The sequence below is a fragment of the Oncorhynchus nerka genome, linkage group LG13 (assembly GCF_034236695.1).
Source record: "Oncorhynchus nerka isolate Pitt River linkage group LG13, Oner_Uvic_2.0, whole genome shotgun sequence".
NCBI lineage: Eukaryota > Metazoa > Chordata > Actinopteri > Salmoniformes > Salmonidae > Oncorhynchus > Oncorhynchus nerka.
In genome coordinates, this window is record NC_088408.1 from 49,569,518 (window position 1) to 49,641,606 (window position 72,089).

A 72,089-nucleotide genomic window follows, 5' to 3' on the forward strand; every position below is an offset into this window, starting at 1 on the left:
GATGGGTCTCTACAGCACTTTTGTAATTCTTTTGGTTCCGAATATCTCTCTGTTGTATCACAACCATTGTGGCAAAAGTGTACAACTTAATGTGTACGGGCCTAGGTGTTTTTGAAACAAGTAGCATGGGACAGCCTGACTGCATGATGTTCAGGATAGGACTAAAAGAGCTGTGAGAAAGATGGTTCTCAGACTATATTATTTTTCTAACTCAATTTAAAGGGCAATAAAACACACTTTCCTATTGTGGTTCTATTTATATGAAACTCAACTTGCATCCCAAATGGTACCATATTCCCAATATAGTGCACTACTTTTGACCAGAGCCTAATCACCAAATCTGCACACATCTCTGCTTCATGCCTCGTTGATGCAGTTGAGTTAAGTTCCCTCACAAAAACACAATGTGCAAAGAAATACTTAGTCTGAAGAACGACTTTAACAAATTTAATAACCACTGTAGGTAAGCATCTGCTAACAGGACTGATTTCAAACCAGTTCTCGCATGACAGACAAGGTTTTGAAACACTAACGCACACTTCCTGACCCCCACCCCCATTTCCTGTTGCCAAGAAATATTCACATTGTGTCATCACATATGGAGCTGACACCTATATATCTAGATTCAGATACACACACCACACTTGGCACAAAATGTAAATATAAATACATATATTATTGAATTCATATATTACTTTTTCATGATGTAAACATACAAATAAAAAATATAAAGTATATAGTCAGACAGAAATAGCCCTAACCGGTCACCACATCATCTTTTACAAGTCCATTTCTTAAAACTGACCACTGCATATCTTTGAAAATAATACATAATATGAACTTATATGAACACTGACATTCTAAACAACACTCTGCCATCTCGTCTGGAAAATAATTCATTCACAGCGACATATACTGTAAAGTAGTAGTACAAAATGTCTAAATTTAAGCAAGGAAAATATAATTGGCTGTTACACAATATTGTTTCCAAATGTTCCTCAAAAATAATTTCAACTTTTAACATGGAGACAGTGAATCAATCAGTCATATTTTAAGTGAAAATGCAACAAGAATCTTGCCAGCGAACGAGGTAGCAATGTTGCGCAACCAGAAAATGGCCTTGTAGTCACTGGTGCAGCAGAAAGGCAGAAGTCATGAAAGATCTAGTTTTACTTGTAGAAGTATGTTATAGTTGTGTAAACAGGTGACTAATCTTACTGTTCTGGGTCCCTACTCACGCCCTTGGAGCTCAACATGTGTCCCTCCTCCAAGGACCTGACCTTGGAGGCACCAAACAGAAGAAACATTTATAAAACAGGGAGGTCCAATAACCTGTACTGGTCCAATAAGAAATTGTTATTTTCGTTTTCCATTGTGAAACATTTTGAAACGTTGCTGGCCCTAATGTATACCCCCCTGTCCATGCTCAGAGCTCAGATCTCGGTCAGTGTCAGCAGGACCTTTCCCCCCACCTCCTCCATGCGGATATGGAAAGCATCCTCGTTGGAGTAATGCTTGATGATGTTGTCGTCCATATGAACTAGGATCCTACAGACAAGAGAGTAGAAGTGATTTACTTATTTTCAAAGTGGAGTTTACTCTATTAACATGTTCTAGATTATTTACTTTCCACCTGTCCCAAATGGCACCCTATTCCCTATGTAGTGCACTACTTCTAACCAGAGCCTTATGGTCCTGGTCAAAAGTAGTGCACTATATAGGGAATAGGGTGCCATTTGGGACACACATTATTCCCTGTGACCTAGATCATGAGCGGTGACACCGGTCTTACCCTTTTTTGCACCTCTTGTAGACTTTCCCCATTTTTCCAAGCGGCAGCTCATATTTATCAGATACCTACAGATGTGATGAAAAACATGGGAAACCCCCTATGAGAACTGGGCGTGAACAGTCAGACAATACAATACATTCCACTGTCTGTGTGCCTTCTCTGACGAGTGACTGCTTCCTGACAGACACAAACAGGAAACAAACCTATCTGACTGTGACACTGTGGTTTGCATCCCAAATAGCACCGTATATACTATACAGTGCACTACTTTTGACCAGAACCCTTTGGACCCTGGTCAAAAGTAGTTCACTATAAAGGGAATAGCGTGTCATTTAGGACGCATCCAGGGTGGCACACTTCACACAAATAGCTATGTCTGCTTACTATGTATTTAAACCCACGGGGGAAAAAAAATCAAGGTCACTTATATGGCACACACTCAAAACATACAACACTTATCAGACAAAGTCAGACTCCAGCTATTTTTGAACCTTGCCGGTTGAGAAATGATATCCCTGGGATAAATACAGTCATGTCAAAGAAGATGTTCTGAGCTAAATAGATTCCTTTTAGACTCATCTACGAAAACCGAGGAGTTCTGAAAATACTTCTGCAAAAACAAAGGTTCTATGGAACCCAACAACATCTGCTCACAGCCTCCAGTAGTCCTGCCAGAGTGGGCGTCCTCAGCATTAGAGCATCAAACACCTCCTCTGTCTCCTTACGGACGTAGAGCAGCACTAGAGGAACACAGAGAGAGACGAAACCAAAAGTCAGATACCACACTAAAAGACTGCCTACCACACCAACCCCCTCAGTGTGAGGGAGAGGTACATTCAAATTCCATACCAACCCAGTCAGATACTACCACACCAACCCCCAGTGTGAGGGAGAGTTGCCATAAGCAAATGGAGGTAGGAATACACACAAAGTATGTTTTTCGACATGGGTGTGAGACAGTTTCAAACATTAAAATACTGTGTGGGTTTCTCTCCCAGTCAAGTCACTGAGGTAAGATCTTAGCAACTACTACAGCATTGCCCTAATATCCTGTTGGGTGATATTTCCATGGTTGTGGTGTGTATTCTGAAAAAACTTCCACTCTCACCCCCCATAAAGATAGTGAATTGGCACCCTATTCCCTATATAGTGCACTACTTTTGACCATAGCCCAGGATAGGGGGCCATTTTGGACACCCCTTTGTTACACTGAGAGCAGGCTGGACCATAATTGCACTTTGCTCCTTTCTTGCTGGTGTCTTGGGAATTGGCTATGAGCCTGGTCAGCAATAGACTAGTCTGACAGAGACCACACCAAACAGTAAACAGCCCTAATCATTCTCAGAACCTTTCCCCCGCCACACACGTGAGTGGGAAAAAACAGCAATCCCCTTTGGACTGACTACATGTCAGGAAAATGATCACGTTCCACTTGGAAAACCAGTTGAGTGTGTTTGTGTGTGTTGTGTTTTGTGCATTCAGAGGGGGGGGGGGGGCTTTGGAAGCCACGTGGCCTGTGTTTACATGAATTCAGTAAGCTGAACTAGGTGGGAGCAGCCTGAACAACAGCAGCCAGAGCAACAAACACAACTACAGTGGGCTGCACAGAAAGCATTTCTCCCTCTCTCTCACGCTATTTTTTAATTCTCTTTCCCTCACTCATTCTCTCTATTTGCTCCCGCGTTCTATAATTCTCTCTCTCTCTCCGGTTTATGCCTTCTCTTTACTGTCTCTAAACGGTCTCCTTTTCTGTCTGTATATGTCTCTACTGTTTGATGTACCCTTTTCTGGCACCTCCCTCCTGGCTCTCTTGTGAGTGGCAGAGTCAAATTCCTCATCATAGTGGAGCAGTCTCTTCTGCCCCAAGCTGCAGAAAAACAAACAATACATGTATGACTCGTGAGTATGGATGAGTACGGAAAATGCAGTTAATCACTTATTATGGGTATGCAGCAATTATATGCAGCAATTCCAATTATTATTATTATTAAAAAACAAACATTTATAGCATCTATACATGTTACCTGATATTACAAGTCTTGTCTAAAAGAAGAACTGTACTCACCCATCCTCACCGTCATCTGATATGCATGTCTGATAAAGAATAAAGAGCAAGATTAGATACCCGATATCCGTATCTATACTGAGAAAAAGCACCCAACTGTCATACTTGAATAAAAGTAAAAATACCTTTAATAGAAAATGACTCAAGTAAAAGTGAGTCACCCAGTAAAATACTACTTGAGTAAGTCTAGAAGTATTTGGTTTTAAATGTACTCAAATATCAAAAGTAAATGTAATTGCTAAAATGTACTTAAGTATGAAAAGTAAAAATATAAATAATTTACAATTCTTTATATTAAGCAAACCAAACAGCACCATTTTCTTGTTTTTCTTATTTCTGGATAGCCAATGGCACACTCCAACACTTAGACATACTTTACTAACAACTTTACTAACGTATTGCCTCCCAGCGTATTAACTCCCTGCGTATTGCCTCCCTGCGTATTGCCTCCCAAGCGTATTGCCTCCCAAGCGTATTGCCTCCCTGCGTATTGCCTCCCTGCGTATTGCCTCCCTGCGTATTGCCTCCCAGCGTATTGCCTCCCAGCGTATTGCCTCCCAGCGTATTGCCTCCCAGCGTATTGCCTCCCAGCGTATTGCCTCCCAAGCGTATTGCCTCCCAAGCGTATTGCCTCCCAGCGTATTGCCTCCCAGCGTATTGCCTCCCAGCGTATTGCCTCCCAGCGTATTGCCTCCCTGCGTATTGCCTCCCTGCGTATTGCCTCCCTGCGTATTGCCTCCCAGCGTATTGCCTCCCAGCGTATTGCCTCCCAGCGTATTGCCTCCCAGCGTATTGCCTCCCTGCGTATTGCCTCCCAGCGTATTCCCTCCCTGCGTATTGCCTCGATTCCAGGAATCCTCCAACTGGTATTTCTAAAAAGTCCAGGAACTTTGGGAAAGTTACTTGAATTTTGAAACCCTAAACATGGGTAATGTAAGATTATCAGCTTTAATACTTCAGATAGATTGTAGGTTCTAGTAATTTGGGGCGGCAGGGTAGCCTAGTGGTTACAGCGTTGGACCAGTAACCGGAAGGTTGCAAGTTCAAACCCCTGAGCTGACGAGGTACAAATCTGTCGTTCTGCCCCTGAACAGGCAGTTAACCCACTGTTCCCAGGCTGTCATTGAAAATAAGAATTTGTTCGTAACTGACTTGCCTGGTTAAATAAAGGTTAATAAAATAAAATAATAATTGTTTGCATGATTTTCCCTTTACTTATCCCCCCACCCTTGGAGTAAACTAACGGACGACCATACTTCTACTGCTACTTACAGTTATTTCGCTCACATCTAACGGTATCTGTAGTTAAATAATTATAAATATCTCCTCTTTCTTCAATTGCTGGATTTTTCACCCACACTGATCCTCCGATGTCCACAGATCAATCAATCTTTCCTAGTATAATGCCATTTAGCTATTTCCTTTAGCAATACATCCCTCCATTTTACTATGATGTCTAACGAGGATCCTGAACCTCCCTATTTATAACATTTCTACTTAGTATATTGCCCTAAAAATAAATGCTTTGATATTTCCCGTTGACTGATTCTGGTTTTCAGGTCCCCTAACGTTACAGTTTGCAGGTCCACCTGAACCCTGATATTATTACATAACAACCATTCCTGGACCTGACTCCAAAAGCGAGCCACCAATGGACAGTACAAGAACATATGTTTCCTTGTGGTAGAGTCTGTACAAGGCTGACTGTTCAATGCCCCATATATTGAGCATTCTTTTTGTAGCAAGTATTTTATATAATAGTTGAAACAAGCGGTTTTATATGTCATACCCTATGCCAAGGTATTGGGACATCAAAGACCTGTTCCCAACGGACATGAAATGTATACAGTATCGCTGTCAAACCTTTTGATTCTAAGCGGAACTGATACATTTTTTGATTTATACTAATCATTTTAAGCCATTTATGATTTTTAATGGGAGGCAGACAGACTAATTATTTACTTTCTTGTTTAAGTAATTGTCTCTTCCAATTTTGTGATAGAGTCGTGATGAGTTGGTTATAATTTGGTATTGAGCACAATCCTCGGTACACTGTTATTAGTTGCTTGTGTGACATCATTTTACCATTTTTGTTTACAATGTCCTTCATAAATATGATATCCTTTTAGTAAATCCCCTCCCCGCCCAAATGTGTTTTTCTTCTCTATCAGTATATTGGAGTTTAGCCATATTATTTGCTGTAATATCAGATTTGCCTTTTCTGGAGGATGAAATTGAAATTGTAGCCAACTCTGTATGACTTCATTTAAAAAGAGGATACTTTAAACAGGGATCCACTGTAAGGTTTTAAGATGCATAAAAGCCCACTCTTAAACACAGGATGGGCCTCTCTAAGTACCTTTCTAGAAAACCAATTTGGATTTAGATACAATTTCTGGACAATGGATACTTTAAGCGAGCGGTTTAATGCTTTAATATTTTAACTATACATGTAATGTAGGACTTACATGGTGGCGCTGGGTGCTGGGGAAGTAAACCTCAGGGATGAAGAGGACCGGCTGGGAGTTCATATCACTCATGGCTTTGAACGATGTTATGTCCACATGCTTCAGCTTCAGAGGGTCTTCCACACCTGCGATAGGACAGCAGGGGGAGGTAGAGAGGTTAACATGGGAGCAGGATGGGACGGTAGTCTCGCTCACCAAAATAAGGGGCCCTCCACCATCGGTTGTGAGAAGAGACCAATGGGACTGTTGCAAAGAACATGTGCGTTTCCTTTTCTTCCAGGTGTTTTTTATTTCGTTGAGGCAGGTCTACTATTGTATGTCAACTCTAGAAACTGAGTTTCTTTACCCTTGACATGCTGTTTCCCTGGCTTGCTTTTTAGGGGTTAGTTGAGGACAGGATTTTGTGAATCACACAAAGAAAAATGTATTCATTGTATAAGCACTATATATTAATCTCGGTTAACCCAGAACTAAAGTCTTGCGTAATTGGTCAGATGTTCGATTACGTTCTGGGTTCATGTTTTGAGAAGAGATAGAATGAGGATCGGAAACGGACTGAAGAGCTCCACCCTCTCTCTTTGCATTTTGCGGGCAAGTCTATGGGCCAAATGTCCCCAACCCATCCAAAGCACACCTGCGAAATTGTGATTTGTCCAAAGCACCGGAACTAAGAGCAGGGACACACAGCCGAGAGTAATTACACCTCTGAACAGTGTAGGCAGTCAATCTCTTTTGTGTTCACACAGAAAATACGTTTAAGTCATCAGCCACAAAGCCTTGTTAAAATAATCCAAACCAAAAGGTGGCAGTAGCCTTGTTTGGCAATGCATGTCCGCGTGTGTTGCTTAGTTTATGGTGTAGATGCCAATGCTAGCTAGCTGAGCTAATGTTGCTATTTTGTAGAAAGCCCTTGATGATACTAGCCAGATGGCCACAGCTAGATAACTATCTAGAAAGATGACAAAGAAACAATTTAATCCACTTTCCATAATCCCATACTGCCAGCTCATAGCTAGCTGGCTAAACATTTCGGCAGTGAGATTGTCGATGTGGTTCATTCTTAATGCTGCTCGTTATCTCACATGTATCGTGACAGATCTACGGTACCATTGATGTTTACGGTGTCTGTAATCGAGAGATTAAATTATATATATATACACACACTACATGACCAAAAGTATGTGGAAACCTGCTCGTCGAACATCTCATTCCAAAATCATGGGCATTAATATGGATTTGGTCCTATAACAGCCTCTACTCTTCTAGGAAGACATTCCACTAGATGTTGGAACATTGCTGCAGGGACTTGCTTCCATTCAGCAACAAGAGCATTAGTGAGGTTGGGCACTGATGTTGGGCGATTACACCTAACTCGCTGTCGGCATTCCAATTCATCCCAAAGGTGCTCGATGGGGTTGAGGTCAGGGCGCTGTGCGGGCCAGTCAAGTTCTTCCACACTGATCTTGACAAACCATTTCTGTATGGAACTTGCTTTGTACACTGGGCATTGTCATGCTGAAACAGGAAAGGGCTTTCCCCAAACAAAGTTGGAAGCTCAGAATCGTCTAGAATGTCCTTATATGCTGTAGCGTTAAGATTCCCTTCACTGGAACTAAGGGGTCTAGCCCGAACCATGAAAAACAGCCCCAGACCATTATTCCTCCTCCACCAAACTTTACATTTGGCACTATGCATCCGAGCAGGTAGAGCTGGGTGGTATACCGTATTTTACGATATACCGGTATTGATGCATGGACCGGTTTGGTTTTTACTTTACCTTCTATAACGGCATTTGAATGTTTGTTAAATGTGATATGCTGTCTGTAATGTCCATATATATAGTTTATTTGCTACTTGAGTCATCCATCTCCACTCTCTATGTCCATGCCACTTTCCACACAGACCTAGCCCCGCCCCCTGTCACTCAAGAGACATATATGATCAATGCAGCACATGAAACAATATGAGGGGTTGGCCGGTAGGGATATCCTTGTCTCATCGCGCACCAGCGACTCCTGTGGCGGGCCGGGCGCAGTGCGCGCTTACCAAGGTTGCCAGGTGCACGGTGTTTCCTCCGACACACTGGTGCGGCTGGCTTCCGGGTTGGATGCGCGCTGTGTTAAGAAGCCGTGCGGCTTGGTTGGGCTGTGTATCGGAGGACGCATGACTTTCAACCTTCGTCTCTCCCGAGCCCGTACGAGAGTTGTAGCGTTGAGACAAGATAGTAGCTACTAAAAACAATTGGATACCATGAAATTGGGGAGAAAACGCGGTAAAATTTAAAAAAATATATATATATATAAATCCACTAGCTTGTTAGCCGCTAATGCTAATCGCAAGCTAGCTGATAAATGTACTGCGTCCGAGCAGTGATGGTACATCTGCATATTTTTTGTGCAACATTAAATGAAGCCAAAGATTATAGGGTCCCCTAGGAAACACTGGTCAACACTTTGGTTCCTACCCTGTCACAATAACTCCTCCCTGGCATTTTCATTTGTCGTCATGTAAAACTGTAAAGTCCTTACTAAAATATTCCAACTTTAGAATTTGAATAATAATTACATTTCCATGAATCCAACAGCTCACCCAAGTGTTTTGCTCTAAATCACAAGTCAAATCGCAATTGCAACATTTGGTTAAAAATAAGGCCTAGATTGTTTGCCCATATTGTGCAACCCTACGTGGCAGTGTGGAAATGATCTCAAATGAGTACAGGAAATGCAGAAATATATGGAAATGCAGAAAATTTGTTTGAGTGTAAGTTGAATTGAACAGATTCATCCATCGAACTGCCAAATGGTGAAGTGTGATTCATCACTCCAGAGAACGTGTTTCCACTGCTCCAGAGTCCAAATGCGGCGAGCTTTACACCACTCCAGCCGACGCTTGGCATTGCGCATGGTGATCTTAGGCTTGTGTGTGGCTGCTTGGTCATGGAAACTACTCCCTTCACAGAACAAGTCCTCAACGGGCAGCTTCATTAAATAGTACCCGCAAAACACCAGCCTCAACGTCAACAGTAAAGAGGCGACTCGGGGATGCTGGCCTTCTAGGCATTCCTCTGTCCAGTGTCCTTTTGCCCATCTTAATCTTTTATTTTTATTGGCCAGTCTGAGATATGGCTTTTTCTTTGTAACTCTGCATAGAAGGCCAGCATCCCGGAGTCGCCTCTTCACTGTTGATGTTGAGACTGGTGTTTTGCGGTACAATTTCATGAAGCTGCCAGTTGAGGACTTGTAAGGTGTCTGTTTCTCAAACTAGACACTCTAATGTACTTGTCTTCTTGCTCAGTTGTGCACCGGGGCCTTCCACTCCTCTTTCTATTCTGGTTAGAGCCAGTTTGCGCTGTTCTGTGAAGGGAGTAGTACACAGCGTTGTACGAAATCTTCAGTTTCTTGGCAATTTCTCGCACTGAATAGACTGACGAGTTTCAGAAGAATGTTCTTTGTTTCTGGCCATTTTGAGCCTGTAATCGAACCACCAAATGCTGACGCTCCAGATACTCAACTAGTCTAAAGAAGGGCAGTTTTATTGCTTCTTTAATCAGAACAACAGTTTTCAGCTGTGGTAACATAATTGCGAAAGGGTTTTCTAATGATCAATTAGCCCTTTAAAATGATAAACTTGGATTAGCTAACACCAAATGTGCTTTTCTTTCAAAAACAAGAACATTTCTAAGTGGCCCCAAACCTTTGAACGGTAGTATATATGTATGGGTGTGTGTGTGACTTAAAGACTGACTGGTTGATTGTATCAGGTGTACTGTACTCACAGGCTGCAGTTGTCTCCTGTCCCCTTCCCTTCCTTTGAGTCTGCTTCCTCTCCTCGTCTCGGATCTTCCTCTCGGCACCTTTGTCACAGAACACCTTGATCTGGCAGTAGGCTCTGTGCACTAGCTTGTCACCATGGCCACCACAGCTGTAGGTGTCAATCTGGAGGTTGAGAGGAAGGCCCCGCACTCCCTTTTGAGGGGAGAAGTCTGTACTCAGACAGTTCACTGACACAAACACCTGATGGGGCAAAGATCAAGGTACATAAGGATTCAAATTCTTAAACACTTTATTGTTCATCCAATTTACATTGGACAGAAAAGTCTATGGCATGAGGCTCACATACAACATTAAATAAACACACCAATAATGACATGACATACACTGTTAGAGTAGGAGTAGACAGAATGTTTTACATGTAAATGAACAGTTCTGATGCACATGTATGGGTTTATTTCCATTGAGTATGACATTTCTTTCATGCTGGTAGAAAACCAAGGTAGAAAATTGTAGTCTCTAGAAACTGTAGTCCTGGGTTGTTTCAAAGTGTTGTGTATGATTGATTTACTTGTGTATGTCTCCCTCAGCTGGAGATTGTTTGTAACTACTTTATTTTTCTGACAAAGACATACATTTTGCTTCAAATTCTGGTGTAGAGTGAAGTTGCCTCTAGACTAGAGTCTCTAGAGTCTAGACGCTGATCTTGCATTTTTTACACTATTGGTTCAGGTTAAGATTGGGGGAGGGCAAGTTGATCCTGGATCTGTACCCAGGGGAAACTTCACCCCGGAGCCCAAAATATTGGCCTCTTTTACCCGTGGCTCGTCCTTAGTGTCCCATGTGAAAGAGATGGCATTGTAGGCAATCTCCTCAATACTGGCAATCGTATTGAAGCTCTCTTTGTAGTCAGCTGGGATGAACAAACAGGGAAGAGATACAACAAGATGGTTTACACACAAACAATAATGTTTAGTGACTGTTTCGGTTGTGTGTGTGTGTAAAGCAGCATCGATCTTGTTTGGAACAATCGATTGACTGCATTTGACCTAACACAACAGCATGCAGACGTATAATGAATTTAACAGCGAGGAAGAGGGACTGCGCTGCTTGAGTGACAGAGGGTGTGGCTTGATGTGTGCAGAAAGCGGCCACAAGAGCAGAAAAAATACTGCGATTTTGATGTGAATTCAATTAATTGTGCAGCCCTAGTGTGAGTGAGAGTGTGTGCGTGCATGCGGTTGTGTGTGCGTATGATTGCAGTGTGTGTATGAATGCGTGTGTGTAACCCCTTACCAATATCAATGCAGCGCTGCTTGGCTGTGTGCTGTCTGCTGTGCCAGTATCTCCAGTGTTTGAGCTGGTCATCTGTGAACTTTTCCTCTCCAAACACCAGCATCACCACACTCTGAAATATTCCATCAGTAAGTCATTCCCAAAACATTGCCCAAACCTAGAGACACACTAGATACTTGTAGAATAGAAATAGATGAGAGATTAAAGAGAAGGGAGAGAAAGACACAGAGAGGGAGGGAGGAGAGACAGAAAGAGCAATAAGAATAGAAACAGAAGAGATACAATAGAGAAGCTCATACTCGGAATGCTCCATTGAGGTGGGGTAGGACCGTGGGGCCCCCTAGCTCTCTTAGGGTGATGGGGTAGAACTGGCCCTTGTTCAGGTAACTCATCTGGCCACTGCCGCTCTTGGGCCGGATAGACTGGGGAGCCTCCAGCATGTACTCAAAGTGTTGACTGAGAGAGAGAATATTCTTTGTCATCATACATCCTTGATGTATGATGTTCAGTTAATTTATTCTGCCTTTAACATGAATGTGTAAAAGGAATGTGTCTCTCAGTCTCTATCCCATGTTTGACTGAGTATGTTACCTTGCTGTCAAGCTGTAGTAAGGGTATCCACCGGGAGGGATGGAGGTCATACGTTGCTGGAGCTCCTCCGAGAGAGGGAAGACCTGTGGGTCACAACAAAACATTCCAGGGGAACATTAGCACCATAGACATAGGATATGACTCAAATGGTATCCTATTCACTTGGCTTTATAGTGCACTATAGGGAATATGGTGCCATTTGGGTGGCACCCATAATAATCTGTATAGGTGACCATTACATATTATACTACAAGTGAATAGGCTGTTTCTCACAAGCATGCTACTTTTACAGAGCGTGAGACACTCTCATTCATTTCAATGGGGTGGCAGGTAGCCGGGTGGTTAGAGCGTTGGGCCAGTAACCGAAAGATTGGTGGATCGAATCCCCGAGCTGATAAGGTAAAAATCTGTCATTCTGCCCCTGAACAAGGCAGTTAACCCACTGTTCCTAGGCCGTCATTGTAAATAAGAATGTGTTCTTAACTGACTTGCCTAGCTAAATAAAGGTTCAATTAAAAATGTTTTTTTTTTTAAAGAAACCTGGGTGTAAGCAGTACAGCTCCACAAGAGGATTGTGCTGCTCAGTGTAAAATGATGCCCTGGTTCAATCTGGTTCTAGAGTAACAGTTAGAGGACCTACCTCATTGGAGCTGTCCTTGTAGGGCTCTGTGTAGGTGGAATCGGGGGTGAGGCTCTTGGCTCTGGGGCTGTACTGGCTGTGGTTGAGCTGGTGACTGAAGGCCATTCCGTCGGACTGAGAACTGTGGGGACCAGGGGGGAGGCCCACTGGGAAGGAGTGCAGGGCCAGGGTCCGCCCTGTGCTGATGGAGTAGGAGGGAGGGGTGGAGAGGCAGACTATGGGTTCTTTGGCTGGGTAGAGAGCCCGGATCTTGTCCCCCCGGCTGGGTTGGCTGCTGCCCTTGGCCGCAGTGTTGCGAGGGACGGCCCTCAGGGGAGAGTCTTGGAGTGGCATCATGACATTTCTGAGGAAATGATCAGAGTAAATGTCATCTCAGAGCGCAACTTTCTTTACTTCAACACACTTTGTCTCGATTTACAGTAAATGTAAGTATTCCAAGTCATAACTGGATAACAACATCATAACTAAGGATATTCATTACATTTTGTTTGGATCAGTATCGCCCAGGAGCACTTCTGTTTTGGGCTGTCCAGCCGTTCTCCTATCTCGTGGCACCTAGAAAAGTAATACAATACATATTATACATTTATGGTGGTGGAGGTACTTATAGAATCGTTATGGTATAGTAGGTATATAGTAGTAGTAATATAAACTCAGCAAAAAAAGATGCATCCTCGAACTGTAATTTGCATTTATTTTCAGCAAACTTAACATGCGTAAATATTTGTATGAACATAAGATTCAACAACTGAGACATAAACTGAACAAGTTCCACAGACATGTGACTAACAGAAATTGAATAATGTGTCCCTGAACAAAAGGTGGGTCAGGATGAGTGTGCAGGAAGGGTACCACATGAGGGAGTCTTCCCTGTAACGCACAGCGTTGAGATTGCCTGCAATAACAACAAGCTCAGTCCGATGATGCTGTGCCACACCGCCCCAGACCATGACAGACCCTCCACCTCCAAATCGATCCCGCTCCAGAGTACAGGCCTCGGCGTAACGCTAATTTCAATTGGAGATGGGTTCATAAATTGGATCTAGCTTTTATAGAGGAACCCCTGTGAGAGAATACTCACTAACCAATCATTGTTGCCCTGATTGAACCTTTACAGAGGGACAAGGCAGGGTTGTGCGCTGTCGCCTATGCTCTTCGCCCTAATTATTGAACCTCTCGCTCAGGCGATCAGATCTCATGCAGCAATACACGACTATAATACTAAAGATACTCTAAATAAGATTTCCCTATACGCAGATGACATTCTCCTCTATGTAACAGCACCCCAAGCTAGTATTCCAGCTATTCTTGATGTGATTCATTTGTTTGGTACCTTCTCGGGATACAGAATAAATTGGAACAAGAGCAAACTAATGCCCATACGGTTGCAAAACACCTCTTGGCTAGAACATCTTCCAGTTAAGTTATCTTCAGAAACATTGACCTACCTAAGAATTGTAGTTACCAAACAATACTCCTCACTATTTAAAGAGAATTTCCCCTCTCTGATGCAAAAACTCAAGGCAAACATACAATTTTGGAGAACTCTCCCAATTTCTCTGCTCGGAAGAATTAATGCCATTAAAATGGTCTTCCTCCCACAACTGCTCTACCTATACCAGAACATCCCAGTTCTCAATCCCATACCTAAATCCTTTCATAAACAACTGGACTCAATAATCAATCCTTTCATCTGGGATTATAAAACACACAGGATAGGTTAAAAACAAAACTCTGCAAATCCAAGATGGAAGGAGGATTGTCTCTCCCAAATTTTATATTTGACTATTGGGCCGCTAACCTCCGCACTGTTACATTTTTGCTGGCTTAGTATGGAGCGTGAGGAGTGTCATCCCTTCTCTATTGGCGCTGTGATTTTGTCGCCTGTCAATCTGGAGATGTCACTTTATTGTAAACAATCCTATTATACATAGCACAGTCCGAATCTGGAAGCAAATTAAAGTCCACTTTGAGCTTAGACCAATATCATTCATGCTCCCTGTCGCCAGGAATCCCTCCTTTGCCCCTTCTAACCTTGATAACACCTTTGAGCGATGGGGAGAGTTGGGGATAAGTACCATAGGGGATTTATATATAGAAGGGACCTTTGCTTCCTTTGAGTTGCTGAGGGAAATTTATAATCTTCCCAGAAGTAACTTTTTCAGATACCCACAAATTAGAGACTATGTTAGAAAACACCTCCCAACATTTGGGAATGCTAAACCTTCCATGTTTGACGGATGCATAAAAATATGCCCCCACCTCAGACAAACTGATATCTTGTCTATATGACCCTTTTCAATCTGTTAGCACAACTTCTACAGATGCCATTAAGGCAAAATGGGAGGAAGAACTAGGGACTGACATTTCGGTGGCAGACTGGAAAGAGACCTTGGAGAATATCCACACATGCTCCATTCACTCCATACATCGTCTCATACAGTTCAAGGTATTACACAGATTACACTATTCCAAACTAAACTGCATAGGATATTTCCTGATTCATCCCCTATGTGTGATAAATGTCAGGCTGCGCAGGGTACACTACTCCACTGCTTTGCCCTATGCTCTAGCTTTTATGGTTATTGGGGTGGAATTTTTAGGATCCTCTCTGAAGTTCTGGAGACTTCAATAGACCGAGACCCGCTTCTGATAATCCTGGGAGTGTCTGATTCCCTAAACGGATTAACCAACCCCCCCCAAAACAACTAATCTCTTACAGTCTCACTTCGGCAAAAAAAAAAAATATTGTTGTTTTGGAAAAGGAGGGAAGCGCCCTCTACCAAATTATGCCTCAGTGAATTGGCAAACACTGTACACTTAGAAAGAATTAGATATATTCTGAACAATAAATGTTCAACATTTGATCAAATCTGGCAGCCTTTCCTCTCTTACTTGGACCAGTCAGCGCAGTGAATTTGTACACTTTAACGCAATCTCAATTGTACTATTTTAATCTACCTTTGGGCAGCATGTGCTGTCGTGTTTTGTATTATTTGTTTTGTACCCAGAACTCTTGTTGTTCCTGTCTGCTCTTTTATGTTTAGATAAGAATTGTATACTTGTCTTTTATACCTATACACCATTCTTGTGTGAGTTAAAAAAAAAATATATATATTTCAACAAGTAACGCTCATTTATTTGACGATAAATGTGAATCCGACCATCACCCCTGGTGAGACAAAACCATGACTTGTCAGTGAAGAGCACTTTTTGCCAGTTCTGTCTGGTCCAGCGACGGTGGGTTTGTGCCCATAGGCGACGTTGTTGCCGGTGATGTCTGGTGAAGACCTGCCTTACATCAGAGCTACATGCCCTCAGTCCAGCCTCTCTCAGCCTATGGGCAGTCTGAGCACTGATGGAGGGATTGTGCGTTCCTGGTGTAACTCGGGCAGTTGTTGCCATTCTGTACCTGTCCCGCAGGCGTGATGTTCGGATGTACCGATCCTGTGCAGGTGTTGTTACACATGGTCTGCCACTGCGAGGATGATCAGCTGTCCGTCCTGTCTCCCTGTAGCTCTGTCTTAGGCGTCTCACAGTATGGACATTGCAATTTATTGCCCTGACCACATCTACAGTCCTCATGCCTCCTTGCAGCATGCTTAAAGCACATTCACGCAGATGAGCAGGGAGCCTGGGCATCTTTCTTTTGATGTTTTTCAGAGTCAGCAGAAAGACCTCTTTTAGTGTCCTAAGTTTTCATAACTGTGACCTTAATTGCCTACCGACCGTAAGCTGTTAGTGTCTTAACAACCGTTCCACGGGTGCATGTTCATTAATTGTTTATTGAACAAGCATGGGAAAGTGTTTAAACACTTTACAATGAAGATCTGTGAAGTTATTTGGAATTTGACAAATTATCTTTAAAAGACAGGGTCCTGAAAAAGGGACGTTTCTTTTTTTGCTGAGTTTAGTAGGTACCTTGTAGTAGTCGTAGAGGAGGCCCAGAGCGTTGGCACTGTCCTCATCTCCATTGATGCTCATCATGGCCTTGGAGGCGGCTGTCAGGGGGTTCTCCAGGAAGGCTCTCCATGCCTCGTCATCCTCCGTGAATGCTTGCCGCTGACCACCGCTGTACGATGGCTCATTCTGGAGCACCAGAACACCCCTCTTTCTGCACAGTGAGTGGGACAGTCCAACATTTAGTTCAGAATCCCCCTTTCTACAGTGGGACAGTCCCAACTTTTAGTTTCGAACCCCCATTTTTCTGCAGTGGGACAGGTCAACATTTAGTTCAGAATCTCCCTAATTATGCCCAATAATAGCCACAACTTCTTCAATGTTACATATTACACGGACAGAAGCAGTCCCATAGAGTGAGCAGCAGGTTTGTAAGTGCTACCTTCAAGCAGTAGCACTCTTGACAGATCTATTATCCTGCTCTACCAGCAAGACAGGTATTCAATTCGTTGTCTGTGTCATGGCAATCAGACTAATCACTTATGTCTATTAGTAGTAAATGAATGTAATCGCTTTGTTTAAATAGAAGATGTCGGGTCCAGAAATAGGACGAGTGTGTCAGTATTTGAGTACATTGTCTTAAGTTCAATGCACAATCAAGTGTATTACACAACTGTCATTAATGTAATAGATTTCTTTCGAAAGTTTTCCAAATTCTAAAAATATTAAGTGAAACCCATTTCAAAATATTTACAGGATCAGCATTAAACAATCTTAAATACATCTGGAAAAATACTACAAATATTACAATTGTGACCCAGTAACAATAGTTTACCTAGGCTACCTGGAGTTAGGCTATGGATGTTCATCAACCGAATTGCGATAAACATTTTATAATTCCCGTAAACAGACGTATTCTGCTCAGATTCATACACCCAACACAACTGGACCGTGTAGGCCCACTTACTTGCCAAGCTCCTGTGTCATTTCGCTCTGCCGGACTGGACTTTCGAGTTGGAACGGTAAATCCGATCCGTTCACTATTTAAAAAACACGAGATGCTGGTAGGTAAACGTATGTCAACAGTGTCCTCCAGAACTAGTTAATTCGGCTTTTCTCGATCTGTGAGCTGGAGCTGAAGTTTCACCTGCGTTATAGGCCACGCTATTGGCTTCCTGTGACAATGGGCGGGTTTCAGGTAAAACGTACTAGGAAATAGATTGTGGAGGTTCACAAAAACCGATACATACCAGTTTCGTAGAGAGAAGTGCCCGAGACTTGCAACAAAGTATTCCAAAACCACACTAATGGCAGGTAACACCTATTACATGTCCATCACATTAAAAACGGAACAGTTTGTACTTAGCCTAAAATGTCAGGCATTCCTTAATGAACAGAGTTACACAGGGCTACTTATAACATTGTAATAACAGAACAGTTTAATATAATTTAAAAAGTACATTTTCATGAACTTCATATTGCGTTGTAATCACAGGAGCATTGCCATTCATCCTTGGCAATGCAATGAGACAATTTGTACAAAAAAAGCACAATCAATTTGCATTGATACAAAAACCATATAAATAATCGACAGTTGTTCCCGATGAAGTCACTCTCTCTTTAGTCACCGAGAACATGTTTTACTGGTTTGTTTGCGTTTGTGTAGTTTTTTGGGCTGTGTCTTTCTGGGCGTAGCTCTTGCCCTGGGCTGGGACTTGCTGCTCCCGAGGAAGCGCCTCTCCACCTTCAGTACCTCTTCGTATACACAGCCAGGTTTAACCCCCAGGAGGAAGGAGAAGAGGTCCAACAGCCACACGTACATCCTGGGGAGAGTGACCTCTATCTCCGCATAGTGGCTCTTACAAAACCTGGGGGGGGGGGGGGGAATAAAACATGACTGATAAAACTCAATGGTGTTGTTTTAAAGAAGGTACATGACCCGGGCTCTTTGTGTGCCTCGTGCAGCACAATCCCTGTGAGGTGTGCAGTAAAGGCCAATCTGAAAGAGTTGAATTGAACTTTTATGGAGCAAAGGAAATTCTGCAAGTAGAACCAAAACGTTGGCAGATTTGCAAATGGAGTACGTCTCAGGACCGACATCCTGGTCCTCTCATCCAGACCATATTTAAAGCAGAGCACTCGTCATGGGCGTTTGGTTTCTATATGTATATTCACAAATCGCATCTCTACATTGTCTGCCAAAATTCTGAAAACTTCTCTAAAGCATTCTTATGCATGCTGGGAAAACCCATAGCCAGTGCTGTCTCTAGCTGAAACTAGGGTTTAAAAGGGATGGTTTAGATACGCCCTATGGAGAGTGGAACCCTTGTGGGACAGGTTAGAAGGGAGTCGGCCTCCACAACTAAAAGCATAGACCCCAGGTGTAGATTAATGGTGGGTGCAGTCTCCAATCACTAGGATTCAGCCTCAGCAAACTGAGGAAGGTGAAAAGGAAAGAGTCGCTTGGTAGATTTAATCAGTGCTGACAGTGAAAACAGGCCCCCATCAGAGGAGAGAGAGAACACAGGCCTGCATTCCCCCTCTCCTTCACCCAGCATTATACAACCACCACAAGCACTCAGCAGTCTGGTAACTGTGTACTGTATGTTTATGTGAGGGCTATCATAGTTTAGAAAAAAAAGACATCAGTTAGGATGTTTAGGTGAGGTGATTCAGGGTAACCCCAACAAGGGAAATATTAACTTAGACTCAGATGCAAGATGGGTACACTTCCCACTCCTGCAAGCTGATAGTTGCGGGATCAACAGAGAAGTTAAATCTTATGCTTATTGCAGAGGTCTAAGCTGACTCTGCGGTTTACTTTGTGCATCACTGACTACCTTAAAAGGTTGTTGTTTTTTTGCAGGCAAGTTGACTGAGAACACATGCTCAGTTACATCAACAACCTCAGGAATAGTTACATGGGAGAAGAGGGGGATGAATGAGCCAATTGGAAGCTGAGGATTAGGTGGCCATGATGGTATGAATGCCAGATTGGGAATTGGCCAGGGCACCAGGGTTAACACCCCTACTCTTACGATAAGTGCCATGTGCTCTTTAGTGACCACAGAGTCAGGACACCCGTTTAACATCACACCCGAGCCTGCAAAGGGCAATGTCACCAATCACTGCCCTGGGGCATTGGAATCTTTTTGACCAGAGGAATGAGTGCCTCCTACTAGCCCTCCAACACCACTTCCAGCAGCATCTGGTCTCCCATCCAGGGTCTGACCAGGACCAACTCGGCATAGCTTCAGTGGCAAGCCAACAGCAGGATCCAGGGTGGTATGCTGCTGCAACCGGGTACTGGGCCTTACCTGGGCTTGCAGGCCCTCAGGGCTGGGTGCCAGTATTCTGGGTTGGCGGGCTGGAGGCTTGCCCCTCTCTGCCGGACGCTGCTGTCCAGGGTCAGGTGGTGATGGCTGGGCCCGTCCCAGACCTCCTCCCCCTCCTCACCCCAGCGGAAACAGAAGCTGGAGGGAGGGGTGGATGGTGGGGCCACAGGGGAACCAGACAGTTTCTGGAAACTCAACTGGAGCTGCTCTGCAATACCTGGAGAGGGAGAAGGGAGGGGGAAAAGTGAGGGTGCAGGAAATGGTGAGGGAAAAGGGTGTGGTTAGTTGGTGAGGGATAGAGAAGGGGATTAGTGAGATTAGGGTGGAGAAAAGGGAGATTAGCAAAAGCAGAATGACAGAGTACCAGTCAAGTTTGGACACACCTCATTCAAGGGTTTTTTATTTATATTTACTCTTATCTACATTGTAGAATAATAGTGAAGATGTCAAAACTATGAAATAACACAAAATCATGTAGTAAGCAAAAAAAGTTCAAATAAAATATATTTTATATTTGAGATTCTTCAAAGTAGCCACCCTTTGCCTTGATGACAGCTTTGCAAACTCTTGGCAGTCCCAATCAGCTTCACCTGGAATGCATGAAGGAGTTCCCACATATGCTGAAAACTTGTTGGCTCCTTTTCCTTCACTCTGCAGTACAACTTATCCCAAACCATCTCAATTGGGTTGAGGTCAGGTGATTGTTGAGGCCAGGTCATCTGGTGCAGCACTCGATCGCTCTCCTTCTTAGTCCAATAGCCCTTACACAGCTTGGAGGTGTGTTGGGTCATTGTCCTGTTAAACTCTTGTCTCACAAAGACATGGCGGTTGGAACCAAAAATCTCAAATTTGGACTCTTTTCTCTCTGCTTATTTGAGTTGTTCTTGCCGTCATATGGACTTGGTCTTTTATCAAATAGGGCTACACAACTGATTGGCTCAAATGCATTCAGAAGGAAAGAAATTCCACAAATTAACTTTTAAGAAGGCACACCTGTTAATTGAAATGCATTCCAGGTGACTACCTCATGAAGCTGGTTGAGAGAATGCCAAGAGTGTGCAAAGCTGTCATCAAGGCAAAGGGTGGCTACTTTGAAGAATCTAAAATCTATTTTGATTTGTCTAACACTTCTTTGGTTACTTCATGATTCCATGTGCTATTTTGATGTCTTCACTATTATTCCACAATGTATAAATTTATAAAAAATAAAGAAAAACCCTTGAATAAGTATGTGTGTCCAAACTTTTGACTGGTACTGTATAGGCCAGTGAGTGACATCAGCATGTTTGTGCCAGCTCTTTTTACAGCCCATTTGCCATACACTAAATAGTGGACATGAGCCAGCTCCGTTTTTCTTCTTTATCTGAACAGACTGATATGAGTGACACCTACGTCTCCTTTTGAGAATGACCGACTTGTCTTTCTTCGAGGTATATAGAGGTTTCTGGGGCTTCCAATGCTTTCTGTAGAAATACATTAAGTGGGTAAATACATTTACTCTATATACTGACATTTGTGAAATAGAGGATAGATAGATGAAAGGGGGAGACACAGTAACAAGGTTGGATACAGGAATTGAACCCCAGTTACCACTAGACCACAGTATCTGCCCAGCCAACTTTAAAGGGAGAGCCAGTTAAAAGTGAGGTGTCTCACCTGGCTATATTGTCCTGCTGTCTCCGTGCAGCTGTGGTCAGGGCAGTCTGCATTGCCCTGTACCACCACCTCAGGTTAAAGCTGTTCCCATCTGTCACACATAAATAGAGGGATGAGTGCCAGACAGAATTTATGACACTTGACTTTTGGAATGTCCAACTGAAAAGACTTCTAAAAAAATAAGTGTCCATTTCCTAACTAGTTGCAAACAAACAGGCTAGGAACTCATGGACTTCATATAAGTCTCATAAATATTGGCTATACTTCTTAAGAGAAGTTTGGGGCGGCAGCGTAGAGCGTTGGACTAGTAACCGAAAGGTTGCAAGTTTGAATCCCCGAGCTGACAAGGTACAAATATGTCGTTCTGCCCCTGAACAGGCAGTTAACCCACTGTTCTTAGGCCATCATTGAAAATAAGAACATGTTCTTAACTGCCTTGCCTAGTTAAATAAAAGGTTTAAAAAAGTCTGAATTCTCCATCTGCTTTTTAATTACAACAGAAAATAGCAAGGGGAAACTCTAGCGCTTCTAAATCACCCAAATATTTCAGCCCAGCCATGTAATCTACTCTCACTTCTAAGCTGTCAAATGGAAGTGAATGAAAAAAGGCAGTCGGAAATCAAAGGAATGCAGACAAACAGTACATGCAACATTCCCTGTTCCAAAGAAAAGACCACACCTCAATGGCCGCTCTTTACAAAAAGCATTCAATTACAATGTGTAGGACAATACAAACTATGATTATCTGTGCTGAAAAAGATAAAAGATCATGTGAAATGTTAAACAGAACATAAGAATCAAAGAAACAGCATTTACTGCCTTTAAAGGCATTCCATTAGCTAAAACCCCTTCAGACACACATGTAAATAACTGTTTAATTTATTCCTCTGTATGTACTATGCAACTCCTTATAGCCTTGGGCCAACTTCACACAAGACTCCTGAGAGATCATTCAGATCAATACCTTCTCAATGATGCAAAATAAATAAATAAATTCCACATCTATATCAGCCATCAGGGAGGGCTGGTTATTATCTTATCACACCAAAGTGAGTGAGGTTTACCTGGGTTCTCCTTGTTCTTGTCACTTGCATCATTGGATAAATCCCTAAAAACACAAACAGGAGAACTGCGTTAGATATGAGCAGTAGTAAAACAATCACCAAAGTGCAATATCTTGCGTAGGCATAGTGACCTTTATTTATGACATTTCTGTGCGACTGTTTACATGACCAGGGACATGCAGACTTGATGTTCCAGTCTACATTGAGCTTCCTAAAGAACATCGTGGTTTCAAGACTGTGGTAAAATGTTGACATGGCTGACAGACTATATAGTGAACTAGAATTGCCTACTATGATTACATAGTGTCTCAAAACTACCCGAGTGGTCTACAATGTAGTGTTAAAATCTGTATTATGTACTGTCAAACCCCTTGGAGTGAGACCGTTTTTACATTGACGATAGCAAAAGGTACAGAGGTTCTCGAGAGACAATACTGCTGTGAGAATTTCACAAGTTTTACACGTCTCTGGTGCTTCCTCTGGAGGTCGTACCTGACAGTTGCCGCCCTCCGAGCACGGCAGTGTAAACAGAACTGTCTCATTGAGCTCAACATTCCTACAGCATCAATGGTAATAGCAAAGCAATGTTTTTGAAACAGCTGAAATGTGTAGACTAGACATTTTCCTTAAATTTGAGACTTGGTGATTTCAAGTAAACTCAATAAACTTTTTTTTTTTTTTACGTCGATACTACCTAGAAATGTGGAGATATTTTTAGATACGCAAGTCAAACTACATAAGTCAACATCTGTGTGTTTGTCTTGAAGATAACAGGTGGTGTGTACAGACAAAAAATAAAACTGTCTGCCCATGCTTGTGAATCGTTGCATTTATTCAAGAGTGTAATATGGTTTTGTTGCAGTAATTAAGAGTGTAATACGGTAGATGTGTGAAGAGTTGCTTGGTTAACGTTAACTAGTCGCTAGCTAGGAGAATAGTTTGCAATGCTTAACCTTCTGAGTCCTGGCTAGTGGTTACTGTGACATTTACGGTACTTTTGAGTGGCGAAGCAAGAACGTCAACCAAACCCCTTGTCGTCTCGTAACATTCCCGTCACTAATGTGAATTGTAAAGTGTTAGTACATGTAAAGTGTACCTATGACTATTTGGTGAGAATAAGCCCTTAAATACATTTCTCTCTCTCTAGTTAACAGACGGCATAGCTACCACTCAGTGTGGTCGTCTAGTTTGAAGAGCAGCTTCATGGCGATGATGATCAGGGCAGCAGCCTGGACATCGTAGTGTGGGAGAGGGGATCTGGACCTCATGGGTTCAAAGGTCACGGACGACTCCATACCAGCCTTCTCCATGATCCTGCACACCCAGTCATGCAGCTCATCTGAAAAAAAAAAAAAAAAAGTACTGGTTGATTGGAATAACTTGTGTTGAGACTGGAGTTACACGTTGTGTAAAGTTAAAATAAATACATGTAAAGGGGGAACACAGGTATAAACAACTAGACAAAAAAACAACAACTGGTGTCTCCTCTTTAAAGTGACTGACACAAATTAACCAACGGACAACAAAAGAGTTAAGAGTGTGTTGTTGGCTTGGCAGACCCACCGGGCAGGTTGGCTTCGGTGAGGTAGCGGAGAGTGAGCAGGGAGGGGTGCAGCAGGCAGTCCAGGGTGATGGGGGGGAACAGGGGAAGCTCCAGGAACACAGCCAGGGTCTGGGCCTCCTTGTGCAGGTGGCGGTAAGAGGGGATAGACTAGGGAACACACAGACACAGATTTAATCTGGTCTTCTATGCAAGGAATCCCTTTGGAGGATCAGGATAAGACTTCAAGACAATATATGCAAATGCAGAGCGGGGCAACAGGTGTATTGGCATGTGGGGACAAGCAGCAGTTTGTTGCACCTGGGCCAACATTCTGATGTCTTCATACATGTTTCAATGAGAGTAGCGTGGTACAGTGGTCTGACAACAAAACCACATCTGTCACCATCAGCTTAATGCACCCCCCCCAGAACACATGTTAGAGTACACAAATTCCAAGCAGTGGATCTGTTGCCTAGATGAAGCTTAACCACATCTATAATACCATTTGTAGTACTGCTCATGACTACTTAGGCTTACACACAGCTGTGTCTCACACTCGACACGGCCACAACACGGAGAGTCAGTGTGCCAACAGGAAGTAGTACAGCACGGTACTCAGTCTTCTACACTGGGATGTTGTTGTAGAATGCCTATGACTGAAAGGCATTTAATGCCTCTGCTACATCAGAAATGTAAAGACAGAGGTCTGGCCCAGAGGCCATCTTAGCGTTACAGTTGAATTGATAACGATGTAGATTTATTAATGTATAATGCATTTAGAGTCCAGGAGGACAAATGACGGAATCACAATAGGTTGACTTTACTCTTATTTTCCTGTATCTTTCATTTTTGCGTTATTTATTTGTTCTATGCGGTGTGATGCAGAGAGATTACAGTCCTTTTATTTTGTTTGTATTCCGTCAAGGACCACGTTGGACAAAAGTGGAATTGCTTTAACGTGTTATCGCCTAGGTTGTACTCAGCGCATCTTTTCCCCAATAAATCAACAACTAATGTGAGCTCTCACCTCCACTCTGAAGATGAGTGAGTCTCGGCCGTAGAGCTTCATCTCCTCTGGGAAGTCCTCGTAGGCGTTCACATAGGGGATGTGGCCCTCATTCACAAACCTGCCCAGCACAGAGAGCGACTCAATAGGCAGGGACGCAAAGCTTGAGACTTAAAAAATGTGAACATTTACTTCCTTTTTTTTATACCTTTAACCTATATTTAATCCCGGTTTGTCTTAATGAAATCAAAATGGTAATTTTTTAAAATATTAAATTCAATACAACTTTGTTCATCCTCTCTTCCACCCATGTTTCCGCCACCTCCCCTTGGCCCTAACCTGAGCAGGTCTGCCAGTGTGATGGCCTCTCTGGCCCACAGCAGGGCCAGGTGGCACAGTGCCAGGGTCTTGGGCATGCTCATCAACCCCTGGCTCCTCCTCTGGCGCGTGGTCAGGTACGAGACGGCATCAATAGAACCGGAACACACCGAGGAGGCTCCGTCACTGGTGTGACCTGGGGAGCATGTACACATATTGGAAAACACACACACGTTAGCGTGCACACACACACAGATGCATGTACACTCACATATATATATATAATCACTGTGTGGCTAGTGTGCATAGGTACATTGGCTGTTCAGCATACTTGTGTTGTTTACTGTACCTGAGACAGAGCCTCCTCCACTTGCCCAATCTCCATCCCCGTCTGTCTCAGAGGCAGACATCATAGAGTCACTCATCACTGACGACTCCGGAGCACTGTCTGACTCCCCAGAGCCCTGAGAACGCTAGGGAGGGCAACAAGAAAAAGAGTGGAAATAAGAAGGGGAGACAAGAGAGACACACAAAATAAACGATACAGCAACCAAAAGGAGGGCGAGATGTGTGTGTGTAGGTGTACAGTTATCATCTGAGCGCTGCAAACGTCTAACTAAACGTATCCAATCTAAAAACACATTGAGTGAATGTCTCGACCGTCCGCCACAAGGGGGCGATAACAGACAGGGAAGGCTTTCGTCACTTCATCAGAAAGTGCCATTTTGCTTGCAGTGATGAGAATACTGACCAGTCTAAATTTCCCATCATGCACAGGATTCTTGGTGTAGGCCTGTCGGCTCTTCTGTAGGTACATTCTCCAAAACTGACACAGCACGTCATCCTACAAAACACAGACCATACAAGACACTTACAGAACTTATCGAGTGTCTTTACATCGATGTAAAATAGCCTCATTACTTTCCGGTTTCTCGGAGACAGATTAAACATTTCAATAGAGATTCTCTAACTACTAGGCTTAATCTGTGTCCGGGAAACCGCCCTTCTGTGCTCCCACTGACAGACCTTGAACTGTGGGCAGACTCCCATGGCCAGAAGAGCCTCAGCCTGGTGCTTTAGGATGAACTGAAAGCCCTCACACACCATCCACTCTCGCCCTTGCTCTGAAACACAGTCAAATAAGTCAGGCACATACAGAACCAACAAACAAACAAAAAAAAATCAAAATAATTTGCTTGTAGGAATTAATGACACAGGAGAGTGGAGACCAACCTAGTTTTTTCCTTCTGGTTCCCTTGGAGATGGAGGACACTCTGCTGGTACCAACCATAAAAGTGTTTGTATCCACCACTTCTTTTGTTCTCTGTGTAGAGAATTTGAGGAAATTTTTTAAAATGGTTGTCCACGTGTGCCTCCCAAATGGCACCCTATTAACTAGTACACTGCCTTGACCAGGGCACATAGGGCTACGGTCCCAAAGTAATGCACCAAAAAGGAAATACCGTGCCATATGGGATGTAGCCCATGACTACTTCAACATGAAGCAATCTTGAATAGTAGTTAATAAATGCGAGTGCTTACCTCGATGACATTATGACAGGACCTGCAGTAGAACCGACCCTCATCCGACACCCCCCAGTTCACCTCTCCACACTGGCCACATATATCGCTGTAGCCCCCCTATAATCAAATCCAATTTTATATGGCACATTATGCATAGTATTACATACACACAGAGACATCAGGTCCATTGATCCATAACAACATATGAGAGCATGTAGCTAGCTGTGGCAACAATTGTAACTGAGGGCCATACTAACGAGACTGTAGGACCCATTTTGAACTACTTGTGTGGTTGTTGTGTTGTCTATATACTTTGCATATTCCACTTAATTTGTACTCTAGAGGGAACTAACTATATGTTGGGTCATGGGTCACACATCTATTAGGCACACAGGTGAATAGGAACTGTTAATCAGGGATGCTGCAGTATGGAGAGAGCATAGTCACAGAACAATGAGATCAATATTTCACCAGTAGGCGGTGAGAGAAATCCCAGTGTCTGGCAGTGGAAGAAAATGCAGCGAGATGGATTTTGGCCGACATTCTACAAATTCTCTCATCGATGAAACATTTAATCTCAATGCAGGTTCTGTTTCCCAAACTAGAATCTGTTACTAACAGAGTGATCAAAGTTTTGTAGACTTTACCCTTTGCAAGTTGTAAAAAATGTGTTGTTTAGAAGGAGTGCAAGGGCGAAATTAGTAATTGCACTACACACACTTCAGAGTAGGCATTCCCTAAAAGAAATATGCAAATGGAGTGCCTTGCAAAAGTTTATCCCTCTTGGCGTTTTTCCTATTTTGTTGCAATTACAACCTGCAATTTAAATGGATGTTTATTTGGATTTCACATAATGGACATTCACTTCACCAATTTGGACTATTTTGTGTAAGAAATAAAAATGTTGACAAAAATTAACTGAAAAGTTTGCTATAAAGCCCCTAAATAAGATCTGGTGCAACCAATTACCTTCAGAAGTCACATAATTGGTTAAATAAAGTCCACCTGTGTGCAATCTAAGTGTCAAATGATCTGTCACATGATCTCAGTTTTGAAAGGCCCCAGATTCTGCAACACCACTAAGCAAGGGGCACCACCAAGACCAATGAGCTCTCCAAACAGGTCAGGGACAAAGTTGGAGAAGCACAGAACAGGGTTTGGTTATAAAGAAATCAGAAACTTTGAACACCCCCGGAGCACCATTAAATCCATTATTAAAAAAATTGAAAGAATATGTCACCACAACAAACCTACCAAGAGATGGCCGCCCACCAAAACTCACAGACCAGGCAAGGATGTCATTAATCAGACGCAACAAAGAGACCAAAGATAACCCTGAAGGAGCTGCAAAGCTCCACAGCGGTGATTGGAATATCTGTCCATGGGACCACTAAGCTGTACACTCCACTGAACTGGGCTTTACAGAAGAGTGGCCAGAAAAAAAGCCATTGCTTAAAGAAAAATAAGCACACGTTTGGTGTTTGCCAAAAGGCACGTGGGAGACTCCCCAAACATATGGAAGGGACTCTGGTCAGATGAGAATAAAATTGAGCTTTTTGGCCATTAAGGAAAACGCCATGTCTGGTGCATACCCAACACCTCTCATCACCACGAGAACAACATCCCCACAGTGATGCATGGTGGCAGCATCATGCTATAGGATGTTTTTTCTCAGCAAGGACTGTGAAACTGGTCAGAAGTGAAGGTATGATGGATGGAGCTAAATACAGGGAAATTATTGAGGGAAACCTGTTTCAGTCTTCCAGAGATTTGAGAATAGGACTGAGGGGAACCTTCCAGCAGGACAATAACCCTAAGCATACTGCAAGCATACTGCTAAAGCAACACTCAAGTGGTTTGTAGTAGAGGTCAACCGATTATGATTTTTCAACGCCAATACCGATTATTGGAGGACCAAAAAAGCAGACACCGATTAAATCGGACGATTTAAAAAAAAAATGTATTTGTAATAATGACAATTACAACACTGAATTAACACTTATTCTAACTTAATATAATACATCAATAAATTCAATTTAGCCTCAAGTAGATAATGACATGTCCAATTTGGTTTAAATAATGTAAAAACAAAGTGTTGGAGAACGTAAAAGTGCAATATGTGCTATGTAAGAAAGCTAATGTTTCAGTTCCTTGCTCAGAACATGAGAGCATATGAAACTGGTGGTTCCTTTTAACATGAGTCTTCAATATTCCCAGGTAAGAAGTTTTAGGTTGTAGTTATTATAGGACTATTTCCCTCTATACCATTTGTATTTCATTAACCTTTGACAATTGGATGTTCCTATAGACACTTTAGTATTGCCAGTGTAACAGTATAGCTTCCGTCCCTCTCCTTGCTCCTCCCTGGGCTCGAACCAGCAACACAATGACAACAGCCACCACATTGAAGCGTTACCCATGCAGAGCAAGGGAAACAACCACCCCAAGGCTCAGAGTGAGTGAAGTTTGAAACGCTATTAGCGCTCACTAACTAGCCAGCCATTTCACTTCGGTCACACCAGCCTCAGCTCGGGAGTTGATAGGCTTGAAGTCATAAACAGCGCAATGCTTGACGCACAACGAAGAGCTGCTGGCAAAACGCACGAAAGTGCTGTTTGAATTCATGTTTATGCACCTGCTTCTGCCTATCACCGCTCAGTCAGATACTTGTATGCTCAGTCATATATGCAACACAGGACACGCTAGATAATATCTAGTAATATCAACCATGTGTCAACCAGTTTAACTAGTGATTATGATTGATTGTTTTTTATAAGATAAGTTTAATGCTAGCTAGCAACTTACCTTGGCTTACTGCATTTGCGTAACAGGCAGTCTCCTTGTGGAGTGCAACGAGAGAGAGGCAGGTCGTTATTTCGTTGGACTAGTTAACTGTAAGGTTGCAAGATTGGATCCCCGAGCTGACAAGGTGAAAATCTGTCTTTCTGCCCGTGAACGAAGCAGTTAACACCCCCCCCCCCCCGTTCCTAGGCCGCAATTGAAAATAAGAATGTGTTCTTAACAGACTTGCCTAGTTAAATAAATATTTAAAAAACAAAAAAACGTCAAATTGGCGCCCAAAATACAGATTTCCCGATGGTTATGAAAACTTGAAATCGACCCTAATTAATCGACCTCTGGTTTAAAGGGGAAACAATTTAAAAGAATTGGAATGGCCGAGTCAAAGCCCAGACCTTAATCCAATTGAGAATCTGGTCATTTTTATTTGACCAGGTAGGCTAGTTGAGAACAAGTACTCATTTACAACTGTGACCTGGCCAAGATAAAGCAAAGCAGTTCGACACATACACCAGAGCTACACATGGAATAAACAAACAGTCAATAATACAGTAGAAAAAGTCTATATACATTGTGTGCAAATGAGGTAAGATAAGGGAGGTAAGGCAATAAATAGGCCATGGTGGCGAAGTAATTACAATATAGCAATTAAACACTGGAATGGTAGCTGTGCAGAAGATGAATGTGCAAGTAGAGATACTGGGGTGCAAAGGAGCAAGATAAATGAATACAGTATAGGGATGAGGTAGTTGGATGGGCTATTTACAGGTGGGCTATGTACATGTGCAGTGATCTGTGAGCTGCTCTGACAGCTGGTGCTTAAAGCTAGTGAGGGAGATGTGTCTCCAGCTTCAGTGATTTTTGCAGTTCATTCCAGTCATTGGCAGCAGAGAACTGGGAGGACAGGCGGCCAAAGGAGGAATTGGCTTTGGGGGTGACCAGTGAAATATATTCTTAAACTATAGTTTTGGCAAGTCAGTTAGGTCCTCTACTTTGTGCATGACAAGTAATTTTTCCAATAATTGTTTACAGACAGATTATTTCACTTATAATCCACTGCATCACAATTCCAGTGGGTCAGAATTTTACATACACTAAGTTGACTGTCCCTTTAAACAGCTTGGAAAAATTCCAGAAAATGTCATGGCTTAGAAGCTTCCGATAGGCTAATTGACATCATTTGGGTCAATTGGAGGTGTACCTGTGGATGCATTTCAAGGCCGACCTTCAAACTCAGTGCCTCTTTGCTTGGCCCATGGGAAAATCAAAAGAAATCAGCCAAGACCTCAGAAAAAATATTGTAGAGCTCCACAAGTCTGGTTCATCCTTGGAAGCAATTTCCAAACGCCTGAAAGTATCACATTCATCTGTACAAACAATAGTACGCAAGCATAAACACCATGGGACCACAAAGCCGTCATACCGCTCAGGAAGAAGACACGCTCTGTCTCCTAGAGATGAACGTACTTTGGTGCGAAATAATCCCAGAAAAGCAGCAAAGGACCTTGTGAAGATGCTGGAGGAAACAGGTACAAAAGTATCTATAACCACAGTAAAACGAGTCCTATATCGACATAACCTGAAAGGCCGCTCAGCAAGGAAGAAGCTATTGCTCCAAAACCGCCATAAAAAAGCCAGACTACGGTTTGCAACTGTACATGGGGACAAAGATTGTACTTTTTGGAGAAATGTCCTATGGTCTGATGAAACAAAAATAGAACTGTTTTGCCATAATGACCATCAATATGTTTGGAGGAAAAAGGGGGATGCTTGCAAGTCGAAGAACACCATCCCAACCGTGAAGCACGGGGGTGACAGCATCATGTTTTGGGGGTGCTTTGCTGCAGGAGGTACTGGTGCAATTCACAAAATAGATGGCATCATGAGGAAAGGAAAATTATGTGGATATATTGAAGCAACATCAAGACATCAGTATGGAAGTTAAAGCTTGGTCACAAATGAGTCTTTTAAATGGACAATGACCCCAAGCATACTTCCAAAGTTGTGGAAGAATGGTTTAAGGACAACAAAGTCAAGTATTGGGAGTGGCCATCACAAAGCCCTGACCTCAATCCTATATAATATTTGTGGGCAGAACTGAAAAAGCATGTGCGTGCAAGGAGGCCTACAAATCTAACTCAGTATTCCCTGTAAAATGTTACAGGGAATACTGAATGAAGAGGTTCCACCGCCCAGTGGGGTTGTTAGAAATTCAGAGTTCGCTATAGACGGGTCGTGACCAGCCTCACATTCCAGTACAGTAGGTGGCGGTGTATGCACCTGTCAGGTGTTTGCGATCTGCGACTACAAACTCGAAGAAAATGACAGACCAGTGTCTGTCTTAGGTTAGTTATAAAAATAAAAAGTTTATACAGTTCTTACCATAGGAGGTTGGTGGCACCTTCATTGTGGAGAACGGACTCATGGTAATGCCTGGAGCAGTATCAAATACATCAAACATATGGTTTCCGTGAGTTTGATGCCATACTATTTGCTCCGTTTTAGCCATTATTATGAGCCGTCCTCCCCTCAACAGCCTCCACTGGTTCTCACCGTTAATATATTTGTAACTACTATAGCTGCTACACGCCTATGGTAAAATCTTCCATTAAGGGGCTCTTAAATGCTTTACCTTACCTGCTAATACATGGGAAAAAGAAAGATTTGCGTTTGAAAAGCAGTTTGTTTTGCACGTTCTTTAAACACGTTCAATCCCAACTGTGTTTGCTTGTGGCTAAAAAAAATGAACATTTTGCTAGGTTAGCCACTGACGTTACAACAAGAACATGTTTTTCAGATCAATCTGGCAGGTATAAAAGTTTAAATGAGCAAAAAGACTTTAACACGTCCTACTTGTACAACCTACCGTTTGTTCTTCGTCCATTTTCACCCACTTGAGTTTGTTTCACAATAGTGAACTCTCACGTGTTGGTTTATTGTGGTGGAATAGGAACTTCCGGTGTGTTACCAATAAATCCACCCGACAGGAATCAACATGATTTTACTGTGCATCACAAGCACATGTGCAAAAGCGTGTTGCCAAGGGGTATACATTCAAAATAATAATAAATACATGTTTTTTTTTTTACTATATCTGAACTACAGAGAATAAAACAATTACAGATATTTAATATCTGAAAAGTATTTTAGCCTGCTCATTCAGGTGGGTTGCAAGTCCAATGTCTGATGTCTCCCTATAGAGGGCAACATTGATTGCAGGAGAATGAGAGCGTACTGTTTGTTGTAGCTTGTAGTTATCACCTGAGTCATCCATTACAGTAATTGTAGTGATTTTCCATACCTGAGGTCTCTGCTCTATAATTGACCTGCTTTACTTGATTATGCCATGAGTTGGTGTCTGTGTGTGGGTGGCGTTGGTGCTGATTGTACTGTGTGGTGTGACAGGATTGGAGCTAGCACCATGGAAACCACAAGAAAGAAGAAGAGGGTGTGTAGATGGATTCATTGTTTGGTAAATCCATTTGTAAGTATAAGTATAGCTTGAGTCATACATTCAGACATCAGAATTTGTCTTATATTACTCCAGTTAATCATGCCAAGGTCTATACATACGGTCATCTGTCCCTGAATACTCATCAGTGGAGCCTGCTGAAGGGAGGAAGGCTCATAATAATGGCTGGAATAGAGTGTAATGGATGAAAACCATGTGGTTGATACCATTCCATTGAGTCCATTCCAGCCATTATTATGAGCCATTCTCCCCTCAGCAGCCTCCACTGATTCACTACTTGCCACAAATCTGAAAGCATTGGATTGGTGGAGGGCTCGAGAGAGTTTCCACCATATTTTTTATACCAGCCATTTCCTTTCAAATCAGTTAAGGGAAGTAAACAAGTGCACACTTTGGGAGAAAGGAGATATAACTGGGAGGACGAAGACACAGACGTCCACGATTGCTCTGTTGTTTCTGTTGACAAAGCAACAGAGCCATCTGGAGAGTGTTTATGGGGGCTTTGTTATGTTTTTTTTCAGATACAGACACTGCATGCCAAATGGCTCCATATCCCCTATATCCCTCAAACTCAACTCTGGACCTCGAAGACAATTCCACTGCATGTTTTCATTGTTTCCCTCTAATCTGATTTAGACCTGGGAAACCAGATGTGTGCAATTAATTATCAGATAGAACAGAAAGCCAGCAGGCTCCGGACCTCGTAGGGTAAGAGTTTAATACCCCTGCCCTACATAGTGTACTACTTTTGACTAGAGCCCTATGGGTCCTGGACAAAAGTACTGTACTTGATAGAGAATATGGTTCCATTTGGGAATGCAGACAAAGTGGGCTATGCTCCTCTTCCACAGCATCATTTTTTTATCAGGTTTGAGTCAGAGCTCACTGTTGCCGGCTGGCTGAATTTAATCCTCCATCCCTAAGAGCAACATTAAACATCAACACCACATACCCTTGTAATGACACGGGAGTCTCTTTTGACCGGGACCCATAGGGCACCCTATTCCCAAATGGCACCAGCCCGTTCCAAAGGGCACCCTATTACCTATATAGTGCCTGTTGTTACTACAATGGTGTGATGGCTGGTGGTGGTGTGTTTTAAGTTAAACCAAGCCTACTGTTTTCCCCACAGAAGAGCTACCTGAACGTGAGATGCCTGCCTGCCTGCCTTAGCCTCCAAAGGAACCAAGTTTATGGTTTGCTGCCCCTCAGGCTGACAACAGCATTTATTTATGCAAAGCAAAACCCTGTTGCCTATGGAAATCAGTAACAGTCAGTAACTGCCTGTCTGTGTCCCTGCCGGCCTGTCTTTCTGCCTGCCTTCCTGCCTACATACCACAAACACAGGACAGTTTGAAATGCACTGCTGCTGCTCTTGCTTTGTGATTCCTTTTGTGTTTCACAAATGGAGGAGGAGGAGGAGGAGATGGGCGTAGGCTGTCAGGTGATGTAGGCTTTGTGATAAGTCTGTTGGAAAACCCCACAGAAAAGGGGCATGCGGAGTCTGCTAGCGTTGCATGCCACAGTCATAAATATTTCTGTCTTTTTCTTTCCCTCTCTCTATCACCACCCTCTCCCACTCTACACAATGATAATGGCTCTACAGCTGCAGCATTGGGCAGAAACTGTGATTTTTATTTTGTACTCTCTTCACTTCAGGCTGTGGAAATGTGTCCTCCTAGTCTCTCAATTGAACTTTTAATAAATAAAAAATAACAGCAATATTCTCTGAATAGCTTACATATGTGAACAATACATTCTTTCCACACACGCAGTTGTGGTAGGGTGATTTGAGTCACACATTCCAGGGCCCCGAGGTTAGGGTCTGTGTGGCATGTTTCCGGGGTGAGGTAATGTGAGAACGCAACACAACACGGACATCTGTGGCTACGTCCCAGTTATCCCTCCCTTTTCCCAAAGTGTGCACTTGTTCACTTCCCTTAACTGATTTGAAAGGAAATGGCTGGTATAAGAAATATAGTGGAAAATCCCACTAGCTCACGCCTCCAGCAATCCAATGCTTTCAGATTTGTGGGAAGTAGTGAACGAGTGCACACTTCAGAAGAAAGCAGATATTATTGGTACCCTGCAGGAACAGGAAGAGAACCATCCCCGGGGAGTCTGCACTGTCTGAAAGAGTAACTCTATTCGAGACCAAAATAGACGTTCAGACTTAGAGACTCAACAACCCAAAGAAGTATTATTGTTCCATCTCTTTCATTTACAGTAAATCACCTTGGAGCAGCTCCAAAACCCACAACATGTACTGTTATTGTTATAATCGGGTTATTATAATAACCCACCTAATTAATCTCATTAGTCTTCTGTTACAGGGCCTTGATGTCGGCTCATGTAATATATACATTGACAAGCACCCTCAGATGTGGTAATGAAAGAGGAAGATCGGCTGGCTGATAAAAGAGGGCGAGGGGTTTTTGTGTGTCGGTTTTCCGTGTGTGTGTTTCCCCATTCAGCACTGGGTATAGCTCCAGCCTGCAGCCCACCACTCTGCTGCTGCGGTCGGGCTGGTCTCCATAGCAACCAGGGCTGGGGAGCTCAGCCTCAGCAGGAGAGGGTCTCTCTCTCTAATGCATAATCAAAACTGATCAGATTCAGGATGATAAAAAAAATACTGTATGTGGTGACTTTATCTAATATAGTATCCATTTTCAACCAAATATGTTACAAGTTAGAATTGTTTATTGTAGCTTATTGCAGGAATTGTATCCAAAACACCAGTGTTTGTAACATGTGTGCGGCAGTGAGAACAACATGAACAAAAAGACCCCGTAGTGTCCATCCATACTGATTACGTATGGTAGATTTTATAGTTATGGAAACCTAGCTGTTATACAGTGGGATTGCAGGATCACTACAATGGTTTCAGGTCATATTTTGAGTGGTAGTTATTTGTGGCACTGTCCTCTACTCTACTACATAGAAAGCGAATGAGAGTCCACCATATTTAGAAATCAACCATTTCAGACATTTCAGGTGTTTCAGAGGTAGCTAGTTAGTAATGCCAGTTACTGTCTGAAGAGGGAGTTGTCTCTCAGGGATACCACCAGTCACACTCACAATCCTTCTGTTCTCTCTCCAACCCCCCCACCTCACTCTCTCTCTCTCTCTCTCTCTCTCTCTCTCTCTCTCTCTCTCTCTCTCTCTCTCTCTCTCTCTCTCTCTCTCTCTCTCTCTCTCTCTCTCAATACCTCTCTTCTCTCTCCAACCCCCCTCCATTTACCCCCTCCACCACTCTCTCTCTCTCTCTCTTCCCCTGCCAGACCTGTTCCTTAAAGACAAGACAGGCACATTCCCGTCCTGGAGTTCCGGAACAACACAGGAGAAGAAAGTTCCAGAACATTCCTGCAGTCAGGTCTGGACAGGATTCAGCCCCCCTTTAGTGGAAATATTAGCACTGTGCTAGTGTCATCACCAGTAAGTAACACCTCCTCCTGTGAATTCCGATGGCCGACAGAAACCTGTCTTTTTGGTACTATAACTCAACTGTATATACAAACACAAACTTAAACAACAATTCCAAATGGAATTGGGTACAAAAAGCGAAGTAGCCATGTTAGGTTGACGCCATATCATTCTCCCCCTTAAAGGAATCTCTTTGCCCCCCCCCCCTCCATTTTTAGGAAATTGATTGTGTTACGTCATTGTGAATCAAACAAAGTGCTGATATTCTCATAGTCTACATTAAATATCAACTGGAGGGATGGGTGGGGGAATTTCCCTGCATGGCTGCACTCAACAGCTCCTCCACACATCTGGCCCCTGGGCTAAAGGCTCTCCTCAGCAGGCACAGCTTGTTGGAGTAGACCTGAACCCTTCCCTATGGTGTAGAACTGAACTCCATGGGGGCTCTGGTCAAAAGTAGGCCTGATAATAGAAAACCCTTCACAGCCTTGTCACCTCGCCCTCTATTTCATTAACATTTCACCCTACTTGAGAACATACAGAACATACGAGTGGACGTGTAGTGGCACAGTGCAGTGACCTCATCCCTGTCACTCTGGAACAAATGAACTCACCTCAGACTGGCCATTAGTCACTATGGCAGCCAGGCTGTTTGCCCAGGCCTCTACGTACAGTATCTATCGCCACCACCATGAGAGACAAACAGATTATAATCTGAAGAGGATCAGACTGACTGCAGGTATTTTCCTCTCTGTCTCTCCATCTCTCTCCCCCGATCTCTTCCTGGTCTCTCTCTCTCTCTCTCGCTCTCTTTCATTTATACATCGAGGAAGACCACAACTATGATCAATATAAGTCATTAATATATTGAGCGAGACATTTTAGGGCTTTTATTGATCAATTGCACAACAATGTCCACAGTCACCACACAGTTGATTGTGTGTTTTATGAAAAACCATATATTATGAAAAGTGCCATACTCAGTCCAAACATCCCCTCAGTCTGCACACTAAAAGCATTTTGCCTAATGCCTCAGCTAATGAAAGGCTGAATCAAGAAGGGACCCAAATCCCCCTCAACAAGCAATATTTTGGAGCGTGTGGCTGCTGAGCGATATGGGGTAATTCAATGACAACAGGACCAGCCAACACTATTACCATAAATTGTGGTCAGCACAATGGAGTGAATGGGCCTTTCCTTCTCTGTCCCGGTCTGACCTCTGAGGCTCTGCCAGAGGCAGGGTGGTTATTTACAGATGTGGAAAAACCCCATGTACTCACTCTACGTCTTAGACTTGCACTGTATTTAGCTTCTACTTAGCTTGGCTTTCATTTGAGTGGATGGCTTTTGTGGCATTACATGTTGGTGTTTGGAGAGTGCCTTGTAATGTCAACTCAGCAAAAAAGAAACGTCCTCTTACTGTCAACTGCTTGTATTTTCAGCAAACTTAACATGTGTAAATATTTGTATGAACATAACAAGATTCAACAACTGAGTCATAAACTGAACAAGTTCCACAGACATGTGACTAACAGAAATGGAATAATGTGTCCCTGAACAAAGGGGGGGTCAAAATCAAAAGAAACAGTTAGTATCTGGTGTGGCCAAGTACTGCAGTGCATCTCCTCCTCATGGACTGAACCAGATTAGCCAATTATTGCCCTGACATGTTACTCCACTCTTCCACCAAGGCACCTGCAAGTTCCCAGACATTTCTGGGGGGACTGGCCCTAGCCCTCACCCTCTGATCCAACAGGTCCCAGACGTGCTCAATGGGATTGAGATCCAGGCTCTTCGCTGGCCATGGCAGAACACTGACATTCCTGTCTTGCAGGAAATCACTCACAGAATGAGCAGTATGGCTGATGGCATTGTCATTCTGGAGGGTCATGTCAGGATGAGCCTACAGGAAGGGTACCACATTAGGGAGGAGGATGTCTTCCCTGTAATGCACAGCTTTGAGATTGCCTGCAATGACAACAAGCTCAGTCCGATGATGCTGTGACACACCGTCCCAGACCATGACGGACCCTCCACTTCCATATCGATCCCGCTCCAGAGTACAGGCTTCGGTGTAAAGCTCATTCATTCGACGATAATCGCGAATCTGACCATCACCCCTGGTGAGACAAAACCACCACTCGTCAGTGAAGAGCACTTTTTGACAGTCCTGTCTGGTCCAGCGATGGTGGGTTTGTGCCCATAGGTGACGTTGTTTCCGGTGATGTCTGGTAAGGACCTGTCTTACAACAGACCTACAAGCCCTCAGTCCAGCCTCTCTCGGCCTATTGGGGACAGCCTGAGCACTGATGGAGGGATTGTGCGTTCCTGGTGTAATTCGAGCAGTTGTTGTTGCCATCCTGTACCTGTCCTGCAGGTGTGATGTTCGGATGTGCCGATCCTGTGCAAGTGTTGTTACACATGACCTTCCACTGCGAGGATGATCAGCTGTCCGTCCAGTCTCCCTGTAGCGCCATCTTAGGCGTCTCACAGTACGGACATTGCAATGTATTGCCCTGGCCACATCTGCCACCCTCATGCCTCCTTGCAGCATGCCTAAGGCACGTTCACGCAGATGAGCAGCGACCCTGGGCATCTTTCTTTTTATGTTTTTCAGAGTCAGTAGAAAGGCCTCTTTTACTGTCCTAAGTTTTCATAACTGTGACCTTAACTGCCTCCCGTCAGTAAGCTGTTAGTGTCTTAACGAGCGTTCCACAGGTGCATGTTCATTAATTGTTTATTGGTCATTGAACAAGCATGGGAAACAGTGTTTAAAACCTTTACAATGAAGATCTGTGACGTTATTTGGATTTTTACGAATTATCTATCAAAGACAGTGTCCTTTAAAAGGGATGTTTAAGTTGATGTTAAGGGATGTTTAGTTCAGTTGCAAAGCTGTCATCAAGGCAAAGGGTGGCTTCTTTGAAAAATCTAAAACCAATTTTGATTTGTGTAACACTTTTTTGGTTACTACATGATTCCCTATGTGTTATTTCATAGTTTTGATGTCTTCACTATAATTCTACAATGTAGAAAACAGCAGAAATGAAGTAAAACCCTTGAATGAGTAGGTTTGTACAAAATGTTGACTGGTACTGTAAGTGTTAGCGTTGAAATAGATCAACTATAGATAATAATACAGATAATAATAAAAAAAGAGATATTGTCAGTACTGATGATTGTTGACCCCAAACAGACTCAAGATAGAGCCCCATTGTTCTGAGTGAATCCTTTACTTAAACAGAGGAAGGTAGACTATTTGATGCAAGAAGTGAATACACTGGACTTGTGGACCATAGTCTCATTTGAGGGGCTTAGCCCTGAGCCGGACTGTGGAAATGAAGCTAGGATTAGGGTTATGGGTAGTGTTAGGGTTGAGCCGGGGTGTGGACATGAAGCTAGGGTTAGGGTTATGGGTAGTGTTAGGGTTGAGCCGGGGTGTGGACATGAAGCTAGGGTTAGGGTTATGGGTAGTGTTAGAGTTGAACCGGGGTGTGGACATGAAGCTAGGATTAGGGTTATGGGTAGTGTTAGGGTTGAGCCGGGGTGTGGACATGAAGCTAGGGTTAGGGTTATGGGTAGTGTTAGGGTTGAGCCGGGGTGTGGACATGAAGCTAGGGTTAGGGTTATGGGTAGTGTTAGGGTTGAGCCGGGGTGTGGACATGAAGCTAGGGTTAGGGTTATGGGTAGTGTTAGGGTTGAGCCGGGGTGTGGACATGAAGCTAGGGTTAGGGTTATGGGTACTGTTAGGGTTGAACCGGGGTGTGGACATGAAGCTAGGATTAGGGTTATGGATAGTGTTAGGGTTGAGCCGGGGTGTGGACATGAAGCTAGGATTAGGGTTATGGGTAGTGTTAGGGTTGAACCGGGGTGTGGACATGAAGCTAGGATTAGGGTTATAGGTAGTGTTAGGGTTGAGCCGGACTGTGGACATGAAGCTAGGGTTAGGGTTATGGGTAGTGTTAGGGTTGAACCGGGGTTTGGACATGAGGGTAGGCTTATGGGTAGTGTTAGGGTTGAACCGGGGTGTGGACATGAAGTTAGGGTTATGGGTAGTGTCAGGGTTGAACTGGGGTGTGGACATGAAGCTAGGAATAAGGTTATGTGTAGTGTTAGGGTTGAACCGGGGTGTGGACATGAGGCTAGGAATAAGGTTATGTGTAGTGTTAGGGTTGAACCTGGGTGTGGACATGAAGCTAGGATTAGGGTCACACTCCTTCACAATGAACTGTGAGCTTCATTTTTACATGAGTTTTTTTGTTGTCAAGCAGCTAACAATGCATATTCTCAGTACAATTTTCTCTAAAATACAATGAAGTCGTTCACTTGAATTGAAAACGAAAGAGGTGTTATAGCATTTAACATGTAGCAACTGCACCCACCCACCCACCCACCTACTACTACCTTCATATCTGATCTACATTCAGCCCTACACCTGACTACGGTGGAGGTCGTGGTGGTGCAACAAAGGGAGGCGTGGGCAATCTGATGGTGATGGGTCTCCATGGTAACCAAACACTACTGCATGCAGCACAGAGGAGTGGAGTGGCCAGCCTGCAAGAGAGAGGGATTTTGAATTGAATTGAAGAATTCATTCAAAGCAGTCGAACCTAATTCAACTGAGACATGAAACATGAAAGTCTTATTCATTTGACAAATATTTTATTAAAAGGATCTGCTACTTATTAATGCAAAATATCCATATACCACTTCAAATATATAACACTTTAGTTTGATTATAACAAAAAAATGTCAAACAGTATTTTTCATTATCATAAGTTGTTAGATCAGGGATGGTCAACTTCGGTCCTTGCCTAGCCCTTTAGCTATCCCACCTGATTAGACTAATTGCATTCTAAATTGAAGACCAAGGGTGTGTGCGAGAGGATCACTTTTGTCAGATGGTCACCAACTGGTGGTCATCAAAATGTGTTGCATTATGGGGATAAAAATGGTCAGACTTGCGCCACATGTCAACTGCATGAGCTTTACAAAAATCATGTAATCAAAGGCCGTGACATTTTGACTGCAGTTGCTCTTCACCAACTTCATCCTGCAGCCATTGCATTCATTGTGGTAGGATGTATTGTCAACCAATCATTAGGGTGGTTTTTGTTTGACCCACGTGAATGTGACCAAAGACATGACTGAAAAAGGAACCAACTTTGCCACAATTCATGTACTGTATAAAAGGCCGTGACATTTTGACTGCAGTTGCTCTTCACCAACTTCATCCTGCAGCCATTGCCTTCATTGTGGTAGGATGTATTGTCAACCAATCATTAGGGTGGTTTTTGTTTGACCCACGTGAATGTGACCAAAGACATGACTGAAAAAGGAACCAACTTTGCCACAATTCATGTACTGTATATAGTGTATGTACAAATGAATGTGATATTTGAGGCTCTCTCTTTCTCACCAATTGATTGTACAATGCACACACATATTTTTTGTTTGTGAGTGTGTGATATGGGGGTTGGAGACATTATAAAGAACAGCTTTTTATAAACAATGGCAACACTGCCATGTTGCACTGAGCCTTGCTGTTGGAAAACCACATCAGTGTCCAGCTTTCGGCTATTGCAGACGCACCTTCCACAATTTCCCTCTAATATCATCGACAGTCAATTGCTCTCGCCTTAACCACGCAACCGAGCCCCATGTTTAGTTGATTATTGAAGTCCGGTATGTCGACTGGGGCAAAAGTGTGTCACCAATCAAGCCACAAAGAATGGAGTTACCCATATATGAGGTCAAATTGTGATTTCATTTATAGAATAAATAGTCATCTGAATTTCATTTCATTGACTTCCTTCAACTCAAATTCAATTCAAATTCTGTTTCCTGTGAGGTGTGGTCAATTCAAATTCAATTCAAATTCTGTTTCCTGTGAGGTGTGGTCAATTCAAATTCAATTCAAATTCTGCTTCCTGTGAGGTGTGGTCAATTCAAATTCAATTAAAATTATGCTTCCTGTGAGGTCTGGCCAATTCAAATGACCTTCAAATTCAAGAATTTTTAATTGCAATTTGCAACTAAATTCAGAATTGACACCAACCCTGCTGCAGAGCCAGAATGGCAAGTTTCTCAGAGTTCCTCTTTCCAGTGTCTGTGTTCTTTTGCCCTTGTTAATCTTTTATTTTTATTGGCCAGTCTGAGATATGGCATTTTCTTTGCAACTCTGCCTAGAAGGCCAGCATGCCGGAGTCGCCTCTTCACTGTTGACGTTGAGACTGGTGTTTTGCGGGTACTATTTAATGAAGCTGCCAGTTGAGGACTTGTAAGGTGTCTGTTTCTCAAACAAGACACACTATGTACTTGTCCTCTTGCTCAGTTGTGCACCGGGGCCTCCCACTCCTCTTTCTATTCTGGTTAGAGCCAGTTTGTTCTGTGATGGGAGTAGTACACAGCGCTGTACGAGATCTTCAGTTTCTTGGCAATTTCTCACATGGAATAGCCTTCATTTCTCAGAACAAGAATAGACTGACGTGTTTCAGAAGAAAGGTAATTGTTTCTGGCCATTTTGAGCCTTTAATCAAAACCACAAATGCTGATGCTCCAGATACTCATCTAGTCTAAAGAAGGACAGTTTTATTGCTTATTTAATCAGCATAACAGTTTTCAGCTGTGCTAACATAATTGCAAAAGTTTTTTTTAATGATCAATTAGCCTTTTAAAATGATATACTTGGATTAGCTACCACAACGTGCCATTGGAACACACGAGTGATGGTTGCTGATAATGGGCCTCTGTACGCCTATATACATATTCAATAAAAAATCTGCAGTTTCCAGCTACAATAGTCATTTACAACATTAACAAAGTCTACACTATATTTCTGATCAATTTGATGTTATTATAATGGACAAAAAAAAAGTTTTTCTTTCAAAAACAAGGACATTTCTAAGTGACCCCAAACGTTTGAACGGTAGTGTATATTCAGTAATGACAGTAATTGCTGGATGATTGCTCTACACAGAATGATAACAATTTTGTGTGGGTGGAATTAACAGCTCTCTGAACCCATTCAATAGCCATAATACTGGCTAGGATCATTTGAACAGAATCCAAATGGAAGAGAAGATCCAAAATGGTTTCCCTGTGGCAATGTGCCTTCAGCCTGTTCATTCTGAGGGCAGACTGATACTTCTAAGACGCCAGTGATATTTTTGCTCTGTTGGACAGCAGGGATGCATCCCAAATACCACCTTATTCCCTTTATAGACCACTACTTACAACCAGGGCTCTGGTCAAACGTAGTGCACTATAAAGGGAATAGGGTGCCATTTGGAATACACCCCAGAAGTGAGGATCCCTAGGTGACTCCTGCAGTGCTTCCTACCCCTGACCATCTGTCTGATCTTACATGTAATCACTGAAGGTTTTGGTATTCTAGCATGACTGATACAAATCCTCTGCCCCTCACCTTTCTTTATCTCATAACTGTCAACTTAAAAAAATATATACATAATATATATAAACTCAGCAAAAAAATAAACGGCCCTTTTTCAGGACCCTGTCTTTCAAAGATAATTAATAAAAATCCAAATAACTTCACAGATCTTCATTGTAAAGGGTTTAAACACTGTTTCCCATGCTTGTTCAAAAACCATAAACAATTAATGAACATGCACCTGTGGAACGCTCGTGAAGACACTAACAGCTTACAGACAGTAGGCAATTAAGGACACAGTTATGAAAACTTAGGACACTAAAGAGGCCTTTCTACTGACTCTGAAAAACACTGAAAGAAAGATGCCCTGCTCATCTGCGTGAACGTAAGAAGGCTGCAAGAAGGCATGAGGACTGCAGATGTGGCCAGGGCAATACATTGCAATGTCCATACTGTGAGACACCTAAGACAGTGCTACAGGGAGACAGGACGGACAGCTGATCGTCCTCGCTGTGGCAGACCACATGTAACAACACCTGCACAGGATAGGCACATCCAAACATCACAATTGCGGGACAGGTACAGGATGTCAACAACAACTGCCCGAGTTACACCAGGAACGCACAATCCCTCCATAAGTGCTCAGACTATCCGCAATAGGCTGAGAGAGGCTGGACTAAGGGCTTGTTGGCCTGTTGTAAGCCAGGTCCTCACCAGACATCACTGGCAACAATGTCACCTATGGGTAAAAACTCACGTTCGCTGGACCAGGCAGGACTGGCAAAAAGTTATCTTCACTGATGAGTCACGGTTTTGTCTCACCAGGGGTGATGGTCAGATTCATGTTTATTGTCGAAGGAATGAGCGTTACTCCAAGGCCTGTACTCTGGAGCGGAATCGATTTGGAGGTGGAGGGTCCATCATGGTCTGAGTCGGTTTGTCACAGCATCATTGGACTGTGCCTGCAATGACAACAAGCTATCTCAACGCTGTGCGTTGCAGAGAAGTCATCCTACTCCCTCATTTTTTTGTTTGTTGTTATTTTATTTCACCTTTATTTAACCAGGTAGGCTAGTTGAGAACAAGTTCTCATTTACAACTGTGACCTGGAAAAGATAAAGCAAAGCAGTTCGACACATACAACAACACAAAGTTATACATGGAATCAACAAACATACAGTCAATAATACAGTAGAAAAACAAGTCTATATACATTGTGTGCAAATGAGGTAAGGCAATAAATAGGCCATGGTGGCGAAGTAACTACAATATAGCAATTAAACACTGGAATGGTAGATGTGCAGAAGATGAATGTGCAAGTAGAGATACTGGGGTGCAAAGGAGCAAGATAAATAAATACAGTATGGAGATGAGGTAGTTGGATGGGCTATTTACAGATGTGCTATGTACAGGTGCAGTAATCTGGGAGTTGCTCTGACAGCTGGTGCTTAAAGCTAGTGAGGGAGATATGTGTCTCCAGCTTCAGTGGTTTTTGCAGTTCGTCCCAGTCATTGGCAGCAGAGAACTGGAAGGAAAGGCAGCCAAAGGAGGAATTGACTTTGGGGGTGACCGGTGAGATATACCTGCTGGAGTGCATACTACAGGTGGGTGCTGCTATGGTGACCAGTGAGCTGATATAAGGCAGGGATTTACCTAGCAAAGACTTGTAGATGACCTGGAGTCAGTGGGTTTGGCAACGAGTACGAAGCGAGGGCCAGCCAACGAGAGCGTACAGGTCGCAGTGGTCGGTAGTATATGGGGCTTTGGTGACAAAACGGATGAGTCTAGAAGGAGAGTTGACAGTCTAACCAGACACCTAGGTATTTGTAGTTGTCCACATATTCTAAGTCAGAACCATCCAGAGTAGTGATAATGGACGGGCGGGCAGGTGCGGGCAGTGATCGGTTGAAGAGCATGCATTTAGTTTTACTTGCATTTAAGAGCAGTTGGAGGCCACGGAAGGAAAGTTGTATGGCATTGAAGCTCGTCTGGAGGTTAGTTAACACAGTGTCCAAAGAAGGGCCAGAAGTATACAGAATGGTGTCGTCTGCGTAGAGGTGGATCAGAGAATCACCAACAGCAAGAGCTACATCATTGATGTATACAGAGAAGAGAGTCGGCCCGAGAATTGAACCCTGTGGCACCACAAACTTAGGGAGGAGGCTTCTAATGTTAACATGCATGAAACCAAGGCTTTTACGGTTACAGAAGTCAACAAATGAGAGCACCTGGGTAATAGGAATGGAGCTAGGCACTGCAGGGCCTGGATTAACCTCTACATCGCCAGAGGAACAGAGGAGGAGTGGGATAAGGCTACGGCTAAAGGCTATAAGAACTGGTCGTCTAGAGAGTAAAAGGAGCAGGTTTCTGGGCGTGATAGACTAGATTCAAGCCATAATGTACAGACAAAGGTATGGTAGGATGTGGATACATTGGAGGTAAACCAAGGCATTGAGTGATGATGAGAGAGATATTGTCTATAGAAACAACATTTAAAGCAGGTGATGTCATCGCATGTATGGGATGTGGAACTAAAGGGTTGGATACGGTATATTGAGCAGGGCTAGAGGCTCTACAGTGAAATAAGACAATAATCACTAACCAGAACAGCAATGGACAAGGCATATTGACATTAAGGAGAGGCATGCGTAGCCGAGTGATCATAAGGGTCCAGTGAGTAGTGAGGCTGGTTGGAGACACTGCGATTCAGAAAGCTAGGGGCTAGCAAGCTAGCAGAAGGGCCTCAGAGGAACGTCGTGACGGAGGAAGTCTGTTTATAGCCTCCTCTTGCAGAGCCTCCTCGTGCATTTGCGTCGGTAGACCAGTCGTGATGGATTAGTAGGGTTCCGTGTGGTAAAGGGGACCAGTCCAATTGGCAACATTAGGTATAGTGGCCCAAGAAATTGTCCGATGGACCTATTCAGCTTAGCGGGCCGCGACTAGCAGGCTAGCAAGATGGGCATTCAGGGGACGTCACGATGGAGGGCGCAGTTGAATAACCCAGGAAATGTGTTACCCTTCCTGCAGGCTCATCCTGACATGACCCTCCAGCATGACAATGCCACCAGCCATACTGCTCGTTCTGTGCGTGATTTCCTGCAAGACAGGAATGTCAGTGTTCTGCCATGGCCAGTGAAAAGCCCGGATCTCAATCCCATTGAGCACGTCTGGGACCTGTTGGATCGGAGGCTGAGGGCAAGGTCCGTTCCCCACAGAAATATCTGGGAACTTGCAGATGCCTTGGTGGCAGAGTGGGGTAACATCTCACAGCAATTACTTCTTATGGCTGGGGGCAGTATTGAGTAGCTTGGATGAATGAGGTGCCCAGAGGTGCCCAGAGTAAACGGCTTCCACTAGATGTCAACCGTCTTTAGAAACTTGAATGAGGCTTCTACTGTGATGTGGGGCTGAATGAGAGGGGAATGAGTCAGGTGTCTGGCAGAGAGCCACGCGCTGGTCACGCGCATTTCATATGAGAGCGACCTGCATTCCATTGCTTTTCTACAGACATAGGAATTCTCCGGTTGGAACGTCATTGAAGATTTATGATAAAAACATCCTAAAGATTGATTCTATACTTAGTTTGAAATGTTTCTATGACCTGTATTATAACTTTTTGAACTTTTTGTCCAACGTTCGGCTGGACCTGCACGCGTGTTTGGATTTCTGTACTAAACGCCCTAACAAAAGTAGCTATTTGGACATAAATTATGGACATTATCGAACAAATCAAACATTTATTGCGGAACTAGGATTCCTGGGAGTGCATTCTGATGAAGATCATCAAAGGTAAGTGAATATTTATAATGTTATTTCTGATTTCTGTTGACTCCAACATGGCGGATAAATGTATTAGTTTTCTGAGCGCTGTTCTCAGATTATTGCATGGTTTGCTTTTTCTGTAAAGGTTTTTACAAATCTGACACAGTGGTTGCATTAAGGAAAAGTATAGCTATAATTCCATGTGTAACACTTGTATTTTCACCAACATTTATGATGAGTATTTACAGTGGGGCAAAAAAGTATTTAGTCAGCCACCAATTGTGCAAGTTCTCCCACTTAAAAAGATGAGAGAGGCCTGTAATTTCCATCATAGGTACACTTCCACTATGACAGACAAAATGAGAAGAAAAAAATCCAGAAAATCACATTGTAGGATTTTTTATGAATTTATTTGCAAATTATGGTGGAAAATAAATATTTGGTCACCTACAAACAAGCAAGATTTCTGGCTCTCACAGACCTGTAACTTCTTCTTTAAGAGGCTCCTCTGTCCTCCACTCGTTACCTGTATTAATGGCACCTGTTTGAACTTGTTATCAGTATAAAAGACACCTGTCCACAACCTCAAACAGTCACACTCCAAACTCCACTATGGCCAAGACCAAAGAGCTGTCAAAGGACACCAGAAATAAAATTGTAGACCTCCACTAGGCTGGGAAGACTGAATCGGCAATAGGTAAGCAGCTTGGTTTGAAGAAATCAACTGTGGGAGCAATTATTAGGAAATGGAAGACATACAAGACCACTGATAATCTCCCTCGATCTGGGGCTTCACGCAAGATCTCACCCTGTGGGGTCAAAATGATCACAAGAACGGTGAGCAAAAATCCCAGAACCACACGGGGGGACCTAGTGAATGACCTGCAGAGAGCTGGGACCAAAGTAACAAAGCCTACCATCAGTAACACACTACGCCGCCAGGGACTCAAATCCTGCAGTGCCAGACGTGTCCCCCTGCTTAAGCCAGTACATGTCCAGGCCCGTCTGAAGTTTGCTAGAGAGCATTTGGATGATCCAGAAGAAGATTGGGAGAATGTCATATGGTCAGATGAAACCAAAATATAACTTTTTGGTAAAAACTCAACTAGTCGTGTTTGGAGGACAAAGAATGCGTTGTTGCATCCAAAGAACACCATACCTACTGTGAAGCATGGGGGTGGAAACATCATGCTTTGGGGCTGTTTTTCTGCAAAAGGACCAGGACGACTGATCCGTGTAAAGGAAAGAATGAATGGGGCCATGTATCGTGAGATTGAGTGAAAACAAAGCAAGGGCATTGAAGATGTGGCTGGGTGGCTGGGTCTTTCAGCATGACAATGATCCCAAACACATCGCCCGGGCAACGAAAGAGTGGCTTCGTAAGAAGCATTTCAAGGTCCTGGAGTGGCCTAGCCAGTCTCCAGATCTCAACCTCATAGAAAATCTCAAACAGAAAATGTTTGACCTCTGTCATTGCCAACAAAGGGTATATTAACAAAGTATTGAGATAAACTTTTGTTATTGACCAAATACTTATTTTCCACCATAATTTGCAAATAAATTCATAAAAAATCCTACAATGTGATTTTCTGGATTTTCTTTCCTCATTTTGTCTGTTATAGTTGAAGTGTACCTATGATGAAAATTACAGGCCCCTCTCATCTTTTTAAGTGGGAGAACTTGCACAATTGGTGGCTGACTAAATACTTTTTTCCCACTGTATGTAAATTGATGTGGCTATGCAAAATCACTGGATGTTTTTGGAACTACTGAACGTAATGCGCCAATGTAATGATATAATTATGAACTTTATTACATTTACATTTACATTTAAGTCATTTAGCAGACGCTGTTATCCAGAGCGACTTACAAATTGGTGCATTCACCTTATGACATCCAGTGGAGCAGCCACTTTACAATAGTGCATCTAAATCTTTTAAGGGGGGTGAGAAGGATTACTTTATCCTATCCTAGGTATTCCTTAAAGAGGTGGGGTTTCAGGTGTCTCCGGAAGGTGGTGATTGACTCCGCTGTCCTGGCGTCGTGAGGGAGTTTGTTCCACCATTGGGGGGCCAGAGCAGCGAACAGTTTTGACTGGGCTGAGCGGGAACTGTACATCCTCAGTGGTAGGGAGGCGAGCAGGTCAGAGGTGGATGAACGCAGTGCCCTTGTTTGGGTGTAGGGCCTGATCAGAGCCTGGAGGTACTGAGGTGCCGTTCCCCTCACAGCTCCGTAGGCAAGCACCATGGTCTTGTAGCGGATGCGAGCTTCAACTGGAAGCCAGTGGAGAGAGCGGAGGAGCGGGGTGACGTGAGAGAACTTGGGAAGGTTGAACACCAGACGGGCTGCGGCGTTCTGGATGAGTTGTAGGGGTTTAATGGCACAGGCAGGGAGCCCAGCCAACAGCGAGTTGCAGTAATCCAGACGGGAGATGACAAGTGCCTGGATTAGGACCTGCGCCGCTTCCTGTGTGAGGCAGGGTCGTACTCTGCGGATGTTGTAGAGCATGAACCTACAGGAACGGGCCACCGCCTTGATGTTAGTTGAGAACGACAGGGTGTTGTCCAGGATCACGCCAAGGTTCTTAGCGCTCTGGGAGGAGGACACAGTGGAGTTGTCAACCGTGATGGCGAGATCATGGAACGGGCAGTCCTTCCCCGGGAGGAAGAGCAGCTCCGTCTTGCCGAGGTTCAGCTTGAGGTGGTGATCCGTCATCCACACTGATATGTCTGCCAGACATGCAGAGATGCGATTCGCCACCTGGTCATCAGAAGGGGGAAAGGAGAAGATTAATTGTGTGTCGTCTGCATAGCAATGATAGGAGAGACCATGTGAGGTTATGACAGAGCCAAGTGACTTGGTGTATAGCAAGAATAGGAGAGGGCCTAGAACAGAGCCCTGGGGGACACCAGTGGTGAGAGCACGTGGTGAGGAGACGGATTCTCGCCACGCCACCTGGTAGGAGCGACCTGTCAGGTAGGACGCAATCCAAGCGTGGGCCGCGCCGGAGATGCCCAACTCGGAGAGGGTGGAGAGGAGGATCTGATGGTTCACAGTATCGAAGGCAGCCGATAGGTCTAGAAAGATGAGAGCAGAGGAGAGAGAGTTAGCTTTAGCAGTGCGGAGCGCCTCCGTGATACAGAGAAGAGCAGTCTCAGTTGAATGACTAGTCTTGAAACCTGACTGATTTGGATCAAGAAGGTCATTCTGAGAGAGATAGCGGGAGAGCTGGCCAAGGACGGCACGTTCAAGGGTTTTGGAGAGAAAAGAAAGAAGGGATACTGGTCTGTAGTTGTTGACATCGGAGGGATCGAGTGTAGGTTTTTTCAGAAGGGGTGCAACTCTCGCTCTCTTGAAGACGGAAGGGACGTAGCCAGCGGTCAGGGATGAGTTGATGAGCGAGGTGAGGTAAGGGAGAAGGTCTCCGGAAATGGTCTGGAGAAGAGAGGAGGGGATAGGGTCAAGCGGGCAGGTTGTTGGGCGGCCGGCCGTCACAAGACGCGAGATTTCATCTGGAGAGAGAGGGGAGAAAGAGGTCAGAGCACAGGGTAGGGCAGTGTGAGCACAACCAGCGGTGTCGTTTGACTTAGCAAACGAGGATCGGATGTCGTCGACCTTCTTTTCAAAATGGTTGACGAAGTCATCTGCAGAGAGGGAGGAGGGGGAGGGGGAGGAGGATTCAGGAGGGAGGAGAAGGTGGCAAAGAGCTTCCTAGGGTTAGAGGCAGATGCTTGGAATTTAGAGTGGTAGAAAGTGGCTTTAGCAGCAGAGAGAGAAGAGGAAAATGTAGAGAGGAGGGAGTGAAAGGATGCCAGGTCCGCAGGGAGGCGAGTTTTCCTCCATTTCCGCTCGGCTGCCCGGAGCCCTGTTCTGTGAGCTCGCAATGACTCGTCGAGCCACGGAGCGGGAGGGGAGGACCGAGCCGGCCTGGAGGATAGGGGACATAGAGAGTCAAAGGATGCAGAAAGGGAGGAGAGGATGGTTGAGGAGGCAGAATCAGGAGATAGGTTGGAGAAAGTTTGAGCAGAGGGAAGAGATGATAGGATGGAAGAGGAGAGAGTAGCGGGGGAGAGAGCGAAGGTTGGGACGGCGCGATACCATCCGAGTAGGGGCAGTGTGGGAAGTGTTGGATGAGAGCGAGAGGGAAAAGGATACAAGGTAGTGGTCGGAGACTTGGAGGGGAGTTGCAATGAGGTTAGTGGAAGAACAGCATCTAGTAAAGATGAGGTCGAGCGTATTGCCTACCTTGTGAGTAGGGGGGGAAGGTGAGAGGGAGAGGTCAAAAGAGGAGAGGAGTGGAAAGAAGGAGGCAGAGAGGAATGAGTCAAAGGTAGGCGTGGGGAGGTTAAAGTCGCCCAGAACTGTGAGAGGTGAGCCGTCCTCAGGAAAGGAGCTTATCAAGGCATCAAGCTCATTGATGAACTCTCCGAGGGAACCTGGAGGGCGATAAATGATAATGATGTTAAGCTTGAAAGGGCTGGTAACTGTGACAGCATGGAATTCAAAGGAGGCGATAGACAGATGGGTAAGGGAGAAAGAGAGAATGACCACTTGGGAGAGATGAGGATCCCGGTGCCACCACCCCGCTGACCAGAAGCTCTCGGGGTGTGCGAGAACACGTGGGCGGACGAAGAGAGAGCAGTAGGAGTAGCAGTGTTATCTGTGGTGATCCATGTTTCCGTCAGTGCCAAGAAGTCGAGGGACTGGAGGGAGGCATAGGCTGAGATGAACTCTGCCTTGTTGGCCGCAGATCGGCAGTTCCAGAGGCTACCGGAGACCTGGAACTCCACGTGGGTCGTGCGCGCTGGGACCACCAGATTAGGGTGGCCGCGGCCACGCGGTGTGGAGCGTTTGTATGGTCTGTGCAGAGAGGAGAGAACAGGGATAGACAGACACATAGTTGACAGGCTACAGAAGAGGCTACGCTAATGCAAAGGAGATTGGAATGACAAGTGGACTACACGTCTCGAATGTTCAGAAAGTTGAGCTTACGTAGCAAGAATCTTATTGACTAAAATGATTAAAAATGATACAGTACTGCTGAAGTAGGCTAACTGGCAGTGGCTGCGTTGTTGACTTTGTAGGCTAGCTGGCAGTGGCTGCGTTGTTGATTCGGGGGCTAGCTGGCTAGCTAGCAGTGTTGATTACGTTACGTTGCGTTAAAAGAACGACAATAGCTGGCTAGGTAACCTAGAAAATCGCTCTAGACTACACAGTTATAATTGATACAGAGACGGCTATGTAGCTAGCTATGTAGCTAGCTACGATCAAACAAATCAAACCGTTGTACTATAATGAAATGAAAATGTGATACTACCTGTGGAGCGAGGCGGAATGCGACCGGGTTGTTGAGTTCTATTCGGTAGACGTTGGCTAGCTGTTGGCTAGCTAGCAGTGTCTCCTACGTTAAGGACGACAAATAGCTGGCTAGCTAACCTCGGTAAATTAAGATAATCACTCTAAAACTACACACTCTAAACTACACAATTATCTTGGATACGAAGACAGCAAAGACAACTATGTAGCTAGCTAACACTACACTAATCAAGTCGTTCAGTTGAGGGTAATAGTTTCTACCGTGCTGCTATTCTTATTGACTAAAATGATTAAAAATGATACAGTACTGCTGAGGTAGGCTAGCTGGCAGTGGCTGCGTTGTTGACTTTGTAGGCTAGCTGGCAGTGGCTGCGTTGTTGATTCAGGGGCTAGCTGGCTAGCTAGCAGTGTTGATTACGTTACGTTGCGTTAAAAGAACGACAATAGCTGGCTAGGTAACCTAGAAAATCGCTCTAGACTACACAATTATCTTTGATACAGAGACGGCTATGTAGCTAGCTATGTAGACGGTGGGCGTTAGCTAGCTGGCTAGCTGCTGGGCAGATAGCAGTGTAGACTGCGTTAGGACGACGAAATACGATAATTACGCAATTATCTTTGATACAAAGACGGCTATGTAGCTAGCTAAGAAGAAATTGCTAAGATTAGACAAATCAAACCGTTGTACTATAATGAAATGTAATGAAATGTAATGAAAAGTTATACTACCTGCAGACCGAAGTGCAGATGCGACTGCTCGCTCCAACCCGGAAGTGAATATCAAACAAAACATACATGTATTGTGTAACATGAAGTCCTATGAGTGTCATCTGATGAAGATCATCAAAGGTTAGTGAATAATTGTAGCTCTATTTGTGCTTTTTGTGACTCCTATCTTTGGAAAAATGGCTGTGTTATTCTGTGGCTTGGTGGTGACCTAACATAATCGCTTGTGGTGCTTTTGCTGTAAGGCCTTTTTGAAATCAGACACTGTGGCTGGATTAACGAGAATATTATCTTTAATATGGGGCGGCAGGGTAGCCTAGTGGTTAGAGCGTTGGGCTAGTAACCGGAAGGTTGCAAGTTCAAATCCCCGAGCTGACAAGTTACAAATTTGTTGTTCTGCCCCTGAACAGGCAGTTAACCCACTGTTCCTAGGCTGTCATTGAAAATAAGAATTTGTTCTTAACTGACCTAGTTAAATAAAGGTAAAAAATAAAAACGGTATAAGATACTTGTATGCTTGAGGAATTTTAATTGTTGCTTTGAATTTGGCGCCCTGCACGTTCACTGGCTGTTGTCATATCGATCCCGTTAACGGGATTTCAGCCCTAAGAAGATAACTGGCAAATCTGGTTCAGTCCATGAGGAGGAGATGCACTGCAGTACTTAATGCAGCTGGTGGCCACACCAGATACTAACTGGTACTTTTGATTTTGACCCCCCATTTGTTCAGGGACACATTATTCAATTTCTGTTTGTCACATGTCTGTGGAACTTGTTCAGTTTATGTCTCAGTTGTTGAATCTTGTTATGTTCATACAAATATTTACACATGTTCAGTTTGCTGAAAATAAACGCAGTTGACAGTGAGAGGATTTTATTTTTTTGCTGAGTTCATGTTGCTCAATATCAATCTACCGTTCCATAATATGGTGTGTGTGTGGGTAGCTAGTCACCTAACTGTTGTGTAATGGCAGCTAGCGTTCCCTCCTCTGCGCTAGGCCGTAGTGTACTGTGGGCGGACGACTACTTTACGGGGGGCTTTATCCTCTCACATTGCTGCTGATTGTCTGTAAGGTAGGGGACTGGTTAACTTGATTAGATCCAGTCCCAGGCTAGCCGCTTCACACTGATATACCTGCATGTTCTGCCTCTGTGGTCTGCAAGACAACTGATTACTGTAGCTTATGACAGTGTGTCACTCCCTCTCTAACTCTTTGTAGCTCACTGGGAGCGCATTGACCATCAGGCGGAAGAGTTCTACTAGAGCACTCTATAATAAACAGCTCTGGGGTATTTAGAGTGGCAAATAGCATATGCAATGGTGTGGAATAAAGCATGGCAGCTTTATTGTGTGTGTGTGTGTGTGTGTGTGTGTGTGTCTACAGAATGTGAAAGCAAAGAGAAAAAAATCCATATACACCGCACTATTCATCTTTTTATTCATCCCGCAATTCACATCCACCCTTCCTTTTCACTGGTGACTTTATGAATCAATCACGTAATGCACCCTTGTTGTTGTTGTTCTTGTCTGTCTCCTAGCCTCCACCCATTCATGTCATGCTGCCCGTCCCTCTACCTGCAAGTTTGTTTAATCCACTGCTTGTGCATCTCCATAACAACATACTGTTGGCAAGCTGTCAGATTTCATGTCACCTGCATGGTTGCTATGAACACACCTTTGATTGACAGCTATGGGACTTAACCCAGGTGAGTGTCAGGATGTGGATGGATGTAGTATACATTCTTGGACACACAGGTCCAGAGAGATGGATGAATCAGGCCAAGAGAAAAGCACAGTTCACTTTACAGCAGGAAGGGGTCCAAGGCAGCTGGTGCCACCTTAATTGGGGAGGACGGTACCATTCCATTTACTCCATTCCATCCTTTGTTATGAGCCGTCCTCCCCACAGCCTCCTATGGAAGGGTTAGGATAGCTGATGAAATGTCAAACCTCATGGTATGAAACATTATTAGACTGTGATTAGATAAGGTGATTTACAGACAGGGTATTACAGTAATGGCAGTTGGCAGGCTGATCAGCATGGGACCTACTATTTTGTGAGAATCTCAAGCTATGGTGAGGCCTGCAGGTCTGTGTCTCATTATCAAATATGGCCTACTCTGTGTCATTCTCAAAGAGTGCAGTTGAGCTCTGAGATGGAGAGATAAAAAAAGAGAGATATAGAAGGAGAGACAGAGAGGAGACCATGTTGAAGGTCTCTCTCTCTCTCTCTCTATTTGTGTCACTCTCTCTCCCCCTCTCTCTCTCTCTCTCTCTCTATTTGTGTCACTCTCTCCCCCCCTCTCTCTCTCTCTCTCTTTCGCTCTCTATTTGTGTCCCTCTCTCTCCACCTCTCTTTCTCTCTCTCCCCTCTCTCTTTCTCTTTCCCTCTCCTTCTCTCCCCTTCCCCCCTCTCTCTCTCTTGCTCTCTATTTGTGTCACTCTCTCTCGTTCTCTATTTGAGTCACTCTCTCTCCCCTCTCTCTTTCTCTATCTCTCTCTGTCTCTCTCTCAGTAGGGGAGGGAGAGTCCACTCAGCTTAATGGAATAGAGTAGTAAGAGCGACAGAAGACGTGGGAGTCATGCTACTGTATCTGAAATCACAGATATAGTATTACTGCAGTATTACAAACGGTATAATAACTGAAGTTACTGGTATTGTTTTTGCAAGCATTTATGATAGAGCAGGGAATTGAAAAACTATTGTGAAACGTACATCCATCCCTTTATGTATTGAGAGATTTTAAAAAGCAGAGTGAGGAATTTAACTTTGTGTTTACTCTTGCTGAAAAGTTCATTGGTCAGCTTGTCGGAGCAGAAAATAAACTGGCTACACAGGAGGAGAGAGAGCGAGAGAGTGAGTTACTGGGTTATTATGAGGTAATGTGGGTGGAGAGATAAATAGAGATTGTCACAACGTGTGACATTTTGATAGATTTTCCTCTCGCTAAAAGCCACCTCCTTGACGAAGAAATCTAACGGCTCTTTCTGTAGGAGCCAGTTTCCAGAATCAATGTCTGCGTCCCAATTTACCCCAATTCAACATCACCACCTGCACCTCCACTAGCTAGTAAGCCTCAGACGTAAAAAACAAACAAAGAGGCTTCAGAAAATAGGTTTTTGAACATGCCCCAACCAAGGCGCATTTGGTGGCAGTAAACAGTGTAGACAAGGCTAGAGAGGTCACCCAGGTTATAGTTAACACTCAAAATGAATAAATAGACACTACAGCTAGAGTCTTCCGAACAGCCTTAGAAGGACGTCACAGCGACAGGCCCGCTCATGGCTTTGAGCAGGAAATTACTGGTATTGGCTCCTTAACAGCTTCTACCCCCAAGCCATAAGACTGCTGAACAATTAATCAAATGGCCACCAGACTATTTATATTGACACCCCCTCTCCATTTGTTTTGTACACTGCTGCTAATTTCTGTTTAATGTCTATGCGTAGTCACTTCACCCCTACCTACATGTACAAATGACCTTGACTAACCTGTACCCCCCACACATTGACTCGGTGCTGGTACCCCAGCTGTATATGTCCTCAATATTGTTAATATTTTATTGTGTTACTTTTTATAATTTTTTACTTTAGTTTATTTGGTAAATATTTTCTTAACTCTTCTTGAACTGCACTGTTGGTTAAGGGCTTGCACGTAAGCATTTCACGGTGAGGTCTACACTTGTTGCATTCGGCGCATGTGTCAAATAAAGTTGAATTTGACTGGAAATTGACAGTCATTGTGGGAGGTTTTGAAAACTAAGGTAGGAGCGTTTTTTTCCCTTTACAAACTTGTTCTGTACTGTGAAGTTCATTTGAATACGTGCTTCATATTACGACATAGGCAGGAGACCTATATAATCTCGTGTGTGTTCTGCTGTAGCCTACATTGATTCATTTGATTTCAAGTTGTATTCTGACATTGTGATATTGGTTCTACTGCTACATTGATGTCTTGAAAATGGTATGAAATTCGGGTCTTGTGAGCCCCACAGCGGAGTATGTGTCCATATGCAAATGGCGGGTGACCTGCCGTGACCTCTAAAAACGTGGCTGTACATTCATGTCTAGAAAATGAGTCTATAAGAAATGTCAGCCCCGGAGCTATACTCAAGTATGTGGGCATACTGCAGTGACGTCGAAAATGCTTTTTAATTAATCAGCACCTCGCAGAGCACTGTGAAGGAAGAAACCACATGGATAAAGTGGATAAGCGAGTTAGGTAAAAAAAAAACGGATTTTCACAAAGTTAAATAAATGTATCGTGTTAGAGGTTTCCCGAGGCTTGTAATCTCAAACAAACTAGAAAATGTTAAGATTGATTAACACTTTATTTGGATAGTCCATCTATAGACCTAAAGTGTGACCTAAGATTGTTCTATACTATCAGTTGGGGTATCTCTCTATACGCTTCAATATGAGTTCTTAAACCTAACATGAAAGTGCATCCTTGCAGCTGTGTGGGCTAATATAGACCTGTGTGGGCTAATATAGAAATGTGTGCCTTGAACCAATGGCCATGGGGTAAGTTGAGCCAATGATTGAGCCAGTAGCAAGTTGAACAAATTTAAGTGTTTTCTTCATGCAAGGTATTATCACTGGGATATGAGGTAACAACAGGGCCTGGCCTACAGTGTAGCAAAAAAGTATTTAGTCAGCCACCAATTGTGCAAGTTCTCCCACTTAAAAAAAGATGAGAGAGGCCTGTAATTTTCATCATAGGTACACTTCAACTATGACAGACAAAATGAGAAAAAAAAATCCAGAAAATCACATTGTAGGATTTTTTATTAATTTATTTGCAAATTATGGTGTGTCTGTCTGCATGACAGACACAGGTTTGGACAATTTGTGGTTGGACTGCTCAATACTGAAGAAAACTAACCATAACCACTGTATGATGACAAGAATGACAATGACAGAAATATACAGCACACAGTTTGATGGATTCCCTGTCTGTATTATTAAACCTTTGTGTTTTCTGTTGTAAACTGTGAATACAGTGGGGAATACAGTTCAGCATTTGAAATAAGAAGAAAGCACTACCTGCTTCCTCAGATCTATCATATACTGTAGATATGCTGGGTTATTTTACAGCTAGGATGGTATTTGGTATTTTATTAGGATCCCCATTAGCTGTTGCGAAAGCAGCAGCTTCTCTTCCTGGGGTCCACACAACCGCTCAAGGACAGAACTACATCAATTTTAAAAAGGCACATGTAGCCTACGTATCAATACATATACACAAACGATCTAGGTCAAATAGGGGAGAGGCGTTGTGCCGTGAGGTGTTGACTTATCTGTTTTTTGAAACCAGGTTTGGTGTTCATTTTAGCAATATGAGATGCAAGGGTGTTCCATGCAATAATGCCTCTATATAATACTGTACACATTTTTGATTTTTTTTTCTGGATTTGGGGACTGTGAAAAGACCCCTGGTGGCATGTCTGTTGGGGTAAGTGTGTGTGTCAAAGCTGTGTGGTAAGTTGACTATGCAAACAATTTGTAATTTTCAACACATTCATGTTTCTTATAAAAAGAAGACGTGATCCAGTCAGTCTCTCCTCAACTCTTAGCCAAGAGAGGCTGGCATGCATAGTATTTATATTAGCCCTCTGATTAGAATGAAGAGCAAGACGTGTCGCTCTGTTCTGGGCCAACTGCAGCTTAACTAGTTCTTTCCCTGCAGCACTCGACCACATGACTGGACAATAATCAGGGTAAGACAAAACTAGTGTTTGTGATTGTCTCCACCCTCCTCCAGGTGTCGCCCATCTTCCCCATTTTATTTTTTTATTTTACCTTTATTTAACCAGGCAAGTCAGTTAAGAACAAATTCTTATTTTCAATGACGGCCTAGGAACAGTGGGTTAACTGCCTGTTCAGGGGCAGAACGACAGATTTGTACCTTGTCAGCTCGGGGGTTTGAACTTGCAACTTTGCGGTTACTAGTCCAACGCTCTAACCACTAGGCTACCCTGCCGCCCCATTATCCCCTGTGTATTTATACCTGTGTTCTCTGTTTGTCAGTTGCCAGTTTGTTTTGTTCGTCAAGCCTACCAGCGGTTTTTCCCTTGCTCCTGTCTTTGCTATAGTTCCTGTTTTCTTGTTTTCCGGTTTTGACCATTCCTGCCTGCCCTGACCCTGAGCCTGCCTGCCGCCCTGTACCTTTGCCCCACCTATCTGGATTATTGAACTCTGCTTGCCCTTGACCTGTCCTTTTGCCTGCTCCTGTTCGAATAATACACTTTTGTTATTTCGACACTGTCTGCACCTGGGTCTTACCTTAAACGTGATAACTAGAGCATGCAGGACTGGCTTTTTGGAGTGTGAGCATCATTTTATTACGGACAGACCTCTCCCCATCTTTACAACCATTGAATCTATCACCATCATGACAGTTTATAATATAAGGTAACACAAAGTAATTTAGTCTCCTCAACTTGTTCAACATGATTTTCACCAAATGCAATGCTCTTAGTTTTAGAGATATTCAGGACCAGTTTATTACTGGCTACCCACTCCAAAACAGACTGCAACTCTTTGTTAAGGGTTTCAGTGACTTCATTAGCTGTGGTTGCTCATGCGTATATGGTTGAATCATCAGCATGCATGGACACACATGCTTTGTTTAATGCCAGTGGCAGGTCACTGGTAAAAATAGAAAAGAGTAGAGGGCCTAGATAGCTGCCCTCCAGTACACCACACTTTACATGTTTGACATTAGAGAAGCTTCCATTAAAGAAAACCCTCTGAGTTCTATTAGATATATACAGTAGCTCTGAATCCATGATATGGCAGATGCTGAAAAGCCATAACACAAAAGTTTTCTCAACAACAGGTTATGGTCAATAATGTCAAATGCTGCACTGAAATCTAACAGTAAATCATATCAAATGTTATTGGTCACATACACATATTTAGCAGATGTTATTGCGGGTGTATCGAAAGGCTTGTGTTCCTAGCTCCAACAATGCGGTAGTTTCTAACAATTCACAACAATACACACTAATCTAATAGTAAAATAATGAAATTAACCTCTCTAGGCTAGGGGGCGGTATTTTCACGTCCGGATGAAAAGCGTGCCCAAAGTAAACTGCCTGTTATTCAGGCCCAGAAGCTAGGATATGCATATTATTAGTAGATTTGGATAGAAAACACTCCGTTTCTAAAACTATTTGAATGATGTCTGTGAGTATAACAGAACTTATTTGGCAGGTGAAACCCCGCAGACAAACCAACCAGGAATTTTATTTTGAGGTCACTCTCTTTTCAATGGGTTTTCTATGGGGATCTAGATTTCTAAGGCACTTGCTTGCAGTTCCTATCGCTTCCACTGGATGTCAACAGTCTTTAGAAATTGGTTGATGTTTTTCCTTTGAGAAATAAAGAAGTAGGGCTGTTCAGAACGAGGGTCGAGTGAAGTGTACTGTTGTGGTTGGGGCACGCAACCTGAAAGCTCGCTCCACTTTGTTTTTATCTGCTATTGAACACAGTTTATTCAAATTTTATCGATTATTTACGTTAAAAAATACCTAAAGTTGTTTGAAATGTTTGGACAAAGATTACAGGTAACTTATTAGAAATTTTGTAGTCATGTTGCGCGAGTTGCATGCGCCAAATAAATGGACATTTTGGAGATATAACGACGGAATTAATCGAACAAAAGGACCATTTGTGATGTTTATGGGACATATTGGAGTGCCAACAAAAGAAGATCTTCAAAGGTAAGGCATGAATTATATCGTTATTTCTGAGTTTTGTGTCACGCCTGGCGGGATGAAATATAATTGTCTGTGTTTGTTTGATGGGGTGCTATCCTCAGATAATAGCATGGTTTTCTTTCGCCGTAAAGCCTTTTTGAAATCTGGCTGGATTAACAAGAAGTTTATCTTTAAGCCTATGTATAACACTTGTATCTTTCATCAATGTTTATGATGAGTATTTCTGTAATTTGATTTGGCTCGCTGCAATTTCACCGGATGTTATTTGAGACAATGCATTACTGAACCTAACGTGCTAATTTAAACAGAGGTTTTTGGACATAAAGAGGGACTTTATTGAAAAAACCAAACATTTATTGTGTAACATGGAGTCCTGGGAGTGCCACCAGATGAAGATTATCAAAGGTTAGTGATGAATTTAATCTCTATTTCTGACTTTTGTGAGCCCTCTCCTTGGCTATAAAATGTCTGTATGTTTTTTTGTGGCTAGGCACTGTCCTAACATAATCGCATGGTGTGCTTTCACCGTAAAGCCTTTTTGAAATCGGACACTGTGGTTGGATTAACAAAAATGTTATCTTTATAATGGTGTATAATACTTGTGTGTTTGAGGAATTTTAATTATGAGATTTCTGTTGTTTGAATTTGGCACCCTGCAATTTCACTGGCTGTTGTGTCGAGGTGCTAATCCCAGAGAGGTTTTAAGAAATATATAAATATAAATATTAGAACGAGCAATGCTGGAGTGGCATTGACTAAATACAGTAGAATAGAATACAGTATACGCATATGAGTACCTGGCTAGTGATTGCTATTTAACAGTCTGATGGCCTTGAGATAGAAGCTGTTTTTCAGTCTCTCCGTGAGACACGGATTTAATTCTAGACACATGGAATGTAGGGTGAATACGGAGGGTATGGGGTAACAAGAGACGGACAGTAGTGGAACTCAGGACTCTGGAGATGGGAAAAGGACCAATAAAACAGGGGGACAGTTTGCGGGACTCAACCCGAAGAAGCAGGTCCCGTGTGGACAGCCATACCCTCTGCCCAATGCGGTAGCGAGGAGCTGGGGTCCGGTGACGGTCCGCTTGTCGACGATACCTGGAGTTGGTCTTGAGAATAGCTGCCCTGGCTCTTCTCCATGTACGTCGACAGCGGCGGAAAAAACATCTACGCTGACCTCCTGCTCTTGTTCAGGGAAGAGTGGAGGCTGATACCTCATGGAGCACTCAAAAGTGGAGAGTCCGGTGGCAGTACTGGGAAGAGTGTTCCGGGCATACTCCACCCAGACCAGTTGACAGCTCCAGGTAGTGGGGTTGGTTGAGACCAGGCACCTTAAGGTGGTCTCCAGGTCTTGGTTGGCTCGCTCCAACTGACCGTTAGTTTGGGGAAGGAATCCGGAAGACAGGCTGGCCAGTGACCCAATAAGGATGCAGAATGCCTTCCAGAACTGAGACGAGAACTGAGAACACCGATCGGCGAGACCATGTCTACTGGGTGTCCATGGATCCGGAAGACATGCTGCACCATAAGCTGGGCCGTCTCCTTGGCAGAAGGTAGTTTGGGGAGAGGGATGAGATGGGCGGCCTTGGAGAACCGGACGACTACCATCAGAATGACAGTGTTGTCATCAGATGGAGGGAGAACAGTGACAAAGTCCAGAGATATATGAGACCAGGGATGATGAGTAACCGGTCGTGGCTGCAGGAAGCCAGAAGGAGCTTTCTGTGGATTCTTGTTTTGAGCACACACAGTGCATGCAGTGATGAAGGCAGAGACGTCAGGGACCATTGTGGGCCACCAGAAACATTGTCGAATGAAGGCTAGTGTACGATGGGACCCTGGATGACAGGTCAGCCTGGAAGAATGATCCCATTCCAGGACCCGGGACCGGATTAGGGACAAACAGCTGGTTAGCCGGGCCCCCTTTAGATCCAGGCTGGGAGCATTGTGGCTCTCGGTTCTCAATACCCCAATCCACAGTGGCAGCAAGGCATGAAGTAGAGAGAATGGTTTCAGAGGTCGAGGGTGTGGCAGAGGAACTGTATAGGCGGGAGAGTGCATCAGTCTTCTCATTCTTAGACCCTGGGCGTAGGAGATGGTGAAGTTAAATCTGGTGAACAGGAGGGCCCACTGGGCCTGCCTGGAGTTGAGGTGCTTGGCTGTACAGAGATATTCCAGGTTTTTATGGTTGGTCCAGACCAGGAATGGCTGTTCTGCTCCTTTCTGCCTGTGCCTCCACTCTTCCAATGCCATCTTCACTGCCAGGAGTTCTCGGTTGCTAACATCGTAGTTCCTTTCAGCAGGATTGAGACGATAGGACAGGAAGGCACAGGGAAGAAGCTTCTGGTTCTGGGCAGAACACTGGGACAGGATGGCCCCCACTCCAACATCCAAGCATTTACTTCCACCACAAATTGACGTGAGGGGTCCGGATGGATGAGGATGGGTGCTGTTGTGAACCGATGCTTCAGGTCCACAAAGGCTTTGTCGACAGCTGGAGACCATTTGAATGGAACCTCGGGAGAGGTGAGTGCCGAGAGGGGGGCCGCCAGGGTGCTGTAGTCCTGAATGAAACGGCGGTAGAAGTTTGCAAAACCAAGAAACCGTTGCAATTACACCCTGGACGTTGGTTGAGGCCAATCCACCACTGCTTTCACCTTTCCAGGATCCATCTGAACATTGCCCTCAGCAATGACATATCCCAGAAAGGTGATAGTAGAGCGGTGGAACTCACACTTCTCGGCACTCACGAACAGTTGGTTCTCCAGGAGGCGCTGAAAGACCTGTCTGACATGAAGAACATGTTCTTGTGCAGATCGAAAAAAAAACAGGATGTCATCAAGGTACATGAACACAAACCGAGTTAGCATGTCCCGAAGCACATCATTGACCAACGCCTGGAAAACAGCGGAGGCGTTTGTGAGTCCAAATGGCATGACCTGGTACTCATAATGTCTACTGGCTGTGTTGAAGGCTGTCTTCCACTCATCCGAACAAGGTGGTAGGCATTTTGAAGGTCCAACTTGGAAAATATGGTGGCCCCCTAGAGAGGTTCAAAAGCTGAGGAGAGGAGAGGTAGGGGGTAACGATTCTTCACAGTAATTAAGTCCCTGGTAGTCAATGCACGGATGCAGGGTCTTGTCCTTTTTCTCCACAAAGACAAACCCTGTGCCGGCAGGAGATGCAGACGGATGGATGGCCCCAGTGGCCAGAGACTCCTCTATAACTTTGGTCTCTGGTCCAGACAGAGAATACAATCGACCCGAGGTGGTGTAGTGCCTGGGAGAAGATCAATGGCACAATCATAAGGACGGTGTGGGAAGGAAAGTAGCATGTGCCTTACTGAATACTTCCAGGAGGTCATGGTATTCTGTGGGGATAGCAGAGACATCCACAGTATTGCTAACATCCTGAGGAAGGTGACTTGAGGAAGTCTGTGCTGCTTGAAGGCAGTGGGAATGGCAAAATGGGCTCCAACCCAGGATGAAACTTGTGTTCCAGTCAATCACAGGATTGTGCTTTTGAAGCCAGGAAAATCCCAACCCAACCGGAACATGGGGAGATGTAATGAGGAAGAACTGTATTGTCTCACTGTTACCAGAAACCCGTAATTGAACGGGCACAGTACTATTGGTGACTTCCCCTATAGAGCGACCGTCCAGTGCGCTAGCATCCATGGGCACAGAGAGAGGCTGAGTGGGAATACCAAGCTCTTGAAGCTATTGTGGCACCCATAAGATTTTCATCAGCCCCAGAGTCAATGAGCAATCGGAGAGACTTAGATTGGTCTCCCCACAGCACAAGAGCAAAAAGGGGTGTGCGGGTGATGGGAATTAGGGAACTCCCAGTCTGACTCACCATGGTACTGGTACCCATTAAAGACAAGGGTTTCCTAATAGGGCAGGTAGCTATAAAATGTCCTCCTCCGTGAGCACTCCCAAACTCATAGCCTAGTTCTTCCCAACCGCATAGGCTCAGGAGTATCCAACTCACCCTTCGTAGATTCACGAGAGACCTCAGGTGGCTTCGACTCCTCTTGGAAGAGCTGCCTTCGGAAATTTCCGGATTCCATAGGAGGTGAACGCGCCTTAGGTGTCCATCAATTTGAATGGTTAAAACGATAAGGGAGTCGAGGTCCACCGACAGTTCCCGAGCAGCTAGCTCATCCTTTACCTCAGATAATCCATGCAGAAAAGCATCAAAAAGAGACTCCAGATTCCAGGCACTCTTGGCGGCAAACGTGCGAAAGTCCACTGCGTAGTCTGCCACACTACGGGAGTTTTGACGTAAGTCAAGCAGTTTGCTGGCCGCCTTTCTCAAGGGTCAAAACCGGGAGGACTAGAAAAAGGAGAAAAGGCAAAGCAGGAAAACGGGAAAAACGCTGGTAGGCTTGGACATACAAGATGAACTGACACAGAGAGACAGTCTTAAACCATACACTGGGGAAAACAAGTGACACTTGGAGGGGGTGGAATCAATAACGAGGACAGGTGAAACAGATCAGGGTGTGTGTTACATTATTTTTCAGTCTAGCTGGCTATATCCTCCTTTCCTGCCTTACCAAGCCTAGATAAGTCAGTAGAGATGCAAAGGACGCTTACGTCGCAAATGGCACCCTATTCCCTATAGTGCACTTCTATCATTAGGCTCTGGTCAAAGGTGCACTATATAGGGAATATGGTGATAATTGTGACAGAACTGACATAATAATAACACTAACAAACTCTAAACAACCACTTCAGGGGTTAGGCTACTCTTTATGCTCCCCGTTACCCTGAGAGATGGGAAAACATGGGGTAAATAGACACTTGATCATGAGCCATTTTAGTGCTGCCTCAGAGGTAGGGAGCCGTCCCATCACCTAAAACAAGACACAGTCTGCATCCCAAATGGCACCCTATTCCCTATGTAGTTAACTTATTTTGACCAGAGCCCATACCCTGGTTAAAAGTAGCGCATCACATAGGGAATAGGGTGCCATTTGGGACACGACCATACTCAGGGAGGGAGAAGAAGCAGACAGGGCGGAAAGATAATTTGTTGAATTTTTATGACCAGCACTGCACCTGGTTCCAGGTTGGGTCCTCTGTTTTATGGGCTTTCAGGGGGTTTCACAACTTAGTCAAAATCCCTGTCACGAGGTTAGTTTGACATTTTCTGTTAACAGCACAAAAATCATAACACTACTTATACAGGTGTAGTCAAATAGGTTAAATAAAGTTTAAATAATTTTTAAAAAGGTGTAGGATCTTAATTTATCACCCTGTAGTTGTAGGAAATTTCTTGAACAGTAGATAATGCAAACTTGTACTGTCTTCCAGGTTTAAAAAGGTTTCTAAAGATTGTAATTTCCACTTCAACATTTCAGACATTATTTGCCCTAACTAAAAATGTTTATATGTCACAAACTGGCAGCGACTACAGGGCAAAACAGACCCTTAAGGACATGGCAAAAAGCTCAACCAATTACGGTTTAAGACTTACTGCCACTCCAATCTGTTCCCTATACAGTTTAAATTGATGGGGCAGTATAACCACATGGGAGAAAAATGAGTACCCCATTCTCACTCATGGGTGAAACAAATAGCCTCTTTACAAGGCATGCCGCAAAATATGTTAATGATCCAGAAACAACAATACCATTCACCCACTAGTGGTCAACAGGTTTTTGGCGCTCCAAAGACTTGGTACGGTTCTGTATTCTGTGGGGTGGAATTACAGTATCATTCGAAATGCAGCAATTCTTTCCCCGCCCACAACATTGTCAAAGGTTTGGACACACCTACTCCGTCAAGGGTTTTTCTTTATTTTTACTATTTTCTACATTGTAGAATAATAGTGAAGACATCAAAACTATGAAATAACATATATGGAATCAGGTAGTAACAAATAAAAGTGTTAAACAAATCTAAATATATTTGCCTTGCCTTTGCCTTGATGACAGCTTTTCACACTCTTGGCATTCTCTCAACCAGCTTCATGTAGAAAATAGTAAAAATAAAGAAAAATCCTTGATGAGTAGGTGTGTCCAAACTTTTGACTGGTAACGTACATTGAATAAACAAATACATCTGCTCATTTACAGATTTCTTCTTGCCTATGTAACGAGGGTGCTCTACTAGCTGCTCATTGAACATCATTCAGCCCTAGGTCACAATGTGAGAGAGAGTAGGCATGGGGGTTTGACAGTGAATAGCTTGCCACAGCCAGCGTATATATATATATATAGTTAAGATCGGGTTCTTATTTTCAATGACGGCCTAGGAACAGTGGGTTAACTGCTTGTTCAGGGGCAGAACGACAGATTTGTACCTTGTTAGTTCGGGGATTTGAACTTGCAACCTTCCGGCTACTAGTCCAACGCTCTAACCACTAGGCTACCCATTTGAATAAGTAAATAATCAAAACCACACTTCACCAAGGAAGCAGCCCTGTCCTCATCACATTCTCACGTATTTAACGTTATGCAAACTTATAGTGTATTCAAGGTTTTAAAAGGCTTCTAAAGTTTGAAGTTTCTTCTTAAAAATGTCAGACTTGAAAAAAATGTCACTGAATTTTATTGTAATCACAAGTGCTAGCAGGTTGGCTGCTAGGTAGTTTACACAATACAGCATATTAATGACCATATATTGCCGTTTTATATCACTTGCACTTCTAGAGGCCTTAACAAAGGCTTGCAAACTGGCAGCAACTACAGGGCAAAACTTTGAAAACCTTTAAAAACTTTCAAATGTGTTGACTGGTCTGGATTGAGTTGCTTACATTTGACTTTTTGATATCTTTTATACTGATTCAACTTTTTGTCCTTCTTTTTTTTCTCCATCCTCTTTCATGGAATTTCCTCAACATTCTAAAGCTCCATATTGTGACATCATGACTTCAACATTCACTGTAAACAATGTAACTTTTGACACAAATCAGCTACTTTGAGCACTTTCCCAACAAGTTGGTTTACTTCTCTGCTATTCAAATCATCTGGAATCAGAACAGAAATATGTCATACAGATTTAACAATATAGCTGTTTAGAAACCGCATCAACAACTTTTCATCTAATTCTTCTTAAACTGTCGTTTAGACCACTTTCCCGAACAAGTTAGACAAAATATTAGATGGTATGACATCTTGATCTACTTCACTGCTATTTTAATCTGGAATTGGAACAGAAATAGCTTGTACAGATCTAACGATATAGCTGTTTTAGTATACGCATAAACAACTTTTCGACTAATTATTTTTAAACAGTCGTTTTTTTTTTTTTTTTTAATATATATATATTTTTACCCCCTTTTCTCCCCAATTTCGTGGTATCCAATTGTTAGTAGTTACTATCTTGTCTCATCGCTACAACTCCCGTACGGGCTCCGGAGAGACGAAGCCGCATTGCATCTTAACACAGCGCGCATCCAGCCCGGAAGCCAGCCGCACCAATGTGTTGGAGGAAACACCGTGCACCTGGTGACCTGGTGACCTGGTTAGCGTGCACTGCGCCCGGCCCGCCACAGGAGTAGCTAGTGCGCGATGAGACAAGTATATCCCTACCGGCCAAACCCTCCCTAATCCGGACGACGCTAGGCCAATTGTGCGCGGCCAGCTGCGACAGAGCTCAGAGACTCAGGGCTCGAACCCTGAGTCTCTGGTGGCACAGCTAGCACTGTGATGCAGTGCACTAGACGACTGCGCCACCAGGGAGGCCAAACTGCCGTTTTGACCACTTTCTGAACAAGTTAGTCAAAAAGTTAGAGAGTATGAAATCTTCCTCTCCTTCTCTGCTCGTCAAATCTGGAAATAAGAACAGAAATATCTACTACCAATCAAGAGGTACAACTGTTTTAGTATCTACATCAACTAATTTAGCTAACTTCCTCCTGTTGAATACCATGGAACTTTTCAGAACATTGAAATTATAACAATGGGGGAGCACATTCTAAGCTTGAGATAATGAGTAAACATTGTGACTTTTGATTGACAAAAATCAGCTACCTTGACCACTTTTCCCAACAAAGTGTCAAAGATTTTTTTTTAACTTAAAGAATGTGACACCTTGGTCTATTTGAATCTGAAACCAGAACAGCAATAACTGCTACTAATCACTACCCCCCCCACCCCACACACACAACACACACAGACACACACCTTCAACCTCCCTTTAAGCGTACAGTCATTCCTTTATGATACTAGTCAGTCCTAATTTCTTCCCTTCATCCATCCACCCATTGTCTTCCAGTCCTGTGTCCTTACTTTATTTATCTATCCTATTTATTTATATATCCTATTTATTTATATATCCTATTTATTTATATATCCTATTTATTTATATATCCTATTTATTTATCTATCCTATTTATTTATATATCCTATTTATTTATCTATCCTATTTATTTATATATCCTATTTATTTATATATCCTATTTATTTATCTATCCTATTTATTTATATATCCTATTTATTTATATATCCTATTTATTTATCTATCCTATTTATTTATATATCCTATTTATTTATATATCCTATTTATTTATATATCCTATTTATTTATCTATCCTATTTATTTATATATCCTATTTATTTATATATCCTATTTATTTATCTATCCAGTCACAATTTTCTTTATACAGCTTCATCATTTGATTAATAAATTAGTGTATGGTTGAAGTAAGGGATAAACACTTAGAATAAAATAAAGTGTTTTAATTTATTTTAGACTTCAACGATGCCTTACTGTCTGGGCCTTTTATGTTAGCTAGAGGGCTTTTGTAGTTAGTTTTCCAATATATGCAATCTGCAAAAGCAAGACAGTTGTCGCAGATCAAGGTTACCTTAAAGTGTTTTTTTACATGACCTTTGACTGTTTTACACACTGAACAGTCAAAGGTTTAAACCTAACTGAGGTATAGCCTAGTCCCAATGAATTAACACTAAGTAGCATACAGCAAAAACACCTACATTTATCAGTAAAAACACAGTATATTGCATATTTACTGTATTTTTATAGCAACCAGTAGCCGGTTACAGGAAATATACCTGTAAATTACCATAAAACAACGGTACCCAAGATTACAGTAAGAGTATTTGTTACATAAAATGACTACAGTAGCATTATTGGTACCGTAAATCAATTACAGTAGCAGTATTGGATACCATAAAATACAGTATAGTAACATACTGCACTTTTTTTAACGGTATATTGTTTCTTACAGGTAACTGGCTGCCAGTAAATAACTGTAAAAACAAAAGGGTATTTTAAAGTGTACTGCAATTCCATCCCTCAGAATACCGTACCATACCATATTTTTGGAGTGCCAAAAACATTTTGACCACTAGTGAGTTCATGGTATTGTTGTTTCTGGCTCATTAAACACATCACATAGCAGCCAACCTGCTTGCACTAATCCCATGTAATTACAGTAAAATACAAACCCAAATCCCCTCAATGAATTTCATCCATCCATTCCTTAATTAATTAGGATTATGGTAGCAGTTACTATTAGTTTTTTTTTTACAGTATAATACAGTAAATTATTCGGTATTGTACTGTGTGTCATTACACCGTACTTGCTTAGATACTGTAGATTACAGAAGCTGTACTGCAATATGAAATACAGTAACTTAACTTACCAATGTGCTGCTTGTAAATTACTGTCAAATTCACGGCTACCCCTTCACAGTGTAGATAACGTTTCCAGCAATGTGAAAAGTCTAATTACCACTTTGGTGAATAGCCCAGTTAGATACCTAAGAGTGGGTGATTGTGTGTGTGTGTGTGTGTGTGTGTGTGTGTGTGTGTGTGTGTGTGTGTGTGTGTGTGTGTGTGTGTGTGTGTGTGTGTGTGTGTGTGTGTGTGTGTGTGAGAGAGAGAGAGAGACCCTAGACGTATGGGCTAATTGTGTGAAGAGTGTCTCTGTATGGGGCCCTCAGCAGGCCTTCTCTCTGAGAGTTGTTCCGCCAGCATGAGACACAAGCTGTAGTGATGACAATATGAACCCCACAGAGCCATACATTATCACCAGTGAGGAGAGGTGAGGGACTGTTTGAATAGCTGCTCTTGTCACTGCTCAACAGGACCACGAAAGCTGTGCTTGTGTGCGTGAAAGCTTGGGCTAAAACATCCATTATACAACCGGAATCGATTATCTGACACAGTGACAATGCTTCAAGATGTTCAACCTCTTATCGATCACCTTAGTCATATGGGCTAACAGTAATGACAAGAGATTGTGAGTGTTGCTCATTGTATATTCAGAGTGTAGAGTGTGAGCTATTCTATTTCACTCTCTTTCTGCATGTACATGCACACACACACACTTTGGCTGAGAGTTTTTCCCTAGATCTCGCAAGATCTCGCAAACTGGAACTCCCAACTTCTAACACACATGGACCCAGAACCAAATAAACGAAGCTGACCAAATTACGCAAGATTCTAGTTATGGGTTAACTGAGATTAGATTGCTCTAAGGAGTGACTGCAATCCACACTGGATTTGCTTATGTTCAATACAT

General features: G+C 43.3%; 2 protein-coding genes across 2 annotated transcripts; both read right to left on the bottom strand.

The window, feature by feature from the left end:
- Window positions 1–431: 431 nt before the first annotated feature.
- Window positions 432–17,789, bottom strand: LOC115139640 (grainyhead-like protein 1 homolog). Its single transcript, XM_029677249.2, has 15 exons — window positions 17,490–17,789; window positions 16,544–16,736; window positions 13,104–13,177; window positions 12,623–12,965; window positions 11,983–12,065; window positions 11,691–11,847; window positions 11,392–11,503; window positions 10,914–11,008; window positions 10,101–10,338; window positions 6,326–6,450; window positions 3,858–3,886; window positions 3,574–3,659; window positions 2,447–2,532; window positions 1,793–1,857; window positions 432–1,548 (listed from the first exon to the last, which is right to left on the bottom strand). The coding sequence occupies exons 1-15, from the start codon at window positions 17,507–17,509 to the stop codon at window positions 1,434–1,436; spliced, it is 1,821 nt and encodes a 606-aa protein (XP_029533109.2). The 5' UTR covers window positions 17,510–17,789; the 3' UTR covers window positions 432–1,433.
- Window positions 17,790–17,935: 146 nt separating this feature from the next.
- On the bottom strand, window positions 17,936–32,721 carry taf1b (TATA box binding protein (Tbp)-associated factor, RNA polymerase I, B). Its single transcript, XM_029677251.2, has 15 exons — window positions 32,634–32,721; window positions 26,987–27,085; window positions 26,678–26,768; window positions 26,471–26,568; window positions 26,196–26,288; window positions 25,794–25,917; window positions 25,466–25,640; window positions 25,148–25,247; window positions 24,141–24,288; window positions 23,745–23,916; window positions 22,578–22,621; window positions 21,514–21,604; window positions 21,250–21,320; window positions 19,840–20,074; window positions 17,936–18,390 (listed from the first exon to the last, which is right to left on the bottom strand). Exons 1-15 carry the CDS (start codon window positions 32,649–32,651, stop codon window positions 18,147–18,149), a joined length of 1,803 nt encoding a protein of 600 aa, XP_029533111.1. The 5' UTR covers window positions 32,652–32,721; the 3' UTR covers window positions 17,936–18,146.
- Between the last annotated feature and the right edge of the window lie 39,368 nt (window positions 32,722–72,089).

Coding starts and splice junctions, on each gene's coding strand:
- LOC115139640 (XM_029677249.2), bottom strand. CDS start 17,509: ATGACACAGGAGCTTGGCAA. Junction 10,339..10,913: donor ACACTAAGGACGAGCCACGG/GTAAAAGAGGCC, acceptor TTGCCCCATCAG/GTGTTTGTGTCAGTGAACTG. Junction 1,858..2,446: donor TGGCAGGACTACTGGAGGCT/GTGAGCAGATGT, acceptor TCACATCTGTAG/GTATCTGATAAATATGAGCT.
- taf1b (XM_029677251.2), bottom strand. Junction 24,289..25,147: donor CACTCATCTTCAGAGTGGAG/GTGAGAGCTCAC, acceptor TGTGTTCCCTAG/TCTATCCCCTCTTACCGCCA. Junction 21,605..22,577: donor CAAGAACAAGGAGAACCCAG/GTAAACCTCACT, acceptor TATGTGTGACAG/ATGGGAACAGCTTTAACCTG.